At 36.5% G+C, this 72,089-nt stretch overlaps 1 long non-coding RNA gene across 1 annotated transcript; it reads right to left on the bottom strand.

Annotated features, from left to right (window-relative positions):
- Positions 1-16,560: 16,560 nt before the first annotated feature.
- LOC138118084 (uncharacterized) lies at positions 16,561-51,169 on the bottom strand. The gene is made up of 3 exons (XR_011154991.1): positions 50,821-51,169; positions 37,426-37,710; positions 16,561-17,992 (listed from the first exon to the last, which is right to left on the bottom strand). It is a non-coding gene; the product is annotated as an uncharacterized lncRNA (long non-coding RNA).
- Between the last annotated feature and the right edge of the window lie 20,920 nt (positions 51,170-72,089).

Raw genomic sequence — 72,089 nt, forward strand, 5'->3', positions numbered from 1 at the left:
CTATCTCAGACATGACTAATTATATGGACATGGAATCCCAGGTGTTACCGTTTCATACCAACTTTAGTGTTCTCCAAGGTATTCCAACCAATGTTGCAACTTCCCTCTTGTAATAATGTCTGTTCTGTACTGCTAAAGCGCAGCAGATAAGCTTTCTGCTTAACAAGTGTTTCAAGCAGGTTTATGTATCTGTAAATATAGAGGGTGAAAGAAAGAGCAGTAAGAGCCCCAATTCTGCAATTACAGCTCTGATAGAAGATTCACAGGCCTTGTCTGAGGCCATTATCTCTAAAAACCTAGAGGGAAAAAAAACTCCAGCAGAAGTGGAACCTGTCCATGCAGAACCAACACAGGATAAAGGGTATAGATATGTTTTCAAATCAGTACAGCTAGAAATCTGCTCACTGAGTTGCTCAGTCAAAAGAGGTAGCTGCTTGTCAATTTTCTTTTGTATTACATTCTTCCAGTAAGGGAAGCTACAGATCTGAAAGGCATGGATCTTGGTGGATGCCTGGTTGTGAGGAGACAATTCAGTTTTGTTATGCCTCAACAATGGTTTTCAGAGGCATGTGGAGGAGGGGGGCACATATGCCACATGCAGGAGGCAACTAGAAGAAGCCTTGTCTCTGGGCGGGCTTCGCCGGGCAACACGTCCCATGAGGCAGGCAGTAGGAGACGCTGTGGAGGGGCTTCTCCCATCAGCTCGTGAAGAGGTCTCTACCCATGGACGGCAAAGAGAATTGGACTGGGCCAATTGTTCCCTGTCCTCGGGCGGACTTTGGTGGGGCACGGCTGTATAAAAACCAACTGCGTTGCTGCTCCCTGGGGGCGTTTGCTACCGCTCGCTGCTCCTGCTCGCTCCCTCCTTTGCCCTGGCCCCAGCCTGCCTTCTGGCTCTCCTGCCCTCCTGCCCTCGCTGGCTCGCCCTCGCACCTGTCCAGCCTTCCTGTGCCCCTGACCGCTGCCTTACCACCGCCCCACGTCCTTGCCTGGACTGCCATTTCCCTCCCTGCCGCCCCGATCCCCCGGTCACCACGACCCTGCGCAGGGCCCTGCTCGTCCCGTCCGAGCGCCCGCTCACGGCGTGCCCGCGCCCCTCTGACAGGCAGGCAGCGTGCTCACCCCGCCCGCCTGGGCACCGACGGCGCTGCCCTGCCTCGCTGCGGTAACGCTGTTCTCTGTCCCCTCTCTCTCGTCTCCCCCAGTCCTTTCCCATTTTACTTTCTTCTCTTCTGTCTCCTCTAGCCATCTTTCTCTCGGGCAACTCCTTTTCCTTCTCCTTTTGTTATCAGTAAACAGTACTCAGATGAAATGTTTGCCTCGTTTGGCTTCATTCCGTTCCCGACCATCCATTTTTACAAGAACTCTCCGCAGGTCCCCACACTGGAACGCGACGCTGTGGAAAAAAAAGAGAAGCTTGATTTGCTTTGCTTTTGCGTTTTTTTCTGAGGGATAATCACATGTAAAAACACAGGGCTTGCAGTTAATGGACTTGAAAACACCACCTTCAAACTGTTTAGAAAAACAGGCATCAGTTAGGACCAGGTTTTATTCAATGGGATTAATTTTATTATAGCAGATACTAATGAGCACGCAATATGTAGTTCTGCTGGAAAAAACTTAGCTTAATATTTTGCTAAGATACAGATACTATGCATTACAATTTGCTTCACAAATTCCAGAAATACACGTAAGCTTATTCTGCAGTCCAAGGAACAAATTGATAAATACATATTTTAATAAGTGTGGATACTTTTTTTCAGGAAGTTGCTGTTATTAGAACATCTTGGTATTTATTTTCTGTGTCTCTACTCCATTTCAAATCCAACCAAGCCAGGGGTACTTGCCTTCTAATTAAATTGCAAGTCATTTTCAATTTATTTGGCAGCTCTGAAAGAAGTCTAATCTCGGGAGACCAAGGGTGGAATAAGCAATGAAGATTGAACTGAACATTCACCAAAAGAAACAATTCTTCCATATTCGACTTGAACACCAATTACTTTCCCACACATTCATTATTCTGGAGTCAATTGCATTTTGGAACCTAACTTCTTTCTTGGTTTAGAAACTGAACCATGGTCCACTGAAGTAGTTTGTCATAGCGTTGGCATAAGATTTTTTCAGAGTCTCATATACCCATGTAGGTGAATCATTATGGCTAGAGCATGGATTTTCAGACTGCTGACAGACATTGATTTATTCTTTATTGTAAACAGCTCCCAGTCTCCAAACAGGATGGACTGATATCAAGTTGCAGAGTGTGAGCCACTCAAACCAGAATCAGAGAGCAATGCAGTGATAACAACCACGACATGACCGAAGGCAGAAAAGGGGTGAGTGAGCAAGAACATAATGATGTTCTTTTTCCATTTGATAGGGGTTTCTTTTGTAAACAGTCTTTAAATGTCATGCTGTTAAAACCATTTTGCTGGAACATACCTGGCCAAATTCATTGTTTCATTAGAAAAGGTGGTGCTGATTTAACAGATTTGATGAAACAAGTCATTTAGGTAAAGAAATATTCTGGTTAAAAATAGAGAAAGAGCAAATAAAAATTTTAGAAAAGCAAGCAAAAAACCAAGCAAAACCAAATTAACAATCAGTGCCCAAAAATAACCAAATCCAAGAAAATATGAAAGGATGAGGTTTTATTCCAAATTAAAAAAAAAAAAAAAATCCTTAAAAATTTCTATTGCTTAAAAGTTTTGTTTGAATAAAAATCATAAAAATATGTTTCAGAACATATTTCTCATGTTTCTCTTATTTTATTTTATTTTATTTTTTGAATTGACTACCACCATGCTAATGAATTTTAAAAGTGCAGACACTCCAACCTCTATGCCAAAAAAAGTGCTTCTAGGGTATTTCCATGAACATGTAGTGAGTCAAGTCTTGAGGTTGCTGTTATGTAAGGTAGCCTAGGTAGACTGACCAATCCTGTGTAAGGCTCCAATGATCATGTCAGGGTTCGTTGACAGTCAACGTGGATTCTTTGGAGTTCCCTTAAAAAAAGAAATATTCTTCTTTTGTTTCAGACATTGCAAATACCATGTTTGTTTGTTTGTTTGTTTTAAATTGAAGTGGCTAGTATAACAAAACATATGGTTGAACTGCCTTTACCTGAGAGCTGGTTTTGCATGTCAGTATATATCCACCTATCATTTTTTCTGGACTATGACAAGGACATACTGTGATGCACACAGCTTGCCTTTCTGATTACATATTCACCTTCCACAAATACAAATTGCTTTCTTGGGTTTTTTTTGTTTTTTTAATGAAAATTCTATTGGGTTGACTCAAGATTATTTTCTTAAAAAAATCTTGTTAGTTTTTACTCTCTCAGCAATGCTAGAGTAGTTGATGCTATATCAAATTGACAGTGCTTAGAGGAAATTAAATATTTTGAGAGTTATGAAAACTCTATCCAGACCAGCATAATGATTAACAGCTCTCTCAACCTGATCTGTCTTCTATGGTGTTTTTTCTTGAGCTTACTTTCATACCAGGGATAGTCCTCTGACAAGGAAAAGTGCACATTCACTGCAATGAAAATCTGTCCTTCTCACATACCCAGCTTCTCACAGTGTCAATCATCAGCTATGGACACTAACAGATTTTAGACATGCTTCATTCCACTAGGGAAGATATGGAAAAAACAAGTGGAAATGTAGTAGGTAGTACTCATTTTATCAAAATACTGAAGTGTTCTGAAGTAACACATTTCAGGAAAACTGGTAGATTCACGTCATCCTAATTTAAATGGACAATTATGTCCATAAAGATTAGAGCAAGGGCACAAACAGATTTAAGTATACCACATATTTGATACCTCAGATGTGTGAGGTAAAATTTGAAAATAAAAGCTGACAGGATATAAACTACCTCTATAAAACGTAGATTGGGAGAAAAAAAGAAAAAAAAGCTGACTCTGGACAATTTCTCTGAAGCATATTTTATTAGCAGCATTTTCTTTATATAATTTTTATCACAATATAAATGTTGAATAAAGTGAAAAAATACTGGTTTTGTCCTCCTGTTGTCTGATACAAACTGTTTTGGGGTTTTTTCCTTTGCTTTTGCCTACATGTGTCTTTTGGAATGACTTTGATAGACTCTGACTGCCAGAGAGGCATGGGCAGAATTTTGAGCACTGTAAATGAAATATGTTTAAAGTATGAGAGAGAGGAAAACCATATGAATTTATATGTTGCAGCTTTTCACTGTACCAAGCCATAAAAATATTAGATATAATACATTTTTTCTGTCTGCTGTAGGTTTTAACCATGTTTACCTGTTTCCCAGGGAATATATTCAACAGGTCATTAGGGAAAAAAAAAGTGCCAAATGTAAGATTAACTGATATGGAAATCAGTAGCCACCATGTTAGCACAAATATGTTTCTATTTTAAATGAGGATTGTATTCCTTTCCAATAAGAGGAACTGTAGGGTAATCAGTGACAAAATAAAGGAAGAGGTAGAGGGAAGAACAAGAGAAGAAACAGCATGCTGTTATATTTACTAAGGTTTGAAAGGTACTCTGTTCAAAAATAAACTTATGTCTCAATCAGTACAAAAGGCTGATTTCAATCAAACATTCTCAATGTCACAACTGATTATTATTTTTCCTTTTTTAATGTAATTACACTTATTAATTTATGCTAATTGTGATAAAGTGCATTGTAGGATCATGCTGAGTTTTGCAGCAATATTATATATATTTTTCATGTGCTTTTCACCTTACCTGTTTTCCCAGCAAGATATGTGCAAGTTTTTTCACCTCAGAAACTGGCATCCAAAGTAAACCCTTCAGGGTATACCTTGAATGGCTTCTGGCATCAGGCACAGCTTTTTCTTTTTAAGGGAAGGAAAAAGTGAGGGCCTGATACATGTTCTCAAACACTTTTAAGATACAGAATATAATATGAAGTAAAGAATTGAAATTAACATTAATTTTCATTCTGTTCGGGAAGAACATCACGTAAATCCTCCGCATTTTGTGCTTTGGAACAGACTAGTTTAACACAGTTCAGCCAGTGTCTCACAAACAGGAAAAATTGTTAGCCTACTGGGGGAAGGGTTAAAGTGGATTGTGTCCTACTTATATTTCTAGATCTATATTTGTTTACTGAAAGTCAATAAAAAAATAGGGCTTATTTTAATTCTTCAGAGGCTAGATTTTTCTCAATGGGTTTCTGGGAAAAGTAGCTGTGATGGGCAGTCATTTTTCAAAGCTATTAGAAAATATGTTGGAAAACCAGCATCAGTAGGAAGACTGTTCTGAAAGATGACTGCTTAGCTGTAATTAGCTGTAATAAACAGTATTTAAACAAAAATTTTATATTCAAGGTTCAGCATGACCCCTGAAACTTGGCCAAGGGCTAAACAAAATGTTTGGGGCTGGGGGGGAGGGTGGAGCAATTATTCCCTTTCTATTTTGGCCTTATTCATCTCTGCCTTCCAAGAAGGAATAATATATTTAAAAAAAAAAAAAAAGAAAACTACACAGGCATAGATGCATAAATAGAAATGTTTATAAGTACCTTTACTTTGGGAAAATTCACTTACATGAAATACCTTTCTCAAAGAATCACTGTCACGTCCTCTGAAGTGTCAAATTTGTTGACAGCAAACATCATTGTGACCGTAATTTGTGAGTCATTCTGCCAGCTCCTGTCTGGTAAAAGAAAACTGTCCTTGAACACTGAAGATATTTTCCTACCACAAAGTGGCCAGCAGCTGTCTCCTTAGCATAGGATCCCTGAGATATGAGGAAATGAAGCTTTCTTTTTCTACAAGATAAACTATTCTCTTTTCAACCACAGCAATCGTCACATAATTCAATATACCAATCATGTCTGATCTGGCTATTTTACAACCCAGATGTGACTGGGTTTCCTACAGTTGTACTGTTTCGATGCAGCACTGACTGCTATGCTGTTGAAGAAAAATAGCATTAACCTGAAGAAAAACACAGGGCAGTCAAAATAGTTTTGTTGATTTCAAGTGCTGTTGAATGTAAGGTTTTACTCACTGCACTTAGAGGTCCTAAAGGAAAGTCTTACCTTCCACAGCTTGGTAGCACATGAAAAGCATACAGCAAAAAAGCATACAACAATGCTTTCTAATTATTACTTCATGTTTTTATTTCCATGTTCATTGCTGTGCATTTATGGAGTGCTACATTAGGAAAGAAAATATAGCTCAAAATTGTTTTCACTATACATGCATAAAAATTTTTATTTTCTTCAGGCAGAACTCATCTTCTGGGCAAACGATCTCAACCCACCTGAAAGCACTGATGGATTCTATAAAGTTTCCCAGTTCTGTTATGCAGATGTCATTAAAGACAAGGCTGATCATAGGGGCTATATACCATCGGCCTCTGCTACTTTTTTAAAACATCACCAAATACATTCTCAGTGTAGATTAAGTATAACCCACGGTTACTATTATTTTGACATCTTCTCCAGTGGTTAAACCACGTTAAAAATATACAAGAACAAGCATTTGCTATATCCTCTAAACTGAATTGTGTGTTTATTTGTTGTTTTTTAAAGTTTGGTCCATAACTGCTCTGTTTTTCATGTTTGGTTTGATTTAGGTTTTTAGATTCTAACTTAAGCCTCTGAAGATATAATCTGATTCAAACAGAAATGCCATTATGTGTGGAGCACAATTTTAAAGGTTAATAGCTGTTTGCACATTGGTAGTTTTAAGAATACACCCAATCTTAGCCAAGTAGCAGCTGTTTTTCAAGGATCAGTGAAAATATTAATCTGTGCTGAATGGGAAGGTTATTTCCTGACATTGTTCAATAGCAGCAGTGCCAAAGAAAAAAAATAAAGGAAAAGAAAAAAAAGAAAATTTGCTGATCCATAAACTTTGTTTGAAATGGCTACCATCTAGCTAGAGATTGTTCTAGGAATTTTCTTTGACTAAAGCTGTGAGCAAATTTAAGTCCTATGATTAATGCCCAGAAGACAAAGCATGTTGATCATATGCTCCTTCTCTACCCTTTCGTTATGTCCGAGAAATTCTGCTCTGGTGATATCCATTGGAGAGAAAGGCAGGTAAACAGAAAGAAATCAATGGGTAGGAGTGAAATACTGCTTTCCATATGTTCTTCCATTACATTTGGAGGCACTTCTATTAGACAAGAAAGTATATCAGAAAGTATTTTAAAAAAATGTAATTGTCTTAATGTGTGAAAATCTGGGCAGGTATTTATATGCCTTCTTATAGAAAGCAAGAGTTTCTGAGGAACCAAGTGAGAGTCTGGAGCAGAAAGAAAACAGGTCAGAGACTTTTTTAGAGGGTGTCTTGAGTTCTGAAGAGGGATTGAGTTTCCTTTGAACTACAAGACAGTCAAGTCTGCCAATATTTCCCTATTTTAATAAACTGCTAGTCATAAGTAGTAAATTTATTGTAACCTGAGAAAAAGCACAAGAAAGATGTTTAGGAATATTGCAGCAGTTAGCTACAGCTGCTGGTGTCAATGCAGCAAACGCTGAGCAGACAGAGAAGGAGAGCACAGACTGGGACAAGGATCAAGTCATGGGACGTCTGGTGCAGGGAGCAGAAGAGAGGCACACGGGGGAAGCAGGGGGGAAGCAGCTCCTGTCTCAGCAGTGCTGTCAGTCTAGATCAGGTATTGTGGCCTTGAAAGACTGTACAGTCCCTGTCTGAGGGGGTATCACTGCAAGGTGAGGAAGCAGCAGTTTGCCAGCAATGACTTCACTAGGGAGGGATGTGTTTGGTAGTGACTGCTACATCTATTTGGTCAAATTTTCTGGTTTTTCACTTTAAATAAAATGTGGTTACATCAACTAACTGGTATTTGTGCATGGAAAAAAAAATTAGTTTGTTAAACTGATTTACCAAAATATGAATATTGATCTAATATCGATATCCAACTGAGACAGACAAAAACTCTCTAACAGTTTAGAGTTAGAAAGTGCATGTTTTATTTAGTGCCAGGCACTGTGTGGGATTGCTCCCTAAGATGCAGGCCCCAATACAAGCAAACACGATACCTTTTATTTCCAAATATTATGAATAGCCAAAATACAAAATGCATATTCATAGCGTTAACACCTCCCATTCTCTGCTTCGTATGGAAATGAGCCTACATGTCATTAAGCATGCGCAGTGTGTGTTTGAATGGAGTCGGTGGTCTTGAATTGGGTCAGTGGTCCTAAGGAAGATGAAGTAACTCATCTTCCTCATTTTGACCTTTTTGCTTCTCTGAACTTTAACAATCCTAATTACTTTAGTGACCTGTAAGTTTCCTCTTGCATGACTTTTGGACGGGCTCCCACAAAGGGAGGAAATTGGTAATTGTCTTTATTCTATGCACCAACTTATCAATGTTTCTGCTCCTTATTCTAAGCACAGCTAAACAAACATGCAAATGACAGATCATCAGTTATTTGGTAATCAGTTACCAACATCTAAAACTCTATTTCAAGTCCAGCTCTCCTAACTATTTTGATTAACCCTCACTGGGCCCAAGCCTACAACTGGAATCCCAAGCCTATGACTAAAATCTTTATGTATCCTCTAAATCTATGTTTCAAAACGGAATTTAACGCTTAGTTTATTTTCCCCTAGATTTCCAGGTTCCTGTGTGGAGCAGTGTTTTATTAGCTACCTGTTTAAATCCAGGCCTTGTTTCTGTGAGCTTGCTAAAAAAATCACAATCATTTACATTTGTACAAAATATTTAAAGAACTAATAATAGTCAAGCGCAAGAACTTGGAATCGTTGATAGAATTTGGATCATCTTTACAGATGATAAAAAATGCACGTGAAACTCTGTTTCAGGGTGTTTGTCATATTTTGTAGGCAAGAATTCACACACTTAGAAAGACCAAAAAGGGAACGTAGAGGAAGGATTTGTCTAATTATTGAACCAGAGGTCTGTCTCTAGAGAGTTTAGAGAGATGAACACTGGTAGAGAGTATTTTGTCTCACCTTACTGAAGATGCTTACAGCAGATGGGAGGAAACATTAGCTAAGAAAACTTAATTATGTCTTTGACTGTAAGTGAATTCAGACTGATTCACTTGGAAGTACACATCTGTATATTAAATATCTAATACTATGTGAAATGAATCCTGCTTTAAGTGCTCAGAGGAAAGCCTGCAAAGGAAAAATTCCCACCATCTGAACATTTCAAATCTTCACTGAAGATGCAATGCAGAAGTTCACCACAGGTCTAGTTCAGGTACTGGAAGGAAACCAGTAAAGTGGGAAAAACTATCTATATGTGTTGTCACTTTATATATATACACACACACACACACACGTATATATAAAACATAATACATATATTTTGTATATATATATAAAGTAATGAGAACACTAAGTGGACAGCATTTATCAAATCATTTATTAAATAAAAATTCAGAAAACTCAATATATTTTTGTTGTTGAAGAATTTTATAGACTAATATTTCCAGGTAGTATATCATCAGGACCACCAGTACTTCGTGATAATAAGCAACTGTCTGATTTAATTTTAGTTATACTCTGATGATATTTATCCAGCAATATGAAAAATAATGACTATATGGAGTGTGAAAGAACACTGGAAAAAGAAAAAATATCAGCTTAAAATAAATTTAAGTAAAAATATTTGCAGACAACATAGGTAAAATAAATGTATATGAGAGACTCATTTGTGGAGAAAATAAAAAATGGCTTAAGCAGATCTGTCATAAAGCTTTTAATGCTAAACTTTGTTAAAATTTCTCCATGATAGGGTTTACATAGCCAAGTGTATACATATAGGAAAAGATCACCAAAAAATTTAACCAACATACGGCAAGAAAAAAGATCACACTTGAGCTGCCCCCCAAAATCTCAAAATAATAGAAAATAATTTCTAAATTTTACAACATTACGCTTTCTAAAATTATTTGCATTAAATTTAATATTGAAATACACAAAATCCACTACAGAAGATAAGTGGAATGCTTTGGATGCTTTAGGATAATTGGATACTTTAGCTGACAGTAAAACAAGAAGAGATGTATTCAACTATTCAATTGTGTGAGCAATTACACTCAGATATGAAAATTATTTTCCTTGCAAATTTGGAAGATCTCATTTAAAACTCAAATGTATTTAGAATTCCTCCAGCAATGCAGCACACTGGATTTATGAGAAGAATTGATAAGTTTGTTCAGATATTTACTGTTTGGTTGGCCTAGAAGAGGCATATAGTCAATGGAAAAAGTAGAGACAAGTAATTTGTGTCATGGACTTCAACTGAAAGTAACAAAGTATTTCCATGTGTACAGCTTCGACAAAATTTTATAGATATACACTCTTATGCTGTTATAAGCACACAGACAGAATATATTTGTTTCTGAAGTGAAGCTGAGTAGGATAAAGGAAGCCATTGCATAGCTTTTTTTTTATGGGATTTTGATACGGTAGGCAGTTTTGAAAGAGTACAACTCAATTCACAAGAGTGTGAAGAATGATCAAAACATCTAGTATTGGCTGCAGGCCAAAGCAATTAGCTAATATTGATAATTAGAAAACTAAGCAATTAGTTAAGAATGTTACTATGAGCTTTGCAGGTTTTTTTCTGCTGGAAACAGAAACTCATGCCAAAAGAGCTATATATTCCTTGTGTGCAATTCAGTTCATTCACAGAGAGTGTCTATACTGCCTTGTTTCTAGCCAATAGATTTCATTCATAAATGTTTATTCCTCATGGCTAACTAAGCAGCCCTGACATTTGTGTTGGTGCCATGGAAGAGAAAAATTAGGATTTTGATTGTCTTAATGTGATGACTAAATTCATCACTCTGAGCATATTTGAATATGAATAAAATGAGAAGCATTAGCCTGTTTTGGGGGTTATATCATTCTGGCAAAACCTCCAAGTTTGCAATCTCTTCCCCAACCCCAAATTACTCTGCCCCATGGCATGCCAAGTAGATTTTATTTATACTGTAGTAGCTGAAAAATGCTGAAGAACTAGTAAATTGTGTACAATTTTCATTGGAGAACATGCTTCTATAACTTTTCTGCAGAAAATTTCCTTTCACTTTGTCATGACTTAATGTCTTCCAGCTTGACAGATGTTTGAGTAAAAGCTTTCTTTAATTTGTTCCTTTATATAGAGCTGCTTATTCCAGCTCCTTCTAAATCCTCAAATAACACCCTGCATCTTCCTATCTTTGTTTTATGGAAGTGTAGAGTAAGTGGAAGTACTGTCTAACAGTTAAAGCTTATCTAAGATTGAGAAACTCATACCTACGATGAAAAATCAAAAGAGGTGATTGTGACAATTAGTACCAAAAGTGTAATATGATGCCAATTGTTCTGAACTGTATAATTCACTGTAAAATTATAATTATTAAAACCAATAAAGAGATCTAAGTAGAAGTCAGTTATTAAGCAAAATAAAACAGATCAACTGTTGGAGGGTAGCAGTTTAGCTAACAGATGGTTAAAAGCCATCTTTTGTGTTTAACTTACATTTAAATTCCGGATCAGCCATGCAGAACAACATCATAAAAGAAACAACTGAATAAAACAACAGCTAAGAAATGCTGAAGAGAATATCTTTAATGCTTTGCAGAAAGGTACGTTGTCAGATAATATCAATCAAAAAGTAAAGAAATTGAAAAGAACAGCCTTTATCACAACTGAAGACAAAAAAAAAGAGACAAAATCATTTTTGTAGGTGTTCCTCTGTAAATTTTTCCAACATGGAACCTTCCCATGGCCTGGAGGCATGGGTTCCTTCCATTGAATGCAGTCCTTCAGGAATGAACTGCTCCAGTGTGGGTGCCCCACAGGGCCACAGGTCCTGCCAGGAACCTGCTTCCATGGGGTCACAGCTTCCTTTGGGAATCCACCAGCTCCAGCAGGGGTCCTAGGGCTCCAGGGTTGTCTCTCAGCCCTCTCTTCAGGATGCTGTTGTGGAACATTTTTATTCTTTCTTCAATAAGTTATCCCTGAGGTGCTGCCATCATCAGTGACGTGCTCGGCCTTGCGGTGGGTCTGTCTTGGATCCACCTGGAATTGGTTCTGTTGGACACGGGGAAAGCTTCTCAAAGAAGCCACTCCTGTAGCCCTCCTCTCCTCCCCTATCCTCTGCACTTCCCCAAATAGGACATGCATAACACGGAACTAGAAGGGATTTAAGGAGGTCACTAGTGCAATTTATGCCTCTAGGAATGAACAACAATATCTATGTGATTTTTAACAGATGCTCAGAGTGGAATTTATGAAGACCCATGTAAGATTTCACAACTTCCCCAGGCAACCCCATTGCTTCCCTAATCTTGAAATTACTGAAAGGTTCTCTGATATCTAAACTAAATCTTATTTATTGCAAAAACCAGCTTAGTGTTTGTTCTGTCTTCCACAGTTTCCTTGAACAGACAGACATTCCCTCTTTAAAATCCTTTTATTAGTTTGAAATTTTTTTGCATATCTCTTCTGAATTTTATTCTGTTTTAATGTAAATAGTTCAATTGTTTGAAATATTTATTTCATATTATATTATAAACATCTATATACTAGCATACAAATAAAGAAAAATAACGTCTATCTATATATGACAGATTATAGCACAAATTATATTGATAACAGTATTAATCTACAATGTTTTAGACTTGGCTTCTTTTCTGTTGAAATTACATACATTGCATGAAATTCAGTCTTAGTGATAATGTGTCTTACACTCAAGAACTTATCTAACATTGAAGGTGCAACAAATAAAGTTTGAGGCCTATGAATGGGGGAGGACAAAAGGAAGAAGAAAATAGCAGATAAAGAGATTTGTGTTACCTGGCTATGACAACCTGTCTCGAGGAGGCTAAAGTAATTAAGTAAAGCAAGAGCTGAAGAGGCAAAAACTGCTATCATGTATTGGCTTATCCAGTTAGAAAAGTCTTATGCCTTTTAACTGGCTAGGTCAATGAAGGTCTTTTAATTGGCAAGGTCTCAGTGAAGCAAGCAGTGCACACAAGGAGACAGGGAATAGAATCATAGAATCCTTTAGGTTGGAAAAGACCTTTAAAATCAATGGTTCCAACTGTAAATCCAGCACCAGCAAGTCCACCACTAAACCATATTCCTAAGTGCCCCATCTGCATGTCTTTTAAATATGTCCAGGGATGGTGACTCAACCATTTTCCTTAGAAGCCTCTTGAAGTGCTTAACAACAGTTTTGGTAAAGAGATTTTTCCTAATACAAGTGGTTGTCCACATATCGACATACATAAATTCCTTTAACCTCCCTTTGCTGATGTCTCTTTTGGTCTTTTTAGTTCTACAAATAAATTTTATGTCACCTCCTAAATTTAGAGGGAACCTATCTACATATGTCTAAGGTTCCTTAGGATGTGAAAACTGCTCTTTGATGATTTTCATCCTGAATAGAAGCTGAGGTTTTATTAAACTAGGGCTGAAGTTCCCTATTTTATTTCTGTGACAAAGAATCTAGTGAAGAACTGTAATTTTGATAGTGGCTAATGCTTCTGAAGTTAAAAAAGATATTTGAAAACTTACAGGACACAAAAAGGAAAGAAATGCAAAAAGTCAGGAAGGCATGAAGGTGATGCTACAGGATTTATTTAAAAAAAAATGGGGAAAAAAAAAGAGAAATTTAAAAATTGAAATGAGAGTTTGATTTAAAAAATCACACAGTATTTAGAAGACAAAAATAGATTCACTTTTGCAGCAAGAGAAATTGACATGAATTGCAGAGGGTTTTTATCAATATAAGTAGTGCTTTTTGTGATTCTCCTTCACATGCCCTGACTATTCTCAGCTCTAACTTACTTGTGCCTGTACTCAGTTCCTTGGGAGTAATGAACTCCAGCAATCAGCTCCCTTTGTCTCCCACTTCTTTTTCAGCTTTCCTGAATGCTGTACTATATCTTCTTGACTGAGTAGCTTCCTTTTCTCTTCTGGCAGAGAATGAGATATAAAAGGAGTTTTGCTGACTACAAATAGGAACCAGCAATTTGTCAACTTCTTCACTGCTGCTCAAGGCAACAATGAAGGTTACAGGATCTTTAAAAACAAACTTTCTGATTTTTTGTCCAAGTGATGGAATTAGCATGCAGACAATGAGGCCAGGAACGACACACAAGTTACTCCTGCACCACAGGCTTTACATGTTCACCTATTTTTATGTTAGAGCAGCTGTGTGAACCTACTCTCACACCTTGCCAATAGTTTTAAGTATTAGATAGATTAAAATACTGGCATGTAGCAGAACAGTAATTGTGGGGAACTTCAGAAGAAATTTTGTATGGAATTTATTGGATTAGAATGAGGAAAAATGTCTATAAGGCCATCACTCTGTATCAATTGTTGTTTAATGTTCATTACCATGACCTGGTGACAAAGATGAGCTACACAGCTTATCTTTGAGGAGAGAGGAAAGAAAGGTTGTGCCTCTACATCTAATCTGAGAAGCTGGCAGGATTTTATATTCACTGTCACCTAAGTTTCCAGTGGTTTCTGGTCAAAGTTTAGGGATGTTATGCTCCACATATTTATACTCACTTTGGGGGAGAGCATCTATGACATTAAGGCAATACTGTGTTCTTTACACTGACCTAGCTCATATATGGACAGTGCAGTCCCTGTATTAAAACTAAATTTGCTGGTGCAACTTCTTTTACCAGAATTTTGGGGTTTAAGTGTATTGAGCTCTTTAGTTTACTGTGAAGTTCACTTTAGCCACTTCTTCAGTCAGTAATATATTAACATCATCATAGATTTTGTGGCTTGTGAAATCAATTTGCTTGATTTTGCTTTGGGCAGAGATCAATACTGTACTTTAATGGTATATGGATTCTCAAGAAAACAAAAAAACTTTAAAAAAATTAATCAATGCTGTTAACTGTTATTCTCATGTATTAAAATTTATGTGCAGATAAAATCAAACAGGATTTTAAAATGGATGGTTTTACTGAGGGAAAAAAGTGTTATTCTTTTTGATGGTGCATTGTTCTCATTGTGGCAGGATTCCAGGGAGACCATATTTACTGAAATATGAAATGCAATTGTTCTGAAAATATTAGCTGATGAAAAACTATAATTTTCAAAATTTCAAGAGATGATCCAGTGGTCATCAATGACCAAGAAAAGATAGGAAAAAGCTTTTTATCTTCTTAAATGATTAAGGATTCCCTTCTCATTAATTCAAACAATATTATTAAAAATTGCTTAACTGGACTAGTCATTTCAAAGTAAAATAAAAACAACATCAGGTTGTTTTTAATGTTCACTCCCTTCAAAAATTCAACTTATCATTTCTCAGGAGTGTGTAATATGTGAATATGTGAAATATGGAATGCTTCTCCTATAATGTAAGAGTAGCAAAATAAAATAAACAAGAAAGGATGAAAATAAGAACTTTTTTTTTTTGAAAGAATTAAAAAACTTCCTGTAACAACCACTGAATGTAACAAAAAATATCTTTCAGCTGTTTTTTTCAGTCTATATCCATAAAATTATGAAGCACTTAACTTCTGTTTGGGTACTCTACTAAAAAAGAAAATTAATTAGGAAAATAAATAATAATTTATGACTAAATATCTCTGTGTATAAGTGTTGGGGTTTTAGTTTAGTCCTAGGTTTTTTTCTGTTAGAGGAATTTTCTCCCATATGCACGTTGCTAGGGCACAAATGACTGTACTTAAGAAAGACAAAAGGGCCTGTCCAAGCTTTTTGTTCTCACCTGGCGGGCAGTTCAGTTCGTTCTCAGCGTCTGGAGGGAGAAGGTGCAGAGAAAGGAGCTGCTGGTTCCCGTTTTCGGCGTCTTTTCTTTCTGCTGGAAACAACGCCGGGGATCCCAAAGCTGCTTTCCCTGCCCTGCTGGAGCCTGGGCTGCAGCCGCCCTGCCCCGCTGCTGTTTCGAGCCTTCGCTACGCTGTAGCCGTGCTTACCCTGCCTGCCTGGAGCCCCCGGGGGGTTCCCCTTTTGGATACATCTCGTCTGCCACCCGGGATTTGTGTTTGTGCCTGCCGCTTCAGCCTACCAGTCCAGCCTGCTGTTTCCGAGAACCCGGGACCAGCTGCCCACCGGTTTGTGAAGCTCCTTTGTTCCATCCTTCCCCGGGATCCCAGGGCACCAGAGCAGCCGCGTGCTCCCCGAGCTCGCTCCGGAGCGCCCCCTGCAGCCGCGGGGGAACCATCGCACCTGCCCTGCTCACCGGGAGCCGCCAGCGATCCCTGCCGGCTGCGAGCGGAACTGCACCCGAGGGGAAATAGCCTGACAGCCGAGAAGGCTGGGACTGGGTTTGTGTTTGCTGTTACTGTCATAGCTGTTGTTGTTTTGTTCGACTGGTTATATATATATATATATATATATAGTAAAGAACTGTTATTCCTATTTCCCACATCTTTGCCTAAAGACCCTTGATTTCAAAATTATAATAACTCAGAGGGAAAGGGGTTATATCTGCCACTCCAAGAGAGGCTTCTGCCTTCCTTAGCAGACACCTGTCTTTCAAACCGAGACAATAAGTAACCTGGTTTATTTAGTGATCCAGATAACAAATCAGTGATCAGGAACATGCTGTTGGAGTTGACAATATGGCTTGTGACATATCAGATCCTTTAAACTGAGCTAGAACTAAGAAAAACCTTATGCATTTTCCCTATACGAATACAGATGTGGTCTACAGAGATTATAAGTAGTGGCATTACATCTTCAAAACAGATCTTATCAAAGATAAAGAAAGCAGCATTATCTTTAATAATGTTCTATGCTTTAAGCAGTGGTACGTAATGCTGTAATATAAATAAACAATAAGTACAAAGAAAAGTTGCATCCTGTCTCCCAATTGCTAACCACTAGTTGTTAATCACTTGTGGTATTTTACATATTTTAGAATTATGAAACATTAGAATTCTTCTGAATTACTTGTCTGAAAGACGCTTTTCACAAGAGACTGGGAAAATGTGGTCTTAGGGACAGTTGGCTTTCCTTAGACTTCAGAGTTTGTGAAAACTACAGCATTTCGATCAAATAGTTTTAAATTACCACTTTAAGCACCTCATGTTAAATTGAAATATTATTTCACAACTGCAAAAAAAGTATTTTCAGTGAATTGGCCATATGAACAGTGATTGAACATATGTCTGCGTGACTGATTCTGTCACAAGGCATAAAATTCACCCAGTAATTCCTGTATGTCGCCTAAGAAGTGCACCTGAAATAAATGGTGTATTCAGAGATACACAATTTCACAATTTAATAACTGCAAAAATGGGAGGGAAGGAGGGGGTGGACTTTACTTCACCATTTGATAAAGTGCTTCATTTGTTGAAGAAAATTTTTGTTAAAATTGTGTGATATATTCCTACTTGTGCTTGCTAACTTTGGCCTCATGTTATCTGACACTCAAAGGTTACTGGCAGCTCTGACTTCGTGATTTTGCATCACTAAATCCATATGTAATGTCAGCTGTTTTTGCCATGACACCACACAAAATGATCACACCAGCAGGTTAACTATGAAGATGGTCCAAATCTTTTCCTATATGCCCTACAGGGACTGTTCTTTTAATGCTTAAAACCAATAATTTTCTTTTACTCTTGTTTTGTTATTAAAAATAGATAATCTAGATCGATTATCTCATCTGGATCACAAAAACAATAACCTGTCTCTCTAAAAACTCTCAGTTGAATTATTTTTAGAATCTATCAAATAACACTGAATAGCATTTGTCATAATAATATTCATTGTTATATTGGTTATTTAACATAATTTTGTTTTAGTTCGCCTTTAACAATGAACCTTTTTTCCAGGCCTCAGAGGTGGGTCACAACACCAGGCGGGAGCAGTTCAATCCGGAAGGGCAGCATCCCATGGAAGGGACCCGTGCTGAAGCAGTTTGTGAGGAACTGCAACCCGTGGGAAAGACTCACACTGGAGAAGTTCATGGAAGACAGTCTCCCACAGGAAGGGCACAGCAGTGGAAGAGTGTGAGGAGTTCTCCCCCTGTGGAAGAAGAAGCATCAGAGAAAATGTGTGCTCATAATACCTATTCCCTGTTTTCCTGTGCCACTTGGGCAGAGGAGATAGAGAATTGGGAATAAAGTTAAGACTGGGAAAGAGGGAGGAGTGGGGAGAAGGTGTTTTTAATATTTGTTTTACTTCTAATTATTTGATTAGTAATAAATTAAATTATTTTCCCCAAGCTAAGTTTGTTTTGCCTATGACAGTAACTGCTGAGTGATTTCTACCTGCCCTTATCTCAATTTACGTGTCTTTCATTGTATTTCCTCCCTCCTATGCAGTTGACGAGGGAAGCTATAGAGCAGCTTTGGTGGTCATCTGGCATCCAGAAAGGGAAAACACAATCTAGGTTTAGAATATTCAGCTCATTAAATGAAAGATAATCACTTTGCTACAAATAAATTTCAAACTACACAATGTTTTGTAGCCTACTCAGCTTTGTCTGATAGAGTTACTTCTGTTAGCTACCATCTGAACTTTTTTAGTCACTTTTTATAGTCACTTTTTATTCTCTATCATTTAATGAATCTTCTGCATATTCCCTCTCTTTCTCTTATCTTTCTTTCCCTGTCCTATGCCTTGGTAGTTTAACCTCTATCTTTCTTCTAACCTGTTTTTTTTTTTCCTTTTTGGTAATGGCGATGAATTCTTTTTTCGTTTTCATTATAGTGGCAAGTTCCTTATCCCTGTTATAAAAAAAACAACAACAACAAAAAACAAACCAAAAAAAACCCAACCAAACAAACAAACAAAAAAAACCAAAACCAAAACCAAAATCAACTAAACAAAAACGCTTATGGAATTCTAAAAACTATGCCTCAAATACATCAATACATATTTTTTTACATGAAAACAAATGTTCAAGTTCAAATGGTAATTAGAAAAACTAGTCTAAAGCAGGCAGGATCAATGAAGTGAGTTAACAAATCACAGTTTGGACAGTAAAGACACTAAAACACTTAAAACTTACCTCACAACAAATAGAAATGTTTCAATCAGCTAGATATCTTAAATCAAGTTCCCTCCCTAATCTAAGGCCTGCTGAGTCAGGCACAGCTCTCCATCAATAAAAGCTTACTGCTTTTCGTTCTTTTTCCCATTATTCTCCTTTTCACACCTGGAGCCTCAGTAATATTTTAATGCTTAATGATGATGGTTTTTCTCCATTCAATAATTCCATTTGAATAATGGTCTGCATAATGTTACAAAATGGAGTATAGTAATGTTGCTTTATCACCTGAGGCAGCATAGTTTTCTTCTCCAAAGAAATTTTCATTGGACAGGCAACATAATAAAGTAAATTCCTGAACTCCTGCAGGGCACTTGTATCTGTTACCCTCATGACACTTTAACAGAAAGTTTGTAGATCTAATTAGTCAGAAGCAGAAGTGTAATCAATACTGATTTATGAATATTTCCCACATGTAACACTACTTGTTTGGACAGAATAAATTGTTACATGTATAATTTAATCTCTGTGATTTCTTAGTGTTCTTTGCTCATAAAAATAATAACCCTACTTGTTAGAATTGAAAATTTCCAACTGCAGACATCTGAAACACGTATTTTTCTTCATGTGTATGTACAGATGTTTATAGTTACTCTGGGGACGTGAAACTGCAGGCTCAGGGGTCTTATATAAGAGGAATGAAACTGGATCAGCTCCTGACTGAAGATTACTTGTGATGTAAAAATTAATGCTAGCTAGTTGCCAGTCATTCATCAGTTCTTTTACAGATTAATTTCTGTGATCTCTAGCCCCAAGCAAGCCTGAGAGTATTACAAGCATCACAGTCTTGTAGGCTGGCATCCCTTTGAAAGTGAGATATTTTTAATCATTTTAATTGCCTTGCCCTTGACCTTTTCATTTCTGCAATAGCTGCCTTGAAACACACCAATCTTTAATCAATATTCCATGTGCTGGTGCCTCATAATTTTTATTCTGTCATCTCTTTATTGATACCTTCATTTACATTTCTGCTTAAAGTTTGCAAGTTTTTCTTTCATACCATTTTGTAACTGTGCCAGCATGCCCACCAATGTCTAAAAAGCTTTTCCTGAGTTACCACCATGAAAGATTTATCATACAGCCAAACAGAGAAAAGAGAAAAGGGCATCTGGAAGAAGGTCAGAAGATGACTGGTTTTGTTCACATCAGAGTTCTAGAGGAACTGTTACACACTTTTCTCCAATAGCAAGTGATAGCATGAGGGGAAATGGGCTCAGGTTGTACCAGGGGAGGTTAAGATTGGAAAATAAAGTTGTCTTAAAAACCACTGCCAAATGCTCATTACAAAATATTTCTCTTGGGAATGAAAACTTTTAAAGTGGAAGGCAATCATTTTTGGAAAATTTCTGCATCCAAGAACACAAGACTGAAGCATGCAGTCCCTCTCTCAAGAGCAGTAGACACAAAATTTTTGATTCTTTCAAATGACTTTGCTATTCCTTCTTTGGAGAAAAATTTTTTGTTTCTGTATTTGGAGCACATTATCTACCTCCTCTTGGCTCCATGTACAACAGTGAATTACAGCAAATCTATTATCAATCAAACAAAACAAACTGAATACTTTATAAGATAAACATACCTAGCCCACTCCAAATTGAAAATTTAACAAAATGAAGGATGACTGTGACACAGAAATTTGCTTTCTATAAGGATTTAGGAAATAGTCAAATTTTTTCAAGTTTCATCTTATTTGTAAAATATATTTATTCTTTATAACGTAGTGATTTTTGTGCACCTTAAAATTTCAAAAACATGTAGATAGTTGGATGAACTTAATGTTACAACTCAAACAGAACCAGTCTGATGAACTAAGCCTTTTTTTATATGCCATAATTAGTTCTACAGACATCTGTGAAAAGTAATCTGAGGCAGAATAATTTAGGAATACATTTTTTTAAAATATAAGAATAGCAACTGAACATATTATCTCTTAGTGATGAGAAAATCAAAGTGCAGTCTTTAAAAAAGCTAAATTAGAAACGAGGGAGTACAAATAAGAGGTTACAATGGAATAATGAAGGATAATGAGAAATGCAACATACAAAGCAATCAATGCAGAAGCAAATATGGTCTTCAGCAACTCTACAACTAGAAGGGCATAGAATGGCAAAATATACTCATTAGTAAATCTAAAAAGACAGAAATTAGGTTGCATGTTTGAGGTTGTCTTCCCTGTTATTCTATCACTCAGTAAAAACTGTCTGTTTAGTGAGTCTCAAAAGTGAATAAAGCTGACAATGGCTCACTCCTAGAAAAAACAAAACAAAACAAAACAAATCACAATCAAGATCATATGAAACTGATAGTTATTGAGCTCTTTAAAAACATATAGCATCAATTTAAAATCAAACCAACACTTTACGAGTAGCAACAATTTTTCACTGGGTTTTCTCTGTCATTCAGATTGATTGCTGTTTCATGTTGAATAAAGTGTAAGTAGTCTTTCAAGCCTGCAGAAAGCACCACAGTAATTCATATTAAGATGACAAGGCTGTGAACTGTCACACATTTCCTCTTAGTTTTTCTGATTTTTCATGCAGTTAAACACAATCTATTACCTCTAATGAAACTTAATCTTCAATTGAACATATGAAATGTATCTGGGCATAAGATGTGTAATAAAAAAAGCCCAGAAAAGTGGTTAGGGCAACTTTGTTTTGGTAGCTATAAAGAAGAGAATCCTGTTTTTTGTTAATTTTTGTTGTTTATTTAGTTTTGTGGGGGGTTTTTCTCACCATAAAAAATATATGCCTTTCCAGGACACTGTAGACCTACTGGTATGATGGTACAATTCATTCCCTGTTAGCACTGCTCAGTGAATACATCAAAATTACCAGGGCCTAGATATAAAGGGGCTTATTCAAACTTCACATATTATTGCAAGTGTGTCCCTTGTGGAAACTGCTGACTCTAATAAATGTATTTTGGCCAAGCAAGAAAAATATTTCACTAAATTAGATTAAATAAAGTTTTGCATTTCAGACAGCATTGTTTTTTGATTGCCACTATATAATGAAGTAGAAACCCAGTGATTTACAAAGTGAAGAGGCAGAGATTCATATAATATACATCCTGGTATCTCAAGTGAAGAAGTCTATCTTTGTATGAAAATAAATTTACTTAAAGTGAGGTTTCTAATTTTGTCAAGTTATAGTGTGGTGGTTCAGTATTTGTTCATTTGACATATTCAACATCACATCGGAAAAGCTACTTCCAAATCAAGCAGAGTGCCATTGAGATCTCAAAGTAAAATGTACAAATATTTCTTTTTCCTGGAAATATACTATAGAAATAAATCTGGAAAAATCATTTTACCATAGTAAAACAAACAAAATCAATTGTTCCTGTATTTGACCAGAATAATTTTCATAATTGTCTTAAGTTCCTTTAAGAAAAATAATAAAAATAAATCAACGTACATTGATTTTTACCTTTCATTGTTAGATTATTGAAATAGTGCAATCTTTTTCATCGCTTTTTAAAGTAGTAGAAAGACTTGTCACTATTTAGATTTAAAAGAGAATATATTGCTAGCAAGATTTTTGATTTATGAATTGCATTAAGCACTGACTTTTATTTTTCCCAAATGCAATAAAGATTTTGAAATAAGATGCTTTCCCACTTATAAAATAAGATGTACAGAGATAAAGAATAACAAAACCAGGAGGTCAGATGATAATTTGGCCTGGATATTTGAAATCATAATTTTCTGTAGATGATCTTGCTGCATAGGGTACAGTCTCTTAAATAAGAATTGTAACTTTCTGTACGAAAAAATTAAGATAGTAAAAAAAATACGAGTCATATTGAGAGAGACTGCATCCCACTGAAAACACTGATCACAACAATATGTAACATTCTCTTGTACTGTCTTTGCATGAAAATTTATATTTATCAACTCACACTTGAAATTAAAAAAAAAAAAATAAAATCACTGAAGAAAACATATTTCCTGGCCCTCAATAGAGATTAAATGTATGGTATTTTTTGATGGCTAACTCCTGTAAATATCCATATTGCTATGAGAAGTCATGCAGATCTGAGAAGTGATGAGGACACTGCATCGTCTGCTCATGATCTGGGTTTCCCTGCTGCCTCCTTGACTCTACTGAAAACTGACAGAGTGAGGGCAGCAGCAACACTAAACTGGGGCAGCTGGAGAGCTGAGGCAACGTGCACGTTCACCTGCTCTAAGCTCTCCTGTAAACAGTAGCATTTTGGTTTATTCTGGATTGTTATTGGAGAGACAATATTCTTTGTTTGGCCCAACATGAGGAAAAATATGTCTGAGCTGTCATGTTCCACACCACTTCTTGCTTCTTTTGCACCCAAACATGTTACACCTGAAAGAGCCTTACAAACCATGCCTTAGTAATATTATTCACTATTTTTCTCTTTGATGGGCCTTTTGGGAAACTTGTCTGAGAAAAACAGCACATGTATGGATATGTCCAGAATTTATTGTCTGAAAAAGGCAACTTCAACTCAAAAAGTTATTATAATACATCATACAAGAACATTTGCTGCAGACAAAATTAACCTTTAAATTGTCACATACAGGTGCATTATTTAAGGAGAAAGGGAAATATGACTATATATTGAAATCCTTGTGTTTCAGCTTATGTTTTTCATTACTTACAGCTCTGTGTTAAGAATGTATTTGGTAACACTCATCCCAGAAATTACAGACGGATGAACATACTAGGTGCTTTTAGAATTTTAAAATTTGGAAGAAAAGAAAAAAGAAACAAACATTTATGAAACTTGTCAGTGATAGCATGGGTTTTTTTAGCTTGATATCTGTGTCTAAAAATCAAAGTCCCAGTGGAAAAAGGTAAAAGTCACTTAACTGACAGAATTCCTGAGTGACTGAAAATTGGCGTCTGTTCTTTATAGCTTCATCTTTGAGATTTCTCACTAGAAAACAGCAGTTGAAAAGATTATCTTATAGTAGTACTAAAGAATAGACTGTTCTGTGACATTCAAAGGTCTGAAGCCCCCTGTGGAACTAATGACATTTGTACAGCAAGTCAGGCTGCTTCTGCAAAGGAGGATGGTGGAAGCAGGAAAATGATTGGTTTTTGACAGAATGTTAACCCCAAGTTGCCAGATTTTCTAAAATATAACTGCAAATAAGAGAGCTCTAATAACATTCTAATAAAGGGCCAAGTCTTCGATGAATTTTAAACTCATACACTTCCACTGATTTTGATGTTCACAGCTGGTGCTCTGTCCCTGACACTTTAGAGAGAGGAAATAAATGCCATATTGCTCTGCTCTGATGACAGATCAGTAAGGTACTTTTTCTCAGAAGGTATAATAAGCATTTTATTAAGGACAGTTCCTTTTGCTTGTCATTGCAACATCCTTTTTTTCTTTTCTTTTAAACCCAAAATTTTAGAAAGTTTCTCTGGACTTGTTTGAAGTAAGTATGGTTAACTCAGCCATTAAGCATTGTCATGGCCTCCAAATGAGATCTTTTCCTATATTTAATCCACTACTGTACTGGAAAAATGTTAAGGGAGAATTAAATCATGGGCTTTTCTCACACAGGAGACAATTTGACCTTACATGTCCTGAATGCCCTTAGTACAAGGCTGTAACATATGCAGGAAAAATATTGGGAAGACTCTTCATTTCTCTGATTGCATCTGAGGAAAACTGCAACTGGGAATTTAAGAGTCATGGGGAAAGAAGGCAAGTGAACAAGGATAACTTGCTTTTCTCCTGGAAGAGAGAAGAACTCAGCTCCAGACCTCATGCCTGGTTGTGTTTTACATCCACATCTCTTTGGCTACCCCTCCTTACTGGGAATGTTTCTTCGGTGTATGATAGCGTAACTTCAAGCCAAGGGTTAAGAGTTTATACGTCTCTGATATCCCACAATCCTGATGCTGAAGCCTGTTTCCTGGTGTATGGGAGTCAAATTATTTCAGAACAAGATGGATCTGTTGGGAAAAATTGGCACTGAAATATTTGTAGAAGTCGCTTTGTTGTGCTGCTTTCTACCACCCACTGTCTGATGCAGCTGTCTGTGAGGACCAGCACAATGACCTGCTTAGTAGGCTTCTTGAGGGATTTAAACAGAATTGGGAGGCTATCTGTCTAAAGTCATATAGCAAGAGAACTCAACTGGAAAGAGAACATTATCTTCTCAACAGGGCAGCTAAATCCGTGTTCAAGCACTCAGTCAATTTCTGCCTCAAGAAACTGGAGACCTAGGCAGTGTTAGAAGTAGATGTTCTTCATTACTGTCTGAATCTTGAATCAAGAGCCCAAATTCCCAGCTGAGACCTGTTTCCCAGGGTTGTATTTAGCCCCATGGGCAGGCAGCATCACCTACCTGCACTTGCTGTGTCTGTTACTGCAAAACCTGCTCAGGCTTTCTCACTCTAAACATAGGCATGAAGAGAAACTGAGACTTAGACCACGAAGGCTTTAGAGAAGTGACAGTATTTCTCACTAGAATGACAAAAGATATAAAGAGAGGGATTTACTGTGCATTAGTAATAATATGACCCTTCAGGGTCAGCCTGTACTCTGAAAACTTTTTAATGAAATACTGCATACCGTTTAGCTAGCAGAGTAACAAGGTATGTTTGGGCAGGGGACCAGCATTTAAAGAAAACTAGTTATTATATCTCTCCAACTATATACTCATATTACCTACATTAGCTAAAATACAGACTTAGAATAAAAGTTCCCCTGAAGTATAATGTTGCATGTGTATTGGGTATACATGTTTTCACTTTGTAGCTGTTTACATGTTCCAAATTTTTGGTGTAGACAAACAGCTTTTTAAATATACTGGCCTAAGTGATTTACTATCCTGAAATGATCTATGCCCTCCTCTTCTCTCAACTACCATATGTGAAAGCAGTTTTTATCAGCATAAACTTCCTGAACAAACTTTAAATCTTAACTTTTGTAGCTGTTACAAAGAAAGTCAGTAATGCCTTTTACTGCTTTGACTTTAAAGATTCCTTTTTAACTTTGCTCCCTTTTCCTTTGTGATTCCAAATTGGCAGATGAAGTACTCATGTTACTGAGATATTTAAAATTAAAAGTAGTAAAAACCTACTCAAATTTTAAAACAAACCAATCCCAAACCTTCTGCCCTACACTCCTGTTCCTTTTTCAATAACTGAAGAAATCTTTCTTTATGTATGGAAATATCTGGGGGGAAAATGCACCTTCTCCTTTCCTGTTAAACAAATACTCTTCCTGTATTTCTTCTGCTCAATACATGGGCAATTAAATATAAGTATAAAGGGCAGGAAAAAGCAAAATAATAAATTTTTTAAATCTTGATTCTCCTTTCTTAGCAAACAAAAGATAGCAGCTAATATTACACAAGGCAAAGTAAAATATAGCAAAGTGGATCCTCCCTTGATTTGTACTATATCAATATTTTCTTATAGAATTATTTATGGTTTCAGTGTTCTAGCTGAAAGGTGAAAAGTTACGGAGACAAAACCTTATTACAAATGTCCTGCATTATCATGACTGTAACAAACCAGTTTGCTCCTTTAGTTTTACTGATGGTTACCACATCCCACTAGTCTGCATTACCTGAATCTGCTCTAAAAGCACAAAAAAAGTGCAAATGCAGATGCCCTTTTTTCACTTCAGATTCCATAATAAGCTCTCATAAAGCCAATAATGCTTTCCCTATTTCTAATGGTTCAGCACTGATTTCTATTACATATAGAAGTGGTCCTTCAGGTTTTAGACTTTTCTTTTTTCCCCTCAACATTTTCATTACTGGTAAATGACAATTAGACTTTCTGAAATTTAATCCATAAAAATTTTAAGTGAATATGCTTTTTAGAAAATTTTCTTATTCTGTGTTGACTTTGTCATTTCAATAAAGTCCTTTGAAACTGAATCCAAATGATCTTTTGTGGCACTTTATAAATGATTCTTAGAAACAGTCCAAATAAAAAGGCCAGAAAAGCAGAAAATTATGCCACTGGGTTCTTCCAAGCCTCCTACCTCCCTTGGTAAATACTGCATCAAAGTTTACCCTTTAAGACAAAGAGTTTCCCTGCTCTTAAGTGTGGTGGTTTTAGTTTGTTTTTAACAGTTTCTCAATTGAGTCTGCCAGCAGGCCCATGGTCTTTCCAGCAGTGATAACAGTGTGCAATACATGACTCTTTTGTACACAGCTTCCCTGCCTCTTTCTGTATCACAGCTGGCTCTGTATGCCATTACACAGAAATCCAAGGCTAGGGCTTTAGCCAACTGCAAATTTCAGCTATTATTGCTGCACCAATAAATAGCTTCTGAATTTCAATTCTTCAACAGCTTCAGCATAAAAGACTGCATACTCTATCTCCATCTTTTTAGCTAGTCTTTTTCCCTTTATCTCCTCTAATAAATCACTCAGACAGACTTCCCTCTTCTAAAGTGCAGTATACTCTGCTAATTATTTGTATAAAATAAATATTTTAAAATATATATAACTTAATTACCACTATATTCTGCATAGCTTTAAAGTTAGCACTCATTTGCATTGCAGCAGAACCTGATGGGCCCCACAGGGACCAGGGTATTATTGTGCTTATTGCTGTAGGAACACAGAACAAGGATCAATCTCAGTCCTAAACAGCTATTAGCTGCGTCAGGCAAAAGGATTGTTCTACCTTGTTTAACAGATGAGGTACCAAAGTACAGAGATTAAACAATTTGCTCAAGAAAATCCATGGCAGAACTGAACCCAGGTCTCTTAAATCTGAGCCAGATGTCCAGTTCCGAATATGTCCATTTGTCTTCCTTAGGATGAGTCCCATTCTGTAAACATCTGTGTCTTATCTGCTGTCTCAGTGTACCCTGGCTCAGCAGAGATTTCCTGTAGCTATCAATATGAAAATCTTTCATTTCTGCTCTCCTCACACATTAAAACTTCTGGATATTCAAAACTGTTGAATTTTAAAAAAAATTGTAGACTGTTGCCATTGCCAGAGCCAGAGTTTCATGTCTGACAGAAGAACTGGCACAAACACAATTCACATTCATTGCTGTAAACAAGATGTAGTGGAGAAGCACAGCAGCAGCCATGACTGTCACATATCACCATTGCTCTACTTGCTTATAATTAGTTCCTTGTGAAAGGTACAATTATAATAAAACTATTCAAAATAATCTCCCAACCAGTGTTTCTGCCTGGAAACAACACGCCACAGTCAGGAGAATGGTTTCAGCTAACAACACTCCCCTTGTTCTGTACCAGAGCCAACAAGCTGCACTGCAACCAGCCAATCCACAATAATAAGCTTACTGAAAGCATCTGTAATGGGAGCTGAACCTCTAATTTCAAGATATTTCAGAAATAGAGAAGGGACAGAAGAACACACAATGGAATATGGGATATTTGTACCAGTTACTCGTGAGGTGGTCTGTATCTGCATGTATGTTAACCAGTGGTTCTTATACCATCCTCAGCAGAGAACATTATTGGTCAGGGTGAGTATTCAAGTTTTTTTAAGAAAAACCTGGACTATGGGACTACTTTCTGAATTCATGTTACCTGGAAACTAATCTCCTCAAAGATGTGAAGGTCAATAATTGCTTATGCTATGTTGGATAAAATCTTATTCTTTGATACCTTAATATAAACAGGAATAACATTATGTTTAAAATTGTCTTCTTTGAGGGTGGTGTACTGAAATAGCTTTGTCAGAAGTAGAAACATCAACAGAGCTACACTGCTACTTTTACATGTGGTAGTATATTTTGCTGTGCTCCATGCTGTACTGAATCATCTAGACACATCCTAAAGGGCCCCAGGGTGTCAGGGGGTTGAGGCATGAAATATCTGATTAATAAGGTCAGTTTGGTCAATTCTTTCCTTCTCAGGTCACAGAACAGGAAGAAGTGATCCTTGCTGACCTGTAGGGTTTTAAGTAAAATTTCTGAATTGAAGTGTGGTAAATCAGATTTGAATCCTTCCTACCTGAAACACCCTGAGCTCATTTTGTTCAGAAGGAAGTTTTACTGCAAGTCATTTTGGACTGTGGCATTTAACAGGGAAAGTCCACATGGAAGAATTAAAAAATTCAGTGGGCAGAACAGCAAACTCATACAAGCACAACACTGTGATTTCTTTTCTGAGCCACAGGAAAGAACAGAAAGGGACATCCTTCTGCTGCTATTAATGACAGACTATTCCCCCAGAAAGTTAAGACATCTTAAAAAAAAGTTTTAGACTATGTTCATGCTTCCTTGTGCAAAGCCATGTTAGGAATTTCCATGCCTCTCTGAAAAAAATCACAGTATACTTAATTGTGCTGGTCAGTGTAATTAACTTAGGTGCAACCCTAGTGACTAGAGAGTCCTGTTTTGAATCTTTGCAGTTATCTCTAACAGCTCAGACAGGAGGATGGTCTGAAAGTTAAAACACTCCATGGGAAGGTGAAAAGTGCATCAAGCAGAAGCTGGATTTGAATCTCAGACTCCATTACCCCAGCTCACACTTGCACTGTGATCCACTGGGGAAGGAGCCTGACACTGTGGTGTCTCACACCTCTCCATAGCACCTCCATGAAGGAAATGTTTTAGAAGGCCATTCCCAAGCCCTGGGAGTCTAATATATTTCTTGACTATTTTTTATGCTTATGTGTTATTATTAAAAGGGGGTAAACCAGACAAAATATAGAGCAATGCATTTGCCTAACTTCTCAGTGCAGAAAACTCAAGAACATTTCATAATCATGAAATTAGAAATTTATGTATATGTTAAAAAATTTAAATGTTATATAGATTATAAATTTATGTATATATAAAAATATGTTTGGATTTATTAACTTAAATACTAATACAGAATTCTGTTTGGCTACATAAGACTAGATCGTGCATCATTCATTTGATGGTTAAAAGAAATAAAATTGAATATTATTTGTTGCTCTATCTTCTGCAAAATATTATAGAATTATGGAAACTTTCTGTACTTTACCTATTTATTTGCTTTACAAGTAATACTTTTCTTTCTTTTTTAACTTTTCCCCAGTGTCTTTCAACTGCAGTTAGAACTGTAAACAGAGTCATCTCTCTTGATAGAAGTTGTACCTAATGAAAAAGAGCTGGAGAAGTAATAATTTCTATAAGAGCTGTTCAGATAAGGTCCAGAAGGCTCATAAAGGCACTGCATAGCTTATCACCCAAATTTACTTCTCACAGTGTATTCAGTAATATTCTTCTTTTGTCTTGCTATGTAGAAAATGCAAAAATAACAAATTCCTAATATTTTATTCTTTGGAGTAATAGTAAATCATGTTGCTGATTCTTTCCTATATACTGTGTAGAGAATTTCTCCTCTACACAGGATGTTGCCAGAAATACCGGCTCACTTACTGTTAAGGGAAGTAGGCTGTGATTTTCACATCTGCTTGCAACTTCACAGAAAAGGATGACTGAAGGAAAATAAAAATGTCATATCTTTTTCATCTTATAACTGGATTTCACTAGCCTTGTTTACAGTAGTAATTCCACTGAAGTTGAAATATGAGTTCAGTTTTGGTAATGTGGAAGTTACGGTCCAGCAGATTTCTCTGTTGCAAAAGACTGTGCCTTTCAAATTCCCTGTAGGAAACCGAACTTAAACATGAAGTGCTTAACATTTAAAGCTACAGTGGGTAAATAAATATGGACTTTAAAAAGCTGTGCATACTTCCATGTAATATTATGAGCAATAACTCTTCAATGAAAAGTGATTGTCCATGAATAAAAGGTAGTATGAATTTCTCTTGATGCCAATATTCTCTGAAGCCATAAAACCTCTATCAAATGTGGACAAGGCAGGCAAGTTCCTTGCTAAATGTCAAGCAAATGGTCAGTTATTCGTAAACATGATCTGAGGAGGCTTTTGGGGAGATGGTGCAATGCAACCATCTGGAACCAACTGCAACCAGCAATGTAAAATGGTACACAATAACATATGTAAATACATATAAATACCAAAACCACCTAGCTCCCAAAGCTACTTATTTTAATATTTATGTGGGTTTAAATAGTATTACTGATGTTTTTTTCTTTGAATTGTGACCTCTCTGGCAGTTATGTGAGAAGCTGTTAATGTAGAACAGGTTTAAAATATCAGTAAAAAATCCAACTACATAAAAAAAGCACACTTTTTTTATTTCTTTACTTTTTTCTTCCTATAGTCATTCATCATTCATTTGTCTTGTCAACACTTTACCCTTTATGCCACATTTCTTTTCACTCAGTGTCTTACCTTAACCAGTGATATTCTCTATGAATTCATCTGTCTGAGACAAAGAAAATAAAATGCATTGTAGCTGGGTTGGAGCTTCCTGAAATTTCAACAGTGTCTCTAATCACTCAAAGACAGGAAAAAAGAGAAGGGCAACAAAAACAAGGGCTTCATTTTTCACTATATTCCTAGACTGATGTTTGTCTTTGATGATAAAAACAATCTCACTTTCCATTGTTACTCAGCCTTTGATTTGTTCTGCCCCTCAACACATTGGTCAGTACCAAAGTTTCTTGCAATCTATTGCACAACTGAACACAATATTTTCACTGGGGCCACCAAATCCTCTTGTAAAATTCACTAAATTTTATGCCAGCAAGTTGAAAGCTTCTGCTAAGCTTCAAGTGGAGGAGTCCATATTTCATTACCAAAACACCCAATTCTTGATACGCAACTTCTTAAATTATCCATTCCTACTATTCATTGTTTTGCATTATTTGTGAATGTCTGAAAGTATCATCAGCTAAGTCTGAAAGTATAATCATGACATAGATCATGAGCTGTCTCTAGATTAGTAAATATTGAAAGACAATCAAAGTTCCATTGAGAAAAGCAGCAGGTGACAATGACCTGATGCCCACACCATCTGTGTTTCAGGCATTGCACTTCAGCTGGCTGTGGACTGAAAACCCATTAAGACCACACTAATTCTTTGAGTACATTTTCTGGTTCAGTTTCACCTGAAAGCAATCAATTTTGCACACTTTAAGCTTTTATATGATTGAACCAAACTCAGTTAGCAGACAGAATCAGATTTGCTGCAAAAACACAATTCTAGTCTAAACCAAAACACTAAGAGAGCTGAAGGAAATTTCACTTCACATTTTTGTGCATTATGTGGCTCCTTATAATAAGTTTGTTGATTAATGTTTAACTGCTAGCATTTCTTTAAAAATCCTAGCAAGAAAACTAGTTATTCTCAGAACTTGAGTAATGTTTTCTTTTTCATTTATTAAGATTTCCAATTCTATCTAATTTCTCTCAACATTTATTACAAAGTCCTCAATAGGCAAAAAATAAAATTCCCTAGGAAGTATGTCTCCCTAGTAAAACAGATTTGGAATGATCTAAGGCTGAAAATGGACAGTCTGATATAAAATTTAGTCTTTTATGTAACAAGCATACATTTCTAAGAGTTAGGAAATCATAGTTTTGAAAAATTTTACCTAATAAGAATTTTTAGACTAGGAAATAAAAAGAAAGCCATTTAAAAAAAATTATTTTGGTAGTGACAAGCAGCATTTATAATTGTTAAACTGGAGCAAGATACAAACTAAAATTCTACATACTTGTTTTCAGGATTTCTCTTGATTTTTTTTCCTGTTTTCTAAAGTGTTTTGCTTGTGGTTTTTTGGTTGTTTGGTTGGTTTTGTGTCTTTGGTGTCCTCAAAGAAGTTGAAATTGGCTTTGTGTTCTACATGTAGGATCATTCAAGTGGGAAAAAACCCCAAGCAACAAAAAAGCCAAAAACACCTCACATTAATATGTTTTATTTTAAACTGCAAAGGGTTTTAAAAATGTTCATTTATGCACCCAGAGTGAAGTTTAAAACCCTTATATTTTGCTGATAGGCTTTTTAGAATTAAATCCAGCAGCTCTAGAGTTGGGTTTAAAAACAAAGAGCACATCTCATATTTGGATGGAAATTTACCTCTGAGATGATTGCACAGAAATATATACAATTATGAGTGACTGGCTTTCTGCAGATCATCTCATAACACCAGTGCCACAGAGCCTTTCCATAAAAAGCAATTCTGCTTTTATGTTATGATTATTAATACTGCTGTGGGTGGTTATGTGAATTGCAGACAGATTTTGCTTGACGCTCTCGGAAACTGTGACTAATATGAAAAATTCATGGGCTTAAAAGAAGTTGATCAATCTTTTAAAGAGTTCTTAATTTTTTCAAACTTTCAATTAAACGTTGCTAAAAGTGGGGTTTTTTTTAAATAACCCTAGAATTTAATGTATTTCCAGGTATGTTTTACACTAGTCAATATTTAAAATCAAATCTATATAACTCTTGGAATATATTATCTTATGGTATTATAGCTTTCTCTACATCACTGAACTGTGACAATAGACCAGAAGTAATTTCAAAACTGTCATTTTATCAAGTTAATGCTTTGACTTTTGAATATTCCACCTAATTTTAATTATGTATGCATGTCTAGGATTATCAGGGGAAAAATAGCAAATTAAATATCATGTTAATTGATTTTTCCTACTTTTTTTAAGGTTAGAAATAAAATGCTATTGCTTATTAGCACGATTACACAAATATTTGGTGAGGAGTGCTCCTTCTAGGAGTTTACTTCCTGTAAACTGACAGGACAGCTCTTCCAATTTCATTAATTCTAAGCAAAAAGGAATTTTCCAGTCCTTTTTCATCTTCTTACCTAAGTTCAGCTTGCCTTAAGTAGTGATTAAGGATAAATAAAATTATGTGGTTTCAAACAGTAGGCAGTAAAGAACCTAGAATTCTAGGTTCTAACTAAATACTAGAGGAAATAGGGGGCAGGAGGAATAAGACAGAACAGCAATACTGTTTTATATATGGTCAGAAGTGAGTGAACATAAATCTGTTTTGAGGTGAAGGGCTGTATAATATCACCATTAACGTGAGCACATGTAAACTGTTTCTTGTCCATATGGGAAAGAGAGAGCCTAAGAGCCATACTGGAGAGATGTAGTGCTCTGTATTTTCTATTACTACAGAATATGAAATATGAGTGCCTCACTAGGAGATTGCTAAATTGAATTAGCATTTTTTACCTACAATCAGAGGGTTTCCACACCTATTCTTCATAAAAAGTGGAGGTCTGTCAATGTTGCAAATCTACAGGATATACCCAGCTACTGTAGAATTCTCATTAAGGGAGAAACAAAATCCAGTTAGTATGTATAACTGTACTTAGGTTCATTATCCCACATCTGGCTACTCTGGAATAGGCAGTAGTGGATGAAAGACAACAAAAACTTGTCTTAAATTATATGTTAAGACAGCACATTAAAGCCTAAGCACTGCACAAAAATAGAGAGCCAACACAATACATATTCTGTTTGTTAATTCACTCATCAAGCTTTTGTCTGCTGTTGAAAATTCCTAAAATACAGTGTAGATAACACAGCTGGTAATGTTTAATTAAAATATTTCTTCTGCTTTGGTGAAACTTAATTCTCTATTGAATCATATTCAGAAACATCTCCTTTGCTGAGAAACAATCAGGAAAGGCAGCATTCCCAAGTGTGCACCCCCTTCCCCATACCTAAGAAAATATCACAGATTATCTCAGTTTTATTGTCAGGAAATACCACCACAGAAGCAAAAGACTTCAAAGCAGAATAATCAGGAAGTTATTCCTTTCCTCATGAGTCCCCTTCAGAAGGATGTTCTCAAGCTATTGTAGAATCTTCAATCAGTCCCCAAACACCACTGGGATAAGAATGGAAAATAACCAAGTTTTTCACACTTTAAAAGAATCAGAAAACTTTAGCAACTTAATTTGGGTAACTAACAGAACTGCAACTGAAAAAATTCTATGATGTCACATAGATTGCCAAAAGTTTGCCAAACCTGCCATTCACCAATTCTTACATGCACATAGAGGAGTTTTTGCACAAATAGTTGAAGGTGACTCTTTGTGGAAATTTATTGAAAGCAGAAATACCACCTGCATGAATACCACCCTACATACCAGAACCCAAAGAGTAGACAATGGCTTCTGAACATGTTACAGGACAGAGTTTGATCATCCAACAATATTTGCACAACACTAGCAACTAGTGCAATCAGAGTTTAACCTCTTCCAAAAAATTTCTGAATTGTGCAAGCTGTTCTTTCAGTGCAAAACTTTGTCATCTCTTGCTCACATAATAGCAAGGAAAAGGCCAGCAGGTCTGCTTTTGCCAAACACCTACAAGTGTTTTGACTTATTACCTCTCACAAACACAAACAGCACAGAAACCATCTCCTCTCTATGAGGCTCCTTAACATTACAGCAAATTACTGCTGCGAAATGATTTAGCAGTAGGGCTTTCCAGAGACAGCGCCTTTATAGAAAGACAGATGATGCAGCAGAAGCCTAGAAACCTTAAAAACAAATTAGATTTGAAGTCTTTGTAGGATCAAACTCAATGTTATATCAGATCAAAACAACATTTGTGTGATAGGCTTGTGAACATCTAATGAAAAATGAGCTGTAAGTTTAATTTTCTTCCCAACCCCATCTTAAGTATCAAAATTCTTGTTCTTGTTTAAAGCTCATAGCAAGCTTACACTATCTTTAAAAAAAGGCCTTGAATGTGACCTTCAGAAAGACCTTGCAACTAATGCTGTTTCCAGTCTGTAAACAGCAGCCTACAAACCATCTTGACTTGAAAAAGCATAATGATTTAGAAACTATTTAAGAAGCTACAGAAAATTGTCAGAGCAAAGTAACAGATGCAAAGGAGTAGGTGTCAATCACTTAACTTATGCATTATAACCTTCAACCAATACTGCTTGAGCTTCTTAAAATGCAAAGTTATTTTCAAAGAGAAAACAAGTCCTTGATAAAGATTCCCTTTTGTTCCTATCAGCATTTTCCAGATCAATACAGTCCACAAACTGCAAGTTGGTCCTCTCTCTTCTTCACCAGCTACATGTCATTTTTTGAATGACATCAACGTCCCTCTAGCAAGTTTCACAGGTGAAATCCTGTCTAACGTGTGGTGAAGATGTTTGAAGCACCATCAGCATAAGCAAAGATCACCAATAAAATTGCTGCAGAAAACTATCTATGCCCTGGCATAAACTAGGCTAGTAAAATTACATTATTCACTGTGATGCTTTATCATTGCAGCACAAGACTGTGATTTATTAAAAAATATGCAGACTTCGTGTATGGAGTCTGGCTTAGCTGGAGTTCATTTTCTCTTAGCAGCCATCACAGGGTACTGTGCTTTGCATGAGTAGCTGTAGAGGCATTGATAACACACCAGTGTTTTGGCTACTGCTGAGCAGTACTGGCACAGCACCAGCACTGTCTTTTCGAGATCCTGGGAGGGGACACAGCTAGTACAACTGACCCAAATTAACCAAAAGGATATTCCATACCATATGAATACATATCAGCTCAGACAGAAAAGCAAAGGGAGGGAGGAGGAATGGGGAGCATTTGTCATTTTACAATGTTTGCCTTCCTGAGCAACCACTACACTGGCTGAAGCCCTGCTTCCCAGGAAGTGTCTGAACATCACTCACAGATGGAAAGTAGAGATTGTTTTTTGTTTTCCCTTTGCTTATGCACACAAACTTTCTTTTTTTTCTTGTTTTAATAAACTGCCTTGTCTCAACCTGCTAGTTTTTTTCCATCTCATTTTTCTCTCCCCTGTCCTACTGGAAAGGGGAGTGATAGAGCAGCTTGGTGAGTACCTGGCATCCAGGCAAGGTCAACCCTACAGTCATTTTTGGCACCCAGGGAGGAACCAAAAAGACTGCAGTGTGTTGACCCTGGCTGGACTCCAGGCACCCACCAGAGCAGCTCTCTCACTCCCCTCTTCTGCTGGACACAGAAGAGGAAATATAATGAAGGGTTGATGAGTTGAGATAAGGACTGGGAAGGATCACTCATCAAATACCGTCATGGGCAAAACAAGCTCAAATTAGATATTAAATGAATTTATTACTGACAAGATCAGAAAAGGATAATGAGAAGTAAAATAAGACCTTAAAACCACCTTCCTCCCACCCCTTCCTCCTTCCTAGCACTATCTCCTACCCCAGCAGCGCAAGGAGACTGGGAATGGGGGTTATGGCTGGTTCATCACCCGAGGCTTCTCCCACTGCTCAGGGAGAGGAGTCCTTCCCTTGCTCCACCATGGGATCTGTCCCACGGGAAACATTTCTCCATGAGGTTCTCCAACATGCCACTCTTATGTCTCTCTGAGATCTGCTGTTTAGCTGGTTCTCAATATATGTCACCACCCACTCATCCAGTCCACACTTCCTGAGTTTGCCTATGAGGATTTTGTGACAGACAGTGTCAAAAGCCTTGCTGAAGTCAAGGTAGACAATATCCACTGCTCTTCCCTCAGCCACCCAGGAAGTTTTTTCATCATAGAAGGTAATCAGGTTGATCAGGTATGATTTACCTTTAGTGAATCCATGCTGACTACTCCTGATCATCTTCTTGTCATCCATGTGGATAGAGATGGTCTCCAGAATGAGATGATCCATCACCTTCCCAGAAATTTAGATTTGGAATTACATGCAGTATCTAGTCATGCAAGTACTCCATTGTTAATGTGATCATTGCTTATCTTCAAGTTAGAATATTAGCCCACACATGTGTCCAGAAGTTGTGCCATTTCCATTTCCTTCTTTAGAGGAAGTATTAGACTGTCATCTCTCTTCTCTCAAACACTTGGAAAGCGTTTCTGTAAAATGTAAAGATTGTAATGAGATCATTTGTCACAGTGCTTATCAAAAAGTGATTTGTGTCTCCTTAAGGCTCTATAGTTAAAACTACCTAGATACTCTACATTAAACTTTGGGAAATATGTATCTTCAAAGCATACGGGAGCATAACAGTTGTCAGGGCTAATTCTAGAAATATGTCCAGATTGTCTGTTAAAAATATGGATTTGCATGCAGGCCTATAACTTAAACATAACATGTAGAACTGTCTTTTTAATCAGGGTGTATCTCATTCAAATAACCAGCTTTCAGCATCTCTAAAAGGTGGTGATTAGAAAGAAAGGAAATTAGTTACCTTTGAGACATAAGTGAAACAAAAAAAGGAAACCTCCTCAGATTTCACTTTCTATTTATTGCTGAAGTACAATACCTCAGTACAAGCACTAATCAAACGCTATTCATAGGTAAAATGTAACCTTTGATTGTTCTACCAGAAGAATGAGAAATGCTCTAATTTATCTGGGTTGCAGATGCATTATGCAGAGTGTGAGAATAGAGGTCTAATGATAAACTCTTGCAGCTTAACAAAGAAATATTCTAACAGTTCTGGGGTGTCTTAAACTTTCTCCAGGTAGCGTGTCATCCCCAAGAAAGCGAAGAGCAAGGTAATTACATCACCTGTCATGAGATCACAGGACTCAGGCTCTATTTATTTAGAATCATCTTTATTAGAAAAATAACAGTTTCCTTAATTTAGGTAAGAGTTAAAAAACCCAAACAATTAAGGAATTGAAGCAGCTGTATAAAAAAAACTTAGGACAAGAAAAGGTAATTTTAATTTATGAGATGTTTCTTTCTGTATTAAGTTCTGTACCATATCTAACCTGTGAGACTGGAACTAGGCTTCCCCACCATAATTTAGAGAATACTGATAACTATTTTTCACACATTATTTAAAGATGGACACCTCTCATGCAGCAGACAGTAGTGATGAGAACATTTCCTGTTTGCTCTTTCCCTGCCCAGGAATTCCCATTTTTTGTTTTATTCATATTTGTAAAACTTCCCATCTTTTATAACTGGTAGAAGTGTTTCACACAGTAACATTGTCATTTTAAGTAATATGCTCCCTATCTTGATAGGAAGACAAACAAGAATTCATTTTCTTAAAGCTCATTTCAAGAAAATATAATAAAAAAATATTTCTTGACATTGTTACAATTTTAGAATCACCTGACTGGGCTCATTTCCTTACTGTTCCTACTACAAAGACAAAAAAAAAGCAATACATTGCAAAATTTGGTATTAGGTCCTTAGAATAACTGATCTTCCTTTACATTTTTTTTTTTTAATTTATCACAATAAAATATTTGAAAACACCAGTTATTCCCAATTGAAATTATTGGCTTTTCTTGACCACAATATCTGACAATAAGCAAGCATCACATCAAGAAAAGTAAATTATTTCTCTGAGATTATGTAAAATAAAAAGGACTGCAACAGAAAGACAAACATTCATTTAAAAGAATTTTCTTACAAGTCGTAGTTTTACAGATATAAACCTTGGCTAAAACATAAAATGACATTTCTCATTGAATTAATAGTTTCATTTTAGAAAGACTAAGTAGCTTTAATTAATAAACATAATATTTGAAGACATTTAAATGAGGATTTTAATGAAATAATTATGAAAGTAACATTCAGTTTTCTTGCTTTAAGAGATGCCACTCATTCTGAATAGCAACTGAGTAATTAGGAGTGGTGACTTATAAAGATACCTGCACAGAAAGAAGAAAAAGCAAGAATGGATTGGTTCTGGGCAAGACTTGAAATGATCAGATTTTGGGCACATGTTCATCTTATTTATGGATTTATATATACAACTGAGAGAATACCAAGCTTCAGTTTCAAGTTCAGGAAGAATAGGGAAAAGTAGTCAGCATATTCACAAAACTTAGACCCTCCTTGTCAGAAAAAGCTGTTTGTTCTCTTTGAACTGTTAATGGAGGGAACGTCAACACATATTAACTCTCTCAAACTGAAGTTCAGAACACCAATTGCAAATGGCTTTAAGAAAATATCTTGGAATTTGCTGGAAGCTCATCCCTATCTTTCTCACTTTGCTTGTATATTGTTCTATATTCTTCCACACAATCTCTGTATTTTAAGTGGCCAAAATCCTTTATGGGGGAGGATAGTCACTCTAAGATTAAGGCTTTGAAATCTCTGTGCATAACCTGATATATAAAAACAGCTGCTCAGCATCCTCCTGTATCTGAACTAAAACATCCAATACATCCCTCAAGCTTTAATTGCTCACAGTTTTTCATCACTTCACTGAAAAAAAAATATTCTGCTAACATCAACAATTTATTGTTTAAGGACAAATACCTACATCATTGCATTGGAAATTTGAGTAAAAAAATAGCCTTACCAAAAATACACTGTCAGCTGTCCATTCTCCAGAGAAGAACCACAGCTTCTTTACTCCTGACTTTGTTGTCACTATTTAATATTGAGGGAAATTCCCTTAGTTTTCCCACTACAGAAATAGAAAGCTAAGTAGTCATGTGTGACTCCTTCATTACCGCCAAACAACTAAAGAAGCAAAATCAATGCTAGGATTGCAAAAGTTTTTGTACATGCTTTCCCTGAAAGCAAACAAGGTTAGCTAGCGTAACCGGTTTTCTGCATACTTGAACAATCACAAAAAGTAGACACACACATGCACAAAACCAAGACAGAACAAAACAAACAAACAAACAAAAACCACACAGACCATTCAGCTATTTTTTGTTGCTGTTGTCCCCAGGGATAGCGAGAAATGACACAAGTCCAGGATCGGGTTCAAAGGCCAGAAATGGCTATATTTAATTATATAATTCAGCTTATATAGCTTTCTTTGCAAGGGTGGCATAAAACCATTGGATGCTTGACCATCCACCTCCCAGACGGATTGGCTGAATGGAATAACACCCATTTCCAAAATATTTTTCCCAGTGTACCAAAACAAGTCCATGCAGGTGTGAGATAGAGAGTTAGTTTACAGAACCATCTTCCACTGTTTCTCAGCTAAAGCATGACAAAGAAAAACTTCACAAAATGCTTCAGCAGCTGGAAAGTTCCTCTACTCCTGCTCTTTAGCATCTGCATTTTTTCCTGTCTTGCCAAACAGTCTACTGTACATCAGTATACTGTCCTCTTCTTCTTGTGTCCAGAAGAGAAATTAATGCATAGAAAAAGTAATGTAAAGAGGAGAGATGCAGAAAGAAAAAAAAAAAAAATTACAAGGAAAGAAGTAAGGAAACACTGGAGAAATTTTGTAAAAGAAGACGGAATTAGTGGAAGGTAGATATGTCAGTCAGATATAAAAGCAGAAACCATGACACTCTAGTAGCTAAGGAGGCCTTGCAGCAGCAGAACTACATTGAATTATTCTCACCTTGGATATTCTAAGTCAGGGGATGCAAACAAACACTAGTTTGTCAGGAATCTTGTAGGATAACATGCTTTAACGTGTTATTGTCTACATCTTAATAAGTCCATGTGTTTATGGAGCTAAAAGGAACACATATGAAGGATTCTGAAGCATTTCCTTCTTTTCTAGGCAAACTAGAATTTGTATTTTCCCCTGAGCAGAGTGCAATAATTTGCAAGGCTATTAAGGCATTTTTTAGAAGACCCCAATGACCCTGCCACAGTCATTTATTCAAAATCCCTAACTCAAAGCCTGAATCTAGATTTATAGTGGGTAACTAACAGAGGCTGCAATTATGATCCTACTGTGAAAATGAGAAAAATGTTGCCCATTAGACTTAATCTTTAATCTTTCCATCACTGAAAGTATTTCTTCTCCATAATTCAATTACAGATTTTTAAGTGAAATAATGTTCAGATTCAGCAAGAAGTCAGATATCCTTTCTGCTTCCTGCCACTATCTCGTACTTGTTCTTAAATGTTCCCATTTACGTGTTTTGTAGCTTGGAAACTAACTTGCTCGCTATACCATTCATTATTGTTCAAAACTACACACTCAAGTAATCTTTACATGAACAAATTCATAATTAATGAACAAATTATTCAAAGTGAGTATCAAAGTCTCCATAGTGGAAAGGATGCCTATGGGCACTTGGATGGAGGTACTGTTTTTCTGGTCCAATGTGAAGTGTTTAAGGGCAGATACACAAAGGGTTTTATTAGAATCCACTTTGACTTCAAATGCATACTGCTGCAAACCATAGAAAATAATTTAAGAATTGTTTTCAGCTGCTTTTTAGTACCCAACAATTGTTTAATCCTCTTTTATTATTTCTTTTTCCTACAGATCCATCTGCTTAGTCAGGAAGGTCTCAATTCCTGTATTACTTTAAGCACTTTCTGCGACAACACCCTTCTGAAACCATCCTTCTGATGCCCAAGAAGTTAATCAGCTGTTGACAATGTGTCAACCGCCACTGCTTTCTGAGCTTTCTCTACATGTTTTTTCCCATGAAGGACTTTATCAGGACAGAGAAATAGAGGCCAGGTACAGCAGTGGAGGCTCTGAAAAACAGAGACACAGTGTCAAGGGAAGAGGAATATGGACATGGGAACTTAAGGGAGGAGGCACTGGCTTGTACCCACAGCTATAAAACATCTACTAATGATTGCAGGGGTTTTGTTGTAGGTCTTTTGGCTTTTTGTGTTTCTTAAAGAAGATCCAGAAGTAGTCAAAATCAGTTCTCAGTGCAATAAAGAAAAAATAAATACTATATAAAAAAGTAAAAGGCATAAAATTCTCATGTAACCTGGAGCTATACCAATGAAGGACTAGATATCTGTAAAAGCATGTTAGGAAACATAAAAGTGACCTCAAGTGGAAGCCAAATATATAAAGAAGAAAACCACATCTATAAGACCCATCATATTCCTCACAATAAAGTACTCCAGAGACTGCTGACTTACAGTGCTGCACTTTCCAGCAGTCTGAAGCTGCCAACGAGATACTGCGACGTGCTCTATTTTCATAATTGTTAAATGCCTGATTTTATTTGTGTGCCTGTCACCATTGCCATTTCAATGTAACCAGTACAGGCATCTGTGGAAATACTCACAGCTTTTTACCGGCTGGGCTCGTAGTTCAATGCCTTAGAAAGCCTCGGGCAGCCTAGAGAGGCAGCACGGGCAATCCAGCATTTCAGTAGCTCTAAAAGCAGCAAATGGTAGCTGCAAAGCTGATACCACCAGTAGAAGCAAAGAGGGAGAAATATAGCCTTTGGTTGCCAATTCCTGCAATTAGAAGCTTTCAAACAGAGACAGAAGCAGATGTTCGCAGAAGGGACGCAAGCCAAAGAAGGCGGGCCCCCTCTCGGGTTCTTCTTTTATTGGGAGAAGGGGAAAGGAGAGGACTGGGGCAGACCCGGGGTGAGCGGCCAATCAGACACTGCTGAAGAGTCTGAGTTACATTTGGTTTTCCCCCCGCTTGGAATAAAGGAGTTCAGAGCACATGGCAGAGGCAAGTCCTGGCTTCTCTTGGGGAGGGGGAAGGGAAGCTCGGAACAGGCAGCAACAAGTATCCGATTAAAAATATTAACTTCTGTCACTGAAATTTGTGTGCACTTAAAGGCAAAATTTCTAACAGCTAACCACATGAAATATTTTCAGTTGATACCCTACTTAGAGATAGATATATTTCTCCCTTGAGGAAAAACCTTGAAGGCTTTAATTTCACATTATTCACAATTTCATGAAACATGGTATCACCTAATTTATACAAAATTCATAGTCCTGCATTTCTTAAAAAAAGGAAAAAGGTCTAGGAGCACCTTCACTTTGAGCAACTTGGTCTAGGGAAGGCATCTCTGCCTACAGTACAGGGATTGGAACTGGAGGATATTTAAGGTCCCTTTGAACCCAAACCATTCTATGATTCTGTGATTTGAAGTTTTCTTAGATTAACAATGAATAGATGTGGTAGGCTAAGAGGCAAAATTTCTCTTTGCAAATGGAATCAGCTTCCCAGTGGCAGAGTAGCTGAATGTACAAGAAATAGTCTAGAAGCTACAGCAAGCAGCTCCTGTACTCCTGAGGCAAATGGCAAATACTACTACTGAGTCCTGCAAATAATACAAAAAATAACCTTATTGAAAAGTCAGAGGAGAGAACTCTCAATACATGTTTTCTCTTTATGAAAAATAATTTCATTTTATTCTCCCCAAAAGAAAGAGGGTGTATTTGTTTTTCTTTCTTTCTTAGAAATGCCAGTTCTATCTAGACAAATACTAGTGTCATGAGAAACAAAAGAAAATAAAAGAAAAATAACTACTAGAGAATAGAAAAAAATATTCAATCTATTTGAAATGCTTCTTGTTACTGACTGTTTAATGTCAGTATGTATCATGCTGTGCTTAAAAAGAAATGATTACAGTAAGAAGAAATATTATTAACAGAGTTTGAGGAAAAACAGAATTCTTAGATGTTTTACAGGTTAAGCCCATGTTTTCAGAAGGAGATGGACTGAGAAAGAAAAATACAGTATTTAAGAAAATTTCAGATGAAGTAAAAACAATTTGTAGTTTCTATTGCAAGTACCACCAAAATGACAGAATTTCAAATGTTTTCTAATTTTTAAATTTTGTTTTAAGAAATATCATCCCTCATATGCTACCCCAGGAGAAAGAAAATGTTATTGAATCAAAAGGTACGTTCAGAATCTTATATCGTGCAAAAGAACTCTTTTGTGTAGAGCTCGATGAGTAACTCACTCTACTCAATTTCCTTCTACTCAAGGTAAATATTTATTTTCAGCTTTACCTAAAACTTGGCTTCTGAGTATTTTAGTTAACTTCTGAACATGCTGCAGCTTCTACTTAGGGGATAGGACTCTCATGAATATGAAAGCTTGTGGTATTGAGGTTTATCTTGTCTTCAGAATTAGAGTGGGAAGGAGTATTCCACCCACGTGAGCCAAGCAACAAAACAGCACCTCCTCTGCAGCAGGGGTGTGATTTAATGCCAAGGAACCCTGGGAAGGGCATCTCACCAAGAGTCCTGCTATTGCAGTGTCCGAGTACACTGACAATGATCTGTTTCTGCCATGCTAGGGGTGCAGCTGTCAGAGGCAGCCAATGCACACAGTCAGCACAGAAAGGGGCCAGAAGCTCAGCCGAGGATAGTGACCATAGGCTGGACAACAGCAGTGACATGCCACAGTGCACGGTCCCCAGTAACAACCCTGAAGAAACAGCCCCTGGCCCATCAGAGACCTCCACCCATTGTGAGGTCCTAAGGGAAAACACACATCTGGGGCTGTGGGGTTGCCTGGTGCCCCTTGCTGGATCTAGCATGAGGTAGAGAGACTCCTCTCCCATGAGAAGTGTGTGCTGGTAGAAACTGTTCTGTCAAGGAAGTGAACTCCAGAAGAGAAACAATGGTCTGTGCAGCATCTAGGAAGTGGAAAAGGAGAATGGATGAGAGAAAAGCAGTGGATATTGTTTATCTCGAGTTCAGCAAGGCTTTCAATACTGTCTGTCATAACATCTTTATAGAAAAGCAGATCGAGTATGAGTAAGGGAAACTAAAGAGCTGTTGAACTCAAAGTGCTGTGATCAGCAGCACAAAGTTCAGCTGGAGGCCAGTAACTGGTGCTGTACTACCAAGATACAAGGTATTGTTTAGTGTCCTCAGTGGTGACCTCATGGATGACAGCACTAAGTGAGCCCTCAGCAAGTTTGCAGATGGCACAAAACTAGATCCTATAAACAAACTTTGTACTACAGTAACAAAAGGGTCAAATTATGACATACCAAACCATTGTTAACTTTTGAGTCTTGTGTTATTTTAACATAGGGACTCCCTTTTTTTTTTTTTTTTTTACCCATGGAATATAAATGTGCACTGCAACACAATTTTACCTATTATGGATGCCTTACATCTTGTTCAGCAAAAGAATGATCAATCAAATTATCCCTAGAAAAATATGGTCATTAAGATTTTAACTCTTGCATCTGAAAAGGATGAAATTCAAGAGTAAAAACTTTGAAATAATATTAACTAATACATACTTTCTCACTAGTCTCTACTGCCTAATTGTTTTCCTTATAACATAGACTATCAGTTAGGTTTTAGCCATACTTAATTTTTCCAGCTTCTTTTTTCCGAAAAATTGACACATTCTTTGAAATCTAACATGCCCTTTTTTAAGTCCCTTCATGCAATGGCTGTTTGATGCTTTGAGGGTGTAACAGGACTTACTGTATTTCTTCTTTTCACCCCAAAAGTGTTTATTCTTTTCTCTTTTAATCTCACTCTACTAAGAGTGAGAAACAAAAAATGATAGAGAAATAAATTAAATATAAAGCCTAAAATAAAATTAGTTGTTTGAAATAAAGGCTTCCGCAGGTGAAAATAACATCTAAATTTGCCCAAGAATTAGAAGGGAAAATAAGATTAAAGGAAAGTAAGTCATGGTTTAGCCCCACCCAGCAATTACACCACACAGACAGCGGGATGGAGGAAAGGATGTGAAGACTGAAAGTAAGAAAACTCATGAGCTAAGAACAGTAAAATAATAATAATGATAATAATAATAACAACAACAATAATAATAAATGAAAACCCAAGAAAGACAAAATATGCAAATAAAAAACAATTTTTCACTACAAATTGACCAATGCTCAGCCTGTTCCCAAGCTCTGCTCCCCACTGGCTACCTTTCCTCTTAGTTTATATGCTGAGCATGTCATATGGCATGGAATATCCTTTTGGTCAAATGGAGTCAGCTGTCCCAGCTGTGTCCCTTCCCACCTCCTTATGCACTGGGAGCTCACTCACTGCCAGGGCAGGATGAGAAACTGAAAAGTGTGATTTAGTGTAAGCACTGCTCAGTAACAACTAAAGCCTCAGTGTGTTGTCAACACTGTTCTCATCCTAACTCTGAAACACAGCACTGTATTACCTGCTAGGAAGAAAATTGACTCAATCCTAGCTGAAACCAAGCAAGGAAGAAAAACAATCTTCCTTTGGTTGTGTGTTGTTATTATTTGGTTTGGCTTCATTTTGTTTGATGCTAGGCTTCAGCAGTGCCTTTAAGAAAGGCTATCTAAGGTGGAAGTTTGAGGTAGAAAAGCAAGATAATTTTTGGTGCTTTTCTCTGGCAGCACACTACAAGTGTTCATCACTAGCATTTCAACTGCACTTGTGGACAGACCTGTGTTTTTGCATATGAAAGAGCAGAGGGAGAAGAGGCTACAACATTCAGATTTATGCACTTGAAGTGTAATTTTAAGACCTCTCAGTTTGCTGAGTCTCATACAATTTTGTTCCAAGTTGATCAATTTCACTAAATGAAAAGTCATGTATAATGTGATTTAAAGGGAAATAAAGATATGAAGAGAACATCCCAGTGAGATAAGATATGAAGGGTATTTGAATTCTCTGAACAGCTGGCTATTGAATGCTCTGAACAGCTGGTTACGAAGAGTACAGTATAGGATTCAATCCTGCTATACCAAGGAGTGTTATATTGTAAGTTCAGTTATTGATGATCTTTTTTACTTTAGGCTTTAACTACATAGAAAAAAGTATAATGCTAGTGATATTACCTAGGTGAGAATTAATTCTATGTCAGGTAACCTTCAGCAGTATCAGGATGCTAAATAGCATTTTTTCAAAACTCTAAAACCACCCAAAAATTTTAAACTTCTCCCTACACCCCTTCATACTCCTATCACTTTGTGTTATAATCCCTTAGAGAAACTATGGTCCTATGTATGGTGCATTTCTAAAGGTTACCAATATGAATTATTTAAGCTCCTTAGCCAGTTGCTGCCACAATTACATCTTCTTGCATATCTATGATTGCAGAGAACCTGTGCAGTCCTACTGTTGGAAGAGGGAATGAAATAAGAAAGGATGTACTCCGAAATGCTCATGGGGACTCAGGGTCTGTGAATTCTTCCTTCAACTCTGCTGTCGAAGTCAGCCTTTCAGCCTCTCCTACATTTATTCCCAGTTTCTAGTTTGTCTACAAGGACTAAAGAGCAAAAGCTTGCTGGTACAACATTTATGAAGGCTGCATGTATAATGCCCTTAAACACATTTAACAATCATATATATGAAAACAAATTGTATTTTTTATTATTATTATTATTATTATTGTTTCTTTAACACTGTCCGTGTCATTAATTGTTGTCTTCCCTGATGGGGGAGATGATCAGATTTTTGCCCAGAGGGAAAAGGAGACGAATGGAACTTCATGCTTCTCAGTCTCCAGACAGGTGTTTATTAATTCTTATCTAAGGAGTACAAGCCACTGGTGTGGCCTAGATATAGCACAGAGCAGAGAATGCAGCAAGAAGACAACTTACCAAGATTTCACAGCCTTTTAAAAGGTAAATTACCCAATGAAAGCTTAAAATGCAAGATATCTTCACTTTTTTACCAATGTCCAACAAGTTCCTAAATCACGTAGACAGGAACTGTGGAATTCTGTATCCAATTGTCCCAAACTACTTCTACTGCAGAATATGGAGTAGTAGAAGAAGAAGAAGGTTTGGAGACAACAGTCCTCCATTTTGATGGTTTTTGCTTTTATCTATTTACTATGCAAATAGACCTAAAAACTTTAAATTTTTCACCCTGTGATAATCTCACATAGCATTCTATCACTTAATTCACACCATTGTAGATTCTAATTCTTCCCAGGGGCTAGGCAAATTTTCCCATGGACAAAGGTCAAAACCAGTACTGTCCAGGGGGGTAAAACCCTTCAAAACAGGCAGAGAAATATTCTCTACATTCTGCGTTCCCACATTCCTTGTTCTAACCACTAAGGCTATGAACTCCAAACATAACTGCTAAATGTATTCTGTAGATAATTGCAGCGTGTTTCCTTTCTGGAATGCTAAATTTGCACTGACAGGATCAGCCTGATCAAATACATGTTTAGGGCCAAAAAGAGCCTTGTTTTCAAAACAAAACCAAAAAAACCTTTTATCAAAGTCTTCAGAATGCCCATCTGAAATAAAGGGATAAGACAGTGAAAGTGGAGATTGCTGGAAAGGTTAAAGAAATGCTAAGAGGTATTACTATATCAAAGTATGTCTGTAGGAGGCGGCTGAAAACTTCGATAAAAGAAACAACATACCAAGCTTTCATACATAAATGACTCAAGGTTTTCATTTTCTCCCTTTCAAGTCATTCCACTATTGGGCTTTTTTTTGTTTGCTTGTTTTTCTCTTCCTGATTATCCTGGCCAATGGATTCTGCATGGCACAAGGCCTTTTTTTCAGTAGTGTTCTGTGTACAGACATGCATTCTAGGTCTGACACTTACAGGTTCCATCTCTAAGATATTCTTCATGTAATTATTTTCCTCCTCAGGAAAGATTTTTTTCCATTGAAGTTTTTAAAAATATATATCTGGATTACTTCATTAAAAATGTCTCTGTCATGAACACAAATAATTTCAAATTATAATTTTTGTGGGCATGGATACCCAGTCTAAAACACAGTGCTTCTTAGCTCCACCTGTATCAGTGGCTCAGGTGAATCTTATGATGGTAAGATTGTAACTTATAGTTATTATTAAGATTTCAGGCACCTCTGTCAGTCTAAAGAGAAGTCATGGATTCAATAATTCCTGGAGATATCAATTTCATCCTACCTATGTAAGTGTGCCCTCTCTCCCACAGAATACATAGTGCTGTTCTGAAATATTTCTGTGTTCTAGTTTGTCTTGTTACAGTAAAAAAAAAAAAATCTGTGATTTGTTTGCTTGAGGTATTTTTAATTAGCAATATTGCATTGTTCAGCTTCTGTATTACTTTGAGTAGAATTCATCTGGGAATACAGTTGAGAAATTAATAACTACATTTTTAGTCTCTGGAATTCTGCTACTCTCTATCTAATTTGCCCCACTAATCCAATGCTGTACCACCTAGACTATTTTCTGGTATCATAAATATCATAAGCTGCGGCTCCTTTGCTTCATCCCAAAGAAATAATGTTTAAGAGATGCTGGGACAGAAGGGATTTCTGAAATTATGAATGACGTTCTGCTTTTGAAATTGATTTCCATTTCTCATTCGTGCTCTTCATTTTCCCTTTAAATAATTTTTCTTTGCTATTTATATCCTTCTATGATTTTAAATTGCTAAAACACATCCTTCTACCAGTCATCATTTAGAAAAATTTGGGACTCATCTCTTGATCACCTCAAATTATTAAACTTTTTTTTCTAGGTTGTTAGTAACCTTGTCTCTCAAAGAATGGTACATTGTACATCAAAGGACCAGTGAAACTCCTTTAGGAGATGTCTTCACGATTTTATCATCATAGCTTCCAAAAAGGAATATGTACTTATAAGGCAAATGTTCTAGTTCTGTGAGGTATCAGTCAAAAATGTGAAACCTTGAAGAAATTATTAACAAATGTAGTCTTTTTAGGAAAAAAAAAAGTACTCAGAGACCTTTATTAATTGATAAACCAATAAGTTATCTGCCTGAGTTTCTTCCAAGAGAAGTAACTTACAAACACAGCTTTTATTTTTTCCTTTTTTTCCTGAAACTGTTTGAATGTTAACAGTGGTAGAAGCTGAAACTACCTAAGCTTTCACACACAAATGTCAAGGTTTTAGAAATATCTCACTTCTAAACACATACAAAAAAAAAAAAATTTAAATCTAGTATACAACAGACAAACCCCTTTTCTTTTATGGTCAGATAACGGTTCCATATTGAAATTCCTAAATCGACCATATCTCTGGTGTGTCTATGATTCCACTATAGAGATACAAGAATAATACTGTTTAATTTATACCGAGGTCCCATTTTACTATGGTCCATAATATCACTGTTTTTATTTATTGCATACTTTGATAATATTCAAGTCGTTTCCATTTCTCCTTAGTTTTCATAACAGTATGTCTAGCCTGAACAGAAGTTGCTGTCACAGACTTCAGATACATTTGAAAATTTGAATTCTAAATAATTGTTCAAGTAACATTGTTTTCATCCTAAGGTGTTTTAGCATTTGATTCCCCCAACTCAAAATTTTAGTTTCAAAGATTTAACTTTTCTAAATGCATTTTCTCTTCCAGTGTTGTGGTTTAACCCCAGCCAGCAACCAAACCTCATACAGGCTCTCACTCACTCTGTAGCGGTGAGATGCAGACAGAGGCAGAAGAGCAGAAATTAGAAAACTTATGGGTTGAGATAAAGACAATCTAACAGTGACTTCAAAGCAGAAGTCATGCCCACAAGTAAAGCAAAACCAGGAATTCACTTGACACTTGCAGCTGCCAGGCAGGTGTTCAGCCATCCTCAGGAAAGATGGGTCCTATCATGCAAAATGTTGATTTGGGAAGACATTGCTCCAAACATCCCTCTACTCCTCTTTCCAGCTTTATGTGCTGCACATGATGTCACAGGTTGTTGGATATCTCTTGAATCATTTGGGAGCATTCATCCCAGCTGTGTCCCCTCCCAGCTCATTATGCACCCCAGCCTGCTCGCTGGTGGGGTGAGGTGAGAGGCACAGAAGACCTTGGCTCTGTGTAAGCCCTGCTCAGCAATATGTAAAAAAAAAATACCCATGTTATCAACACTGTTTGCAGAAAGAATTCAAAACAGCTGTACTAGCTACTGTGAAGAAAATTGACTATTCCAGAGGAAACCAGCACACTCAACTAGGCAAGGGCTATCAGTTTCTGTATTATAAAAAAGCTTCAGTTTATCTGCTGCTTTTATTGAGCTTAACCTTTTCAAAGGGATAATTATTCTCCCACTTTTAAATAGTTAATTGTGCATATCTGTTCTGTTGTCAATGAAAAATTATTTGTCTCTCATTTCTTTCCCATCAATGAAGTTATTTGTTTCCTGTGTTGTCTTTCCATCTCCTTTCTTCTTCCCATTCTCACATTGTGAATTAAACACTTCCAGTCAGTTTTATTATTACTTTTTTTCCCCCATAGTATATTTGCTTTGCATACAGATCTGAAAGAACATTATACAATTCTGCAGATTAAATATACATACTTTGGCTTTCAGAATTCCTTTGGATGCCTTTGAAAAGGACCCAGGGTCATGCCATGTAACCATAGAGTGAGACTGTAATTGATCAGGTCAGTTCAGAATGTTATGCTAATGTTGTATTTTTCATGTTACCTACGTTCTAAATTATACTACATATTGGACCAAATAGTCTCACCATTTTTCTCCTGTCCACCCTGGTTTTCAAACACACTGATTGTAAATTCCCACCAACTCCAACAAGGTTTTCATTTTTTTCAATCTCCTTATGCTAAAACAGGTTAGGCAATAGTTATGTTACTACTTTTAGATGACTATTAGAAAAAGTTAAGACCAGTTCAGGCAGTGGAAACCTTACACAAGTGATAAGACCCTCAACAGTGAGTTCAAGAGAAATTCTGTGGCCTTTATCAGTAGTGACAAAAGCTTATTTACTGGTCCAAATTCTCCTACTACAGACATTGGTCCAGAACTAGAAATATCTTAGTGTTGGCTAAAGATTTTAAATATCTACTTCTTAACCTTAACTTCTGAAAATTTACCTTTATAAACACAACAGAATTATTCATGAATATGTATGGGAAACTCTGGAAAAATATATTAACTAAATACCTTTATTACCTTTACATACCTATATTAACTAAATACTTGCTGTTTCAAATATTAGAATTGGCACTCCTGGTTTTGTTTTGGTATTAAGCAGTAATAATTCACTAGAATTGCCTGTAGGTCTAAAAGTAGATGCAGCGTGAAATAAATTACTTTTATTTTACCCTTACTGTGGGCTTTTCTCAGAAAGGATAATATCCTTATCAGTGGAATGTCTACAGTCCTACTGAGCAGGGTGGTGTGTGCATTTAAGAGACAATGTGTGTAGAAAAGCAGAAGAGGTGAATCCCTAAGGGAAACATGGCTGGAAAAACTAACTGTTGCGCAGGATCTATGGTATTCATTTATGTTTTCAATATACAATGCATAAAAATTACTACTTCAGCCAGTGAACCAACTAGCTAAGAGAAACTCCCAATATCTATTTTAAAATCTGTTAAGCAAGACATAACTATTTGGTCACTACTGCAATGATTTCGTTTTGCACATCACCTTCTTCTGTCAAAACTGACTGTTTTGCTGTTTATTGACAAAATATATTGACAAAGAGCAGTTCATAAGCTAACAGCAGCTAAGCAATCTTCACTATTATATTCCAAATAAGAATTCCGGAAGTCTAGAATTAGATCGCTAAAACTATCTATTATTAAGTGATCTGATTTATAAAAACACTTCCTCAACCATCAGATATCATTAGAGTTCAAACAAGTAAGAGAACTTTGTTAACTAAGAACAGGAGTCTGCCTATTCATACATAATTTAGTTTAAAAGTATTCCCCTCAGCAAATACAAATTTTCATTTTTCCATACTGTATATTGGAAATATTTTGTGATCTTACCTCCAAGGGTGCTAGTGTCTGCCATTCTAATGGTGTATTTCATCCCTATAATACCTCAAAGTGGGATTGGTGTGGTTTGGTTTCTAATACGGTTGCCATGATCTTTTGCTTGCTTGCATGTTAGTACCAAATACCATCTTGCCTTTCATTTGCATGAATCTGCCAGATGTAATAAATCAGCTCAGACATTTTAGAATATAATGAAGCACACTAGATTAATTATGAGGAAACTTTCTTGTCGTCTATTGCCAAGTTTTGGTCAATAGGATTGACACTAAGAAGAGTAACATTGCTGCAGGGAGTTCTCAAGGCTAAAACACCCTCTTCCACGTTCATTAAGGTTCCAAGTTGTTTTTCCCTTTTCCTTCATGATAATTATATCTATATACCACAGAAACCCTTTTTGGAGTGTGTTTGCTCTCCCTGATTGGATTCAAATGAAAAGCTGCCTTTCCCTGTGGGCTGATTTCTTTTTCCAGTCTAATCAGAAGCATGGCCTGAATCCTAATTACAAGTTAGGGACTTAATGAATGAACGTTGAGAATATTAATTTAATGCTTGAAACACCAGCAAATAGAGTGAATGTTTTATTTAGGGCTTGCTTCATGAAATCTCCTTTTAGCAGCATTAGAATTTAAGGTTTAAAATGAGAATGTGGTGAAAAATAACATTTACTCCTCAATGAGAGGAAATTAGTAAAGACTTATAAAAATGAGGAGTGAGTTAAAAGAGGGGGAAAAAGGAAGGTAGCTGTAATTAAACTGAGGTTTTAAAATTAATGATCTCACACATTTTAAATCATTTTTACTTACTACAGTAAAATCAAAGCCACAAGAATATGTATTACTGTTAATTTTTTCAGCAAAACTCATTACTAAAGTGCATCTGGGATCATGTTTGTAAAACACTCAACTTACACCTGCAGTCTTAGTTTCTGGTGAAAATTGGGTTTTCTCCTAGGGCACTGAATTACCTGAAAAAGCTGGTTCTTTTGAACACCTTCTGAAGGAAACTCCATGTGTTCCTCCATCTTGAGTGTAAAACTTGAGTGAATACTCCCTCTAGGGGCATTCAAAAGCTTTCATTGGGCTAAGGGCATTAACTGATCATATTAATAGCTGAGATACTAAGGAGTAGTGGTTTTCTCAGCACCTAGGAGAAAAGGCTCAATCTCCAGAAAGCTTCTTTCCCAACAGGAATTTTTCTATGCTGTCATTCAACACCAAGTCTGTAAGCACAGGCCTTTTACTCAAAATTTAATTTACTGCCCTTCTCGTGGAAATGTTTTAATTTCATTTTTTTAATAGAATTCCAAAGAAAAACCTTAGTTTACCTAAGTAAACAAAGTTTGAACTATTTTGATACAGCTCCCTTATCATTCTGCCCATTCTTTTAAACATTGTATAGGAGCTTCATTTGCCTTTTGGTTTTTTCAATGGATTTTAAAAGAGCAGGGCAAGTTTGGTTTTTTTTATAAGGTGGTAGATTAAAAAACAAAAATAAGAGATGAAATGTGGTGCATCAGGACTTGGATACCACAACCTTTAGAGTCTGAGCAAACACCAATAGCTGCTAGATATTAAACAAGTTTTCCAAATACTCTTCATAAAGCATCCTCAGCAATTGAACCTGTTTTTCTCTTGGACAACTTCATGGTCATCATAAAAACACCTCTATTTTCTCTTTGTTTTCAATTGTTGGTATTTAGGGTTTCCTGTTTTGTTTTTATGTGGATTTTTGGAGGGTTTTTTTTGTTTGTTTGCTTTCTCTTTGTTTTTTTTTTTAAGGAAAATTATCATAATGTTACACATAGTAGAGAGATGAGACAGTTTCTTTGTATCTAGTCAAGGCACAAGGACCAAGCAAGCTCTATGTGTAATGATTTCAAAAAGCTGAGCTATATGAATGTTTACCATTGGAAAAGTTAGGGAAGGAAATCTGTTTATTACTGCAGAACTCAAATACATTCGTTGGTCAGCATGGCCCAAAATTGCAGTTCTTTTCTACAGAGAAACCTCAGTCCCCTGTGAGCCATTTAATTAATGCAGATCCATCTTCTATAGAAGAACATGCAGGATTTTTCTTCTTTAAATGCTTTACTTTTAAATTTCATTCTATGGGCAAAAGGAAGAAAATAATAAAACCCATAAAATTGTCAATAATTATTCAAATAGATGAATATGTAAACATTCCTCCAGCTATGCCCTTGCAGTCCCACTGTGGAGTTTTACCCTTGAGTGGATTAACTAAAATCATTGAGTTCGATTTTTATTGAAGTTTTTCATGCATTTCTGTCTTCTTTCCAATACAATTGTCCCTCTGAACACATTTAAACCCATCATGGTATTATCAGTGACAAAGATGCCTTTGACCCTCTAACCAAATCAGGCAACTATTTCCAGATACACTGAATGCTGCCCTTCAACTTTAGTCCATATATTTACAAGACTTACAGCAGATGGGCACTTTAAATGCAGCTATGACTCAATTTGTTTTACCTGTATCCATCTGCATTTAATCTGTCCCACTGTCTTGAGAAATCATGTGTATCTTCTTCTTTCAGGTGACACTGAATTTCTCTCCGCTAGTTTAAAGGTTTTTTTCACATTCTGGTTCTATAAGACAAGCTCTTTGTTTTTGTAACCTCACTAGAAAATAATATACAGACTCTAAAGTCAATGAGCCCTCCAAAACTGTTTCTTATTACACAAAATTGAAAATAATTTTTTGTTACAATTGATTTAAATTGGAACACTATTCATGATTACACAAGTTAGGGGAATGAAAATATAGGTTAACAAATAGCTAATATGGCCCTTTTGAAAAGTGTTATGACTTGAAGTATCCACAGGTTCTTATATAAAACAGCTGATGCAAAAACTAACCATAAAACTATCAGTGTTTACAAGATTTTTATTATACAAACCTAATGGTTCCCATGGTTTTAATGCACTGCAAAATAGTCTTTCCTCTTCCTTATGAACACAAAGCACATCTTCCTAAAAGGACTTTTCTTCCTACAAGCTATCAATGCAATCAAAACTAGTGATGCATTTTATTACATTACTGCCTCTTGAAGAAACATGTTTTTATTGTAATATTTCATAAAGATTTCCTGCAGGCAATGTAAAAAATAACTATCTAATAAAATTTAGTAGTGTGTTCTTGCAAACCCGATTAAAAAATGTAGAGTAGGCTAGCAAATATATATATATATTAAAGTTATCACTAAAAATTAATATCTTAGGTCTCTACTACTGAGCTTCTATCATCCTGCTTTTACCATGTGCGTCTCTCACATTCTCACCAGAAAAATATGTGCTTGAATTTCTTGATGCAAGTCATAAAAAAGAGCTCCAAAGTCTAAAATAATCCTGGCAAGTCTGCTGCAATGCATATATAAAATGGACCTATAATCTATAAATATAAACACGGTATCAATTTTAAAATGAATTAATGTATAATTAGCAACATTAGAAAATTTGGTGATGAAAATCACTATGAAAAGAGATAAAACTTTCTAAAATATAGAAGTTTATTTTTAAGAATAAAAAACAAAGGGATATTAACACAGGTTTATTTTAGCCTACTAAGGTTTATCTCCCTTTGTGGTATCTAATCTCAATAGAAATAAAAGATTACTCTGGAAGACAATTAAGAACAGGAAACCAATTTAGGGCATCTGATGTTATGTATACATTGGCAAATAGCAACACTATTTGGTCCTACAGGTACGAGTAGATTTGTGCAGCAAAACAATTGGTACTGAGGACCTAGTATTCACAGTATCCACATTTATATAGTTTTTATTTCACAGTGTCTCTAGCCTGGCCTTGGATTTGATTGTCCCTTAGCAGTTGGAGGATATTAAGCGCAATCCTGTAGTTCATCTTTAATTTAATCTGAAACACATCCTGTCTGCATGTTCTCAGGGTGATTCACAAAGTGCTACAAGGGGGAAAAATCAGAACATTCATTTCAAAAGCAAACTCTTAATTATTATGAAAACATTAACGTAATGCATTCTGAATTTCTTAAAAGTGGAATTTTTGTTCAATACCTAAAGGAGTAGTTTAATAACATAATAGGTAGGATGGTCTTTTGGGTTTGCATGGCAAAGTTTTGGTAGCGGTGGGACTACGGAGGCAGCTTCGGTGAGAACTTGCCAGAAGCTTTCCTCTGTCTGACAGAGCCAATGCCAGACAGCTCCAAGACAGATCTGCCACAGGCCACGGCTGAGCCCATCAGTGACAGTGGTAGCACCTCTGGGATAACAAGATTTGAGAAGAGGAAAGGAAAGAGATCAATCTTCTGTGGAACAACAGTGGGAGGAGGAAGAATATGTGAGAGAAACAGCCCTGTAGACACCAAGATCAGTGTAGGAAGAGAGTGAGGAGGTGCTCTGACACCAGAGGAGAGATCCCCTAAAGCCACTGGAGGACCCCATGCCAGAGCATGCAGATGACCAAAGGAGGCTGCGACTTCTTGGGAGGCCTGTGCTGGAGCAGGCTCCTGCATGTCCTGTGGCCCCATGGAGAGAGGAGCCCACACTGAAGCAGGTTTGCTGGCATCATCTGTGATCCTATCGGGGACCCAGTCTGTTCTTGAAGGACTGCACCCCGTGGAAGGACCCATGCTGGAGCAGTTCATGAAGAACTGCTGCCTGTGGGGAGGACTCATGTTGGACAGGGTTGTGGAGGACTATCTCCTGGGGAAGTGACCCCACTGCAGAGGGGAAGAGTATGAGTAGGGATTCATTACTGACTTGACTGATAATAAATGAAATTATTTTTCCCCCAAGATGAGTATGTTTTGCCCTAGATGGTAACTGGTGAGGGATCTCATCCTTCCTACCCTTTTATCGACCCACAAGCCTTTTGTTATATTTTTCCTTCCCTGCCCAGCTGAGGAGTTGAGTGATGGAGTAGCCTTGGTAGGCACCTGGCATCCAGCCAACATCAACCCACCATAACTGATCTATACAAAATGCAGTTGTTTTAGTTTTGTGGAGTGTTTTAGTGTTTGGGTTTTTTTTCATTTCTGTTTTAAAGAAATTGATTTTGTGATAACTTCAAGGAACTTTTTCCAAGGGAAGAGCATTTATCCAGCATAATAGCCTGGAATCTGTTCTTAAACACAAACTGGTTCCAATTGGCTCTGGACACTAAGTTTCCCAGCTGTCCTCCTAAGGATAATTGGGCAATTAGCCTTTGTCTCTCACACTAATTACCAGCTCATCCCACCTGGCTGATTCTCAAAGAAACCCAGACAACTACAAGCAGAGAAAACAGGAAAAACAGTCTTTCACGAATATCAGATACTCACATACCATTTACCAAGCTACCCTCTCCCTACCCATTTGTAGTGAAGGCACAGGCCAGAGCACTTGACCAGAGGGGTTTACTGGGCAGTCAACAATGACTACCTAATTAGATGTGACTTTCTGCCATATGAAAACACTAGTAGCTCCTGATCCTGCTCCAAGTCTGGGCAGGAGAAGGGTCTGGTGGCAATGCTTGTGAGCGTGTGTTTAGCAGCAGTGATTTAAGAGTATTAGAATATGAATCTGACAACAGAAAATAAAATAGAGGGATGGAAAAAGCAGGGTACATTATATTTCTCCATGGATATATATGTGCATCATTCCCAGTGAAGCTAAGAAAAGCTGCTATTATGGCTGAGAGGATGAAAAAAAAAGGAAGATCCTTTTTTCTCCTTGACTTCCTGTACTCACCCACTGACAATTTGGGAATCCTTATAAGCTGGTGAAAACAACAAAAGAAAATCTGTCAGAAGAGCAGGTCCTTCCTAAAGATTTCTGACTTTTCCCCTTTTAATTCTTCATTCCCAGAAAATGTTGACTCAATACAAGTATTTTACTTAGTATCACTTGCTTTTAAAATACAGTGCCTGTAGCTCAACAGCATAGATAGTCTCTGGAATATCACAATAAAACTTAGTTGATGTTACAGAGATGTGCATAGGGACATTGTTCACAGCAGGTACAAAGAAATATTAATAAATAGGTTGGTTAACCTTTGTTTGTTCTTTAGAAAAATGGCATTCCTTCATGTTTTTCTTCCTATGTTAACTATATGGAGCTTTTATTGTATGTCTGCCTGCATTCCACAAACACCATGAAAAGTCAATTCAGCTGAAATTTTTCTAATCTTCCAGAACCAAGGGACTTTTTATTTGCACTTTTTTTTAAAGGCTGCACTTTAGATCTTCAAAATGCTCCACTACACAACAGTGGTTCAATGGCATCATAAACCCCTGCAGAGTAAGGTCTGTTGCATGCTTCAACAAGTAGGACAGAGGAGAGGAACTCGCATGGAGAGTACTGCAGAATTCATCAAGTGGCTACAGACAGAGTTCAGCAACCCTTGTGCTCCTTGAGGAATGCACTGCAGAAGCTGATGAGCTTTTCTATAAATTTTATAGACTGCTGAGGTGAGAGTGGAGAGAAGGGGTCAGCTTTTCTAATGTTCTTCATGCTGTTTTGCCACTGAGATTGCATTCAATTACTTGGTTTGCTCATTGTAAGCCAGTGGGCTGAAACATGGGTGAGGTCACAGTTTGTAATAGTATATGGATCAATGCTTGCCATTTAGAAACTAGGCAAATTGGGTTAAAAGACACTACAAAGTATGTGTCTGAGGAAAACAGATGGCATATTTGCTCTTTTTTCCTCTAATATCAGTAGAGTGGATGGGTTTTTTTGGTCAGTTTTTGGTTTTTTTGGAAGCAATGCAGAAGAAATTGAGCTGAATAATATACATAATACTTCTGTTTAGCATAAATACAAGTAATGTACCTATGATATTAGATAATGGAGCTGTATAACTTAAATAACAGAACTTCTTTCAGTTGACTTAATAGACCGCATGCAAACTTCTTTGGGCTTTGTTTTGCTAGTTAAGTTTAGGCTTTGCTTATTCAGAGAGATGTTCAGATCTGAGTTGTCACTTTATACCCAAATGGAATTGCCATGTCTGCCAGTCCATTGGGATTAGCATATGTGGAGCTCATAGGTCTCTAGAAAACAGAATGAGGTTTCATGTCAGTAGGCATATTTTTTAGGCGTGTGGATCCTCTGTATCCAGGAGCTTGGATGTTGTCACTGAGTTTGCAACATTCCATAGCTGTTGGAATCACTGTTGGAGTTGAGTCCTCCAGACTGTGCTTGCAGTTTTGTTATTATTGGTATGAATTCCTACGGACTACCTTGTGTATGAGACACACAGATTAAAACAAAATTAAGCAAACACTGTACACATTTCTTTGCCTAAGTTTTAAAATAGTTTCTGGATACTCTGATAAGAACTGAAATTATGTTTTCTACACTAATTGGATTGTTTATCAATCCCATGGCTTACTTTCTCAATTTTAAAGACTTTCTGGCTCAACTCACATCTTTAACTTTCTTTATGATTGTATCTACATTAATGTATATTTACTTCTCTTCCCCTCCCACTGAACCATATTGTCTTTTCTTTCCTTTTTCACCCCCAAAATGTACCATTTTGCTTTCCATGACTAATATTATTCTTTCCTGCTCTGAATTTCTTCTTTCTGTGTGTGGTAACTTCCATTATTTCCAACCCATTTAATGGAGACAAATAAGGGCTACCCTAAACATAATAAACAGTAATTTTGCAACACTAGGGTCTAGATTCCTTTCCGAAATTCTGATTTTCTATTTATATGGCACCCTTAAAACAAAACAAAAACCCCAACCCTCTTATAGATTAATTTTATTATGAGAATAGGACAGGACAGGACAGGACAGGACAAGAATAGAATAGAATAGAATAGAATAGAATAGAATAGAATAGAATAGAATAGAATAGAATAGAATAGAATAGAATAGAATAGAATAGAATAGCCTGAGTTTTAAAGGACCCAAGATCATCCAGCCCAATTCCTGGAAGTAAATAGATACCTTTTATCTTTTAGATTCAATGTTATATGAATGTTAAAAACCATATTTGCTATACTATTCTTGATGCCTTAGCCTTCCTGTTTTCCATGTTGAAAAGGGTTTCAGAATTTTCACTGTAGCTGTGATTCTGTATATTTCCCTTTTCAATTCCATTTCATAATTTGGTGTATCTTCTTAAAGATCACATACAACATTAAAGGAAATGGTGTACTGTGCATTTATGCCAGAGCAGTGTAATATTTTCTATTTTCTATTTTCTATTTTCTATTTTCTATTTTCTATTTTCTATTTTCTATTTTCTATTCATTTTTAATAACTTCTCATAATCTATTTGCCATTTTGATTGCAATGCAACACTGAGCTCATGTTCTCAGAGATCTGACAACAGTATAATAACTGAGAACACATAGATCTACTTAGAATACATTTATTCAAGTGCACTTAACAACGATTTTTGTCTGCTCATTTTGCCACTCAGTATCATGAGATAATCTTCAGTCCACTTTAGACTTGAATACCCTAAATAATAAAAATTAAAATCCTTTGCAAGAGACATGTTCATTTTATTCACTCCTTCCAAGTAATTTGTCAGCGTATTGAACTGAGCAGGCTCTTGTGCAGATTCCTCAAACCCCCATAGGTAGTAGCTGGCACATTGTTGCATTCTTTTTGTTTCCCTTAAGAGAAGAGAGCTACATCTGAAGTTCAAAATCTGTGATAGAAAACCTTGCTTATTATTCACATAACCTTCTAATTTACTGCTGTAAATATAATTCAGAGACACTGTTAGCAACATGGACCTCCAGGGAAATGAGATAATTAGAACTGTACGTAAGCAAATTTCAATATTGTATGTTGTGAATATCATGCATCCCATTTGATTATTGTATACCTCTGAGAAGATTCTCTGTTACAATAAGCAAATATAAAATGTTGTCTTGATTTGTGGAAAACTAGCTGTTATTCTCTCCAAGCCTACATTGAAATTTCTGCCAGTTTAATTGTTTTAATCACTTATTTCCAGGTCAAGCTTACCAAAGATCAAAATCAACCATTTCGTTGCTTGGTGTAACTGCCTATATAATAGTTCATGTCTAACTGGTGCTCCCAAAATATGGTGACAGAGATGGACAACTTATACATAATTATTTATGCAATTGCATCTTGCTTCTGGAGCTTCTCAGAGAACTTCTCCAATAGGTGATTTTTTTAAAGTTTTATTTTGCTTTAATCAGTGTCAATACAGTGAAAATCCAGCACTGTCTCCGTCAAAGTAGCATTACACTCAAAATTAGCTGGTTTGCTTCTGGAACATTCAGTAAATGCAAAGATCTGTGTTTTGGATGCTGTCCAAGGTGAGGCGGTTACATATCAATTCCCATAATATTTTGTGAAAAATTTCAACACCCTTAGGGTATATCTGGAGTATTGTGTTCAATTCTGGTCTCCTCAGTATAAGAAAGACAGGTTACTACTGGCGAGGGTCCAGCAAAGGGTCACAAAGGTGATTAGGGGCCCGAAGCATCTCTTATGAGAGACTGTGGGAGCCGGGCCTGTTTAGTCTAGAGAAGAGAGAACTGAGAGGAGATCTCATCAATACATAGAAATATCTTAAAGGTGGGTGTCAAGAGGATGGTGCCAGGCTCTTTTTGGCATTGCCCAGTGACAGGACAAGGAGCAGTGGCCATTAACGAAAACACAAAAAAGTTTCACCTCAGCATGAGGAAGAACTTCTTTACATTGAGAGTGGCAGAGCACTGACCAGGCTGCCCAGGGGGCTCGTGGAGTCTCTCTCTCTGGAGACGTTTAAAACCCACCTGGACACATTCCTGCGTAATCTGCTTTAGGGGACCCTGCCTTGACAGGGGTGATCTCCAGAAGTCCCTTCCAACCCTTATGATTCTCTGATTCTGTGATTCTAGGATTCTGTATTCAAAAGCTAGATTCAACATGCCTGACAATTTTTAAGCAAAGCATATCAGCTGCTCTGAAATTTGTCTTATTTTTACTTCTTTGAAACAAATCATTAAGTTCAACCAATATTCATAACTGTCTGAACTTAAAAATGCTTTTTAAGGTAATAGGTTTTTTAATTGCATAAATTATTCTAATGCCTATTTCAGAGTTGATATGCTCATTGGAGAAACATACTTCCTTAGCAATTTATGTGTAAAAGCATTCTTTTCAAGTTACAAAATTGCACAGAATGACAGTTACTCAGATTTCCTTCATTTCATCTACCAAACTGGTGAAAATCAAGATCTACGGTCTGGAACCAATGAAGCTAGATTAGATTGCTACAATATCTTGTTAAATGAAAAAAAAAGAGTGAAATCTTCCTTTTCATACTGCCTCAAATTTAGGTTTAGATTAAAGTATTGCAACCCCATTAGTCATAATGGGATGGCACAAGGGGTACTCATAGCAGAAATTTATCCATCATATCAATCAATGATCCATTAAGGATAAATACTTTTAAAATGCTGATAGCTTTGTGCAGTCTTCCCGTTAGAAACACAGTAATGTGTGGCACTGTTTACCTCCTTCAAAGTTAATTTTTTATCATTTTTTACACTTATGGCAGTACATTATATCCTTGCAAACATGAATCCCTTTACCTTACAGCTGTGCAGCACCAGCCTTCTCCAATGAGCATGGTTTCGGTAGCATGCCAAACTACAATATTCTGTGACTGTTCTAGATGAGAGAAAAAGTGTGCAAATCATGAATTTCCCTCTTTCAAAACAGTTGAGAAAGATGAATTGAAGTTATCTGAGAACCTGAAACAGAGATCCCTAAAAGTAATGCATCAAAGTTTGCTTTGTGCTGCTTCCTTTTCTCTGACTTGTTTTTATCATCCTTTTGTTAGTTCAGAACAAAACGTGGTGTTTCCTTCAGGGTACTTTGATTACAGGAAAAATCAAGCGTGAAAAAGACTGTTACAATCTGATAAAATTCTTGTTAAACTGAGGGGTCACTTAAATCATAACCCATTATCTCTTGGCACTTGAACTTTCTCATCCTGAAATGGCAGCTTGGCAGAAATGCGTATTATTAAGATGATAAGACTGATACTAAAAACAATAGTCTTTGATTTCTGATGTTGACATTTTCGACTATTATTAAGAACATACCAGAAAAATTACCTGAAATGCTGGTAGGACTATGGACAGATATTTCAAAAGGGGAGGAAAATAAGTAATACAAAAATGAAGTGGGAAGAAAAATTACATGCTGAACAAGAGAAGGCATTTACGGGCCAAGAAACACATCTCGTATAATGGAAAATGCAAAGATAATAGTCTTTCTAATCTGAAGAGTTACGAGAGCTGAAAGGATTAGAAGTCCCCAGACTATTCAATATCTGAGAAAAATGTCATAAAAATGCAGTTTTGAAGCATTACAGAAACAAAAATTACTAAATGCTATATTTTCTCAGAATTTTATCACAGAAAATTTTACTTATGATGGTCCCTTTACTGTATTGATTATTTACTATGGCCCCAATTTTGAGATTAATTTATGGAATATTCTCAGTTCAGGTGGGAAATATGGTTGTAAATTGTCCTTTGGACAAGAAGAACCAACTTCAGAGATTGTCCTCCTAATTAAATATTTGGAATTTTATAGGCCACATCATTACTCCACATTACAAATTTCAGTTACTTTTATTTGGAATTCTGTGTTTTATGACAGCAGTAGCCTGTCCTGACCATGTTGTTAGTGACTAAGATAATATTGTACAGACTTTGGTTTAAATTGAATACTGCTCTTATCAAGTTTACATCATCAGACTATGATTATTTATACTTAGTTTCTACATTTCAGGTAAAATATTGTAAATGTTGTTCAAGAAAGGGATTAGAGAAAAGTACAAAAAATATTGTCCATATTTCGTAAAACAACAAACTGTTGATGACCTTTCCCCCTCATGGTCTTTCCCTTTCTTTGGGCTTTGGAATGTGGAAGAGAAATTACTTATGTTAGGTATGTTTTTCTTAAATTTGACTGCCCTAACTATTTAAATGTGGGGTTTGCACTTGTTTTACAGAGGCTTAGCAATTTACAGCTATGGTACTTATTTTACATGTGATAGATGATAATACATATAAGGAATGGATCTTTAGCTATTGATTAATTAAGATTATTGAGGTGAACAGGTGTCTTGAAGCCTCAATTGCATTTGTTGTTTATACTCGAAGATGTCCAAGGTTATAAAGATTGCTTAGATGGGTCATTTTGCAGCATTCAGCTTTCCTTCAATTCAACAGCTGTGACATTTTGTCTGAGGGACAGCCACATGTGAAAAGTGTCTAGATGAATGCAGTGTGATACAGTATCAGATCATATCACCATATTTTATTATTCTTGGGGAAAACATTTTTGTTTATCACAAAAGTAACTGTTCCATTCACACCTCCTATTCATCTTTGACAGATGCTTCTGTCAATCCAGAATTTAACTCTTTCACTGATTGACTATACAGATTTTGAAAAACACATTGTGAAAAACAGAAAACAAAATTAACACTTTTCTTAGTATGGTATTTTTCTGTGTGTTTTGTTGAGTAAACATGTTAAATTCTGATTTTCCCAAGAAAAAAAGAACAGAGGCTGTTTTCCCTAGTTGCCTCACATCCAAGAGCCAGAAGGATTGTTCTTAAATATTAAAAGTCACAGCAAGATAGCCTAAAGGAATAATGAGAAACAAAAATATATTTCATTAAGAATTCAATGTGAAGACTTGGGAAGTGTAGCATGGGAGGGAAGCAAGGTAGATGAGTTCCAGAAAGGAAGAAGGATGGAAAAGTGGGGTAAATAGAAGTGAGGAGACTGAAAGCTAGCCACAGGTAGGAGGGAGATTAGGAGGAGAAAAAATTCAAATAAGAAATGATGATGAACAGATTTGAGGAATAATACTGCAGGAAGCAGTAGATAGGCTATAATTTGTTGTTGTAATCAAGAGCAGGTACTACTATGCAAGATATCTGTTAGTAACAACACAGAATGTGTTCTCCAACCCATGGGCAAGAACACTGACTGCTGTGCCCAATGTGATGTTTTTCTTTTCCTCGTGATCTCTGTTTAACATTTCTAAATTCCTTCAGAAATTCAGAAATGACATACAAAATGTCATGTCATTGACAATCTGCATGTTGGAAATGGAACTTAAAAAATTATGGGATTCAACATTTTAAGTAAAATGTTTTATTAGGTTATTCTACTTCTTTTCACTGTAGGTTAAAACAGTATACAGGTAGGAATATAGATTAATATCGCATTAACAATCAACATATACAAGCTGAATTTTTGCAATACAAAATCGTTAAGTGTGGATTAGAGAATTTCAACTAACTAAATAACTTTCTTATACTTTTTTTCTACATGATAAAAATTTATCCACTTTGAGGACCTAATCCTCCTTTAACATATGTGCCTCATTAGGCGTCACTGTTAATGAGGAGTTGGAGATTCTTAAAATCAATAAAAACAAGAGAGGAATTGAAACTTTTAATATCCATTTGCAGACAAATATTCAGAAAAATATTTATGCAAATACATAAATAAGTACATGGATATGACTACTAATTTTGAATTTACACAAATGATAAATTATTCCAAAAATTATAAATTGTAAGTGCTGTGATCATAACATTTTATCCATATCAGAGTTATATTCTGAGGTGGATTGAAAACTGATTGAATGTCCAGGCCCAGAGGGTGGTCATCAGTGGCACAGAGTCTAGTAGGAGCCAATAACTAGTGATGTACCGCAGGGCAGGGGTCAAGGATAGGGCAGAGTGAACCTGCAGCAAGTTTGATATAACACCAAACTGTGAAGAGTGACTGATGCACCAGAGGGTCATGCAACCATCCCAAGGGACCTTGACAGGCTGGAGAAAGGGGCCAGAATAAACCACATAAAGGAAAAAATGCAGAGTCCTGCACCTGGGGAGACGCAACTCCAGGCACCAGAACATGCTGGGGGCTGTCCAGCTGGAAAGGAGCTTCTCAAAAAAAGGCCCAGGGGATCCTGATGGACACTGAGTTGAACTTGCACCAGCAATTTGCCCTTGTTAAAAAGAAGGCTTATGGACCTTGGGCTGCAGTAGACAAAGTACTGCCAGCAGGTGATCCTTTACATCTCCTCAGCACTAGTGCAGTCACACCTGGAGCGCTGTGTCCAGTGCTCGACGCCCCAGTACAAGAGAAATGTGAACACACAGGAGAAATTCCAGCAAAATGCCACAAAAATGATAAGGGACTGAGCATCTCTACTATGAGGAAAGGCTGAGAGAGCTGGAGAAGGCTGGAGAAAAGAAGGCTCAGGGGGGATCTGATCAATACCCAAAGGAGGGTGCAAAGAGGGCCGAGACAGGCTCTTTTCAGTGGTGTCAAGTGGTAGGAACAGAGACAATGGGCACACACTGAAACACAAGAGGTTCCCTCTGAACATCAGGAAATGCTTTTTTTACTGTGAGGGTGACTGAGCATGGGCACAGGCTATCAGAGAAGTGGTAAAATCTCCCACCTCAGAGATGTTCAAGAGCCATCTGGACACAATCCAGGCAAACTAACTGTAAGTTGCTTGGACTCTAGGAAGGCTGGATAACATGACTTCCAGGGCTGCCTTTCAAACTCAGCCACCATGAGATTCTGTTACTGGCTTCTTTTGAAGTGGAAGTATAAGTGATGAATTAATATCAAAGAAACTTAAGTAGGAAGCAACATTTCTATGCTGGATAATTTTTCATAATCCAATGTAAAAAACAGTACATTTTTTGAGGATAGAAAGGAAGTCTGGAGACAGCATCTGATAATTTTTATTATTGCATTGTCCTTTTTAAGTCTTAAAATGAAGGAACAACTTTTCAATCAAAATATAATACCTTGGCTTCCGGTTATACTTTCTAAATGACTTCTTTTTTTTTTTTTTTTTTAGCTCCACATTTAAAATAAGCTTGCACATGTAAATCTCATTGGGAATCATAATGGTAGAGGACTTCACTGCTAGGGTTTTCACCCTAAGCCCTATGTCCCAGTTTCCTGATTGAAGCAGACTCAGACTATAAAGAAAATATTAAACAAACTTATTTCCTTTCTTGCTAAATTCACAAACCTCTGCTTTCACTTTAAAAAGAAATTATGTATCTTATTAATATTTTATATGTATAGCATTTTACTGCATTCAAATTTGTTCAAGACTTTGAGCAAGTCTGCAAGGCTATATTTCCCAGTATACATTTGCATTTTATAAGCGGACACTAATAAAGGCAAAATATACACATATAATTCTCAAATCATCTTATAATGCTTACTGTTTGGTACATTAAAATGCTAAATGTGGATAGAGTAAGAAAACATAGTCTCTATTTGTTGAAATTACAAGTACTGAGAGGAAGTTATTGTGGTTGAAACAGGACCATAGGATTTGAGATTTCATAAGCCTCATGCAGTTTTTCCCCCCAAAATGTTTTCTTTGTAGCACTGATTTAACATACAGAGTTGTGCAGTTTATTTTGTGTGTTATAATAAACCAAAATAGCCTGCTTTGTGTATCTGCAACACCTCAGTGTCCCAGCACCTTATTTGGCACACATTATTTGTAATCTAGTAATACTGTGAAACAGAGAATGGACAAGAAAATGCAGAAATCTTGATTCTTGAAAGATGCCTGTGGTGGAGAGGGATGAGCATAACAATTACTTGTATCACAGAATCACAGAATGGTTGGGGTTGAAAGGGACTTTTGGAGATCGTGTAGTCCGATCCCCTTGCCCTCTCACCCTCAGAAGTCAATACCTAGTGGATCAGATATAATTACTAAGTGAATTGCCACTGTAAGCTTTTATTTTCAGTCAGCCATCATATGACACATAAAGATCAATGGATCTGATGGATCACCATGCAGAGTTGATAAAGAAATGGATGACCAAGAGGAATAAGTTAATTTTCATTAATAAGGATATATAAATCAATAAAATCACTGAAAAATACAAAAAGATATTTTACTCTGAGCCTACTTCCAAATTGTTTTCTTATCTTGCACAATACAATTAGGAAAAAAAACATTTTCTACACAAAATAAAAGAAAAATTATACAAGTTTCACTGGCATTTCAGAAAAGCCTCTTAGAAAGAATAGGAATATAGCACTTGTAGCAGCACATATAATTAGAATTGCTGAGCAGAATGACTTCATATTAATTTGAAAAATAAATAGCTGTTTATTTCTATGCTACTGTTCTAGCTGCTTTAAACAATTTTGCGATAATAGATTATTAATTACATTGATCAGTTGACATGAGGGAAATATTTGCATTTCTAAATAATTTGCATACAGAAGTGGCTACACAAAACTCACTTCTTTAAAACTGGAAATACCAGTTGCCTAATGCACATAATAAAAAAGAGAACTACAAGTAGGCAAATCTTTAATAACATGTAGACTGCATGGAAAATTTGGAATTATTATAAATCAAAAACCTCTTCTCACATTGGAGGAAAGTTTTTTTTACTATGTTAGCTTTAAGTATTTCTTTCACCCAAGGGACTGTTCCATTAACCTAGTGTTTGGATTTTGGAGCAAACTGAACTACAAAAGAAAATGAGATCCTATTTCATGTTCTCGCAGGGCACTGATTGCTTCTTCAATAATCCACCATTTGTATCCAAAGTCCTACCTAATAAAACAAAAAAAAATTAAATTCAAAGATGTTGTGTCTTTCTGTGTATTCTGTATTTCACACTTGAAAGAGACTTATTTATCATTAACGAAACTTTTTGGAGTGTCAGGGAAGAGAAAGAACAGCTTGATAAAAGGCAGGATATATTAACACAAGTGGCAAGTTTTGCCAAAAAATATAAGCCACTGATAGCTACGATTTGAGAGATTTTAATGAGCAGCATTAGGCGACTTTAATATAAATGTCAGTATCACGTAGTTGCTAGGAGAGCTGAAGCAATACTAAATTGTCAGAATTTAAGTCTGAAAATTAATTTCAAGTAGAACTTGTTTGAATTTCTTTTGGGATCACTTTCCTTTAACAGTTATGTAGTCAAAGCATATGAATGTAGGACCTAGCTCTTCTCTCATTTACTTCAGTTTTCAGCCTTGTGATTTGCCTAGCTCATGCAAAATCCTCCTAGGTTAACACAGGAGCAGTAAAAAAGAGAATCAAATTCCAAACTGAAACCATGTGTAGGGAAGTTAAGCATTTACTTATAGAATCTTTGAACATTTTTTTTAATATTAAGTTGATTCACATTATTGGGGTATTTCCAAAGAATTCTCCTGATGAGGTGAATGGGAATTTCTTTTTGCCATTATTGCTTGTTACTTCTGCATTTTGCAGACAGTAGAAGAGTAGATGTTCAAATAAAGGACTTAGCATGACTCTCATTCTAACAGATTGTCTGATTTTTGTGTTCCCCAACTGTTTCATGTACAAATGTCATCTGATTGTTCATCGCTGCTTATCTCTGTGGTCTCCCCCACTCTGCAGTAAGCAAAGCTTAACTTGTTACTACTCCACTGTTATTCCTTACATACAAATATTCCTTTTGGTGGGGGTGGTGAGTGGATAAGAAGATATGTTTTAGCTTATCAGGTCTATTTCACTTTGCCTCACCTAAAACGTAATCCAGAAGAGGAAAAAAAATGGCCTGTACTTGAAAATCCTTAGGCTGAAAGGAATCACAATGTCAGCTATGCAACTAAAAAAAAAAACACCAAGACCTCAGAAATCATATAATATTGTCATCATTAAATCTGATGGCTCTTTAATTCCCTCTGAAATTTCATTTATGAGAGAGGAATTTTTCATCATTTCATGAGGAAGGCATCCACAGAAAATACTTGCACAGCCCGTCATGAGCTTACACAACTGGATAGCTCCATAACCGGGTTTAGGATAGAAGGCTATTATTTAGGGTAAGGGAGCCTGCTGAATGACACTCAGACTGAGGCTCCATGGTGATTTGGCACTCAAGAAAGCAATAATAGGTAGATAAGCCAAGAATGTCAAGGAAAGCAATATAAGCTGTGATGCAGTTCCCACACAACAATAAATAAGTTATGGTATGATACTAACTTTAAGGAAAGAACAGCCATTTTTCCTAGACCACAAGACCTTCACAAGATATCTGAGAGGGAGAATAATGCTATTGATGAGTTTGAAGCAGAGTCAGTGCATGAACTGTATGTGAACAACATTAGGCATGCACACAATTAATTTTCATTAAGAAAGATGTGTAACAGAAAGCGTAAGTACAGTGCTTATGCAGAAAATCTATTCAGGTTGTATATGTCCCACAAGGAATGTAGATGAGGTCCATAATGATGAGGAAACTTCCCGGCAGTAGGGTTTTATTTCTCACAGGTAAGCAGAACCTTGCAGTACTGATATTATGCTCCAAACCACTGCAAGGTGCACCAGTACTGACATGGTGTCTGGTATCTCCACTATGATAAGAAGCTATATAGGTTTCCCTTGCCCTATGTCATGATCTACCATCTGATAAAAAACTTCACATGATTTAGAAAAAAGTTCTCACCAGGAAGAAAATAACCTTGTAATACTATTTGGCTGCTTTCTGCTGGGGATATTTATAGGGGAAAGCACTGTATAAACAAACACTTCAGAACTCACTGTGAAGCTGTAAGACAAGCAAAGAACTAAGTTTTATTCTGAGGCTGAGACACATGGAGATCTCTGCTGCTGTTACCCCAGTAACGGCGGAGTCACGACACAAATGCAGGTTGTAAGGTATGGCCGAAGCGACCTCGTTTAATCACCCATAACCTTTATACCATGGTTCACAAAAGAGAAATTACGTGATTGGCCTATTGGCCCACCACCTCCCGAGGTGACGGGCTGAGCAGTAACACACCCATTTCCAAATATTATTCTCACAAGACTGAAAACAATTCTACAGTTTCCACCAGCTTACAACAACTTACAGCTGCAAAAATGGTTTTACATTCTTACAAACTGTTA

This window comes from Aphelocoma coerulescens, chromosome 1 (assembly GCF_041296385.1).
Source record: "Aphelocoma coerulescens isolate FSJ_1873_10779 chromosome 1, UR_Acoe_1.0, whole genome shotgun sequence".
NCBI lineage: Eukaryota > Metazoa > Chordata > Aves > Passeriformes > Corvidae > Aphelocoma > Aphelocoma coerulescens.